The sequence below is a fragment of the Aythya ferina genome (assembly GCF_964211825.1).
Source record: "Aythya ferina genome assembly, chromosome: 1".
Classification (NCBI taxonomy): Eukaryota; Metazoa; Chordata; class Aves; order Anseriformes; family Anatidae; genus Aythya; species Aythya ferina.
Window position 1 is genome coordinate 45,913,005 of NC_140296.1, and position 72,089 is coordinate 45,985,093.

At 38.4% G+C, this 72,089-nt stretch overlaps 1 protein-coding gene and 1 long non-coding RNA gene across 3 annotated transcripts; one reads left to right on the forward strand and one right to left on the reverse strand.

Annotated features, from left to right (window-relative positions):
• The first annotated feature begins 3,315 nt into the window (after positions 1-3,315).
• Positions 3,316-50,656, forward strand: NDFIP2 (Nedd4 family interacting protein 2). 2 transcript variants are annotated; one of them, XM_084505525.1, is made up of 9 exons: positions 3,316-3,437; positions 22,537-22,693; positions 24,154-24,281; positions 28,666-28,725; positions 31,765-31,852; positions 39,879-40,003; positions 43,041-43,107; positions 46,917-47,022; positions 48,868-50,656. In XM_084505525.1, exons 1-8 carry the CDS (start codon positions 3,402-3,404, stop codon positions 47,018-47,020), a joined length of 765 nt encoding a protein of 254 aa, XP_084361651.1. In that variant the 5' UTR covers positions 3,316-3,401; the 3' UTR covers positions 47,021-47,022; positions 48,868-50,656. The 2 variants fall into 2 exon arrangements, with proteins under 2 accessions (XP_084361651.1, XP_084361652.1); XM_084505526.1 differs by lacking the exon at positions 28,666-28,725.
• A 10,557-nt stretch (positions 50,657-61,213) lies between these two features.
• Positions 61,214-65,655, reverse strand: LOC311433397. The gene is made up of 4 exons (XR_014690737.1): positions 65,490-65,655; positions 64,016-64,267; positions 63,789-63,893; positions 61,214-63,403 (listed from the first exon to the last, which is right to left on the reverse strand). It is a non-coding gene; the product is annotated as an uncharacterized lncRNA (long non-coding RNA).
• Between the last annotated feature and the right edge of the window lie 6,434 nt (positions 65,656-72,089).

Here is a 72,089-nt window from a genome sequence, read left to right on the forward strand (position 1 = left end):
AATTGAAACAAAATAGTTTATAATAAGAGGTTGAAAGAAGTGGAGAAAATAAATACGGTCAGTAAATTCACACCCTGGTTTCAGATTGATCCATGACTAAATCAGGTACGTTAATTTATTCAATTTGTATTTGGAAAAATCTATTTATTTCCCCTGACATTATTTGTAGAGATTTGAAAACCACTGTTCAAGATGCAAAATGAAGCCACAAAATTTGGCATTTTTTTCTCTTATTTTTTTTAATACCAAGGTACAGCTTTTATGCTAAATTTTTTATATATTACAACAAAAAATAGCACAGTAAACATAATATTTACTTAAAATAGTGTAAAATTGTAGAGCGATATAAACATGCAGCATTGGTTTTATGTATGTTTATTAAGATAACATTAGCTTAGTTTTGATATCTATTTTCTTAATGTGTGTGCTCCAGCAGAAACAATAAAATTTCAAATAGACTTATACAGGTGAAGAAGTGTAAAGTTAAATATAGCCCTTCTGTACTTGGTGACCACTGATAGACCAATGAGTGAAAAACAAGTATAAAGTTGTTAAGTCTTGTACTGCTTGCCTTTGTGTGATTAAGTTCAGACTTGTCTGAATTCAGATCACATCCTTTAAGTCAACTTTTCACAGAACTGAGCTTGCAATAGTTGTTACTACCAAGAAGATTCCTTTGTAGGCTCATTTGCATAGTACAGCAAAGTTTAAACTGTTGCAAACTTGCTGACTAAACGCAAATAGGTTTCTTCTTTCCTGAAGCAAATCTGAAGCAATATATTTTTTTAAATGTCATTTTGACACTATTTTCTTTACATGGTGAACATGTTCCATAAATGCAGCTCTTTTACAGTAAACAATTTACTACAAGATCCAGAAAACAGTGATAAGTGTTACTGTCTCTTTAGGCCCTTAAGGTTTAAGAAGGTCAAGCTGAAAATGTAAACATAAAAACTAACATTATTCAAGTGTTTTAGTCAACATGACTTGTTCATCAAAGTAATAAAACTCTAATAGTTCTGAAGTTAACATCTTACATTCAATATACTTATATATACTTAAATATATTCAATATATACTTATATGTCTTAGTGCTTGCTGATTACTTTGCCCTGCACTATGATTACTGTCACTTAATATTATGTCATAGTCAAAACCTCTGGCACCAGACAGTTAAATTAAAATACAGAGATAGCACTATTTTGAAAATATGAAGATCTGACAGAAATGCATGACCTTCCTTTTTTAGCTTTCTATCAGTGCAGTGACACAGCCACCTACTCAGCTACTTAGAGATAAAAAAGAGATCTACAATGTTCCAGAAAGAACAAGAACTGAAAGATGGACACATTCAAAGCCTAAATTAGTCACATTGTCTATTTTGAGGGTAGTCCCATAAGCACTTTGATAATATTACTAAAGAAAAAGAAGCTGGGTCTCTGTGTATCTTCTCATTTGCATCACTCATCCAAAATTTATCCCTAAGTATGAAACTCTCTTCCTACACAAACTTTCTGAATCCACTGCTACCTCTATGGGTGCTTTTCCCAAGCTTCTACAGAATATTTTTAAATTTTGCTATTAAGACCTTCTAGATCCTGCCTACAGTCATTTATTCTTTTAAAAGAGAATTAATCTGTAGAAGTTCAAATATCAAAGTTGCATCTTAATAAATGCTTGCTGAATTGTACTCTAACATTTACAGAGTGAAATGGTATTCGGAAGCTATTAACTAATGCCCAAGTTTGAGTTTCTAGGACAGTGCATTCCACAGAGCTGAGAGGTACATTAAAAAAAAAAAAAAAAAAGAGGTCAGGTGACATTTTCAAAATGTGCCATGAACACTTCAGAAAGGGTTTACTTTTGGGAAATTTGTTTTGAGCAGTATAGAAGACATGGAGTTAAACCTATTATTACATGAGTGATCTAAATTCCATTTGCCATGGAATCTGGTAATACAATTAAGAGATTTTCCTTCTATTTGGTAACAGAAGCACAGTACAGGACTCTGTACATACTATTTCTAAACTCAACATGACCTTTAATAATAATTGTTCCTTTTAAGACAGAATAATTAAACATAGAAACTTTCATTATGTATAGAGGGAGAGGGGAAAAAGGAGGAAATCCTGCTAGGAAACTAATAACTTTAATCCATTTGTAACCCATATGTCTCTGCCAACTTTGTTTCCAAACCGGCAGGGCTTTACACACGCAACAAAGTTCTAGGAGAAACAATAAGAAACGCAAGAAGCAATAGAGAAGTCCCCCAACATCCCACCTGGGGCTTGTTGGGGTCCCTTTGCTGAGAGCTGCGCTAGGCAGAGGCTGTCTTCAGGAGGCCACCAGGCATCATATATCCACCCCCTCCTGCCTCATCATCCAGCACAGCTTCACTCCCACGCCCGACTGGGGACCAGCCACGGAGCTCTCCCTCCACCTCTCTGCCCTCCTACACGCTGGGACTTAAAACTCAGCTCCCTCAAGACTTTCTCCAGGCTGCCTGCATGAAAGCTCTCGCCCCGCAGCTCCAGGCGGCCTCCAAGTAAAGCAGCGGCCTGGTGAAAGGCGGCCGCCTGGATGGGATAAAGCTCTGCCACAACAGCTATGGCAAGAAACCGCTTTCTGGAGTGTTCCCCTCTGGGGCCAGCCATGCCCCGTGCTGCATGCGAGCGGCAGGGAGCTGTGCTCTCAGCATTTTCCAGGTCGCCCCATGCCGCAGCCGCCCAGCCCAGCGTGCAAGAGCCCCGGCGTGACTCATCCCGGCCCCGCTGTGGGCGACCGTGTTTCTCACTGCTTCTGCCCCGCCAGGTCATAAAGCACGCGGGCGTGGAGAGGCTTTATGGGTTTGAGGAAACGTTTATGGGTTTGAGGAGACGTTTAAGGGCTCCAGGAGACGTTTATGGGGTTTAGGAGACATTTAAGGGGAAAGGGGGAAGGAAATGGCGGCAGCTTGCCCCCCTCTTGTCAGAGTGTTTTGAACTGAGGGCACACCAGCCCAACTGCTTAATACACAGGGAGATGCCAACTAGACACCCCCAGGCGGTGCCCTGCTGCCTGTAGGGGCAGCGCAGCGCCCTATAGCTGCTGGGCCGCCTTTGGGGACAGCCACAACCCCACAGAGCCGCACTCAACCCCCCCACTCCCACCCAACCGCTCCCTTTAGCGGCCGCAGCCCCGCGCATGCGCGTCATGGAGGCGGGGCGGGGCCGCGGCTCCGAGGGCTCCGCCCCGGGAGGGGGCAGGGCCGCGCTGTGCCGGGGCGGCGGCGGCGGCGGCGGCTCCGGTGGGGCGGGGAAGGGAAGGGAAGGGGACAGGGGCGGGGGAAGACCGGCACGGCACGGGAAGGGAAGGGAAGGGTCGGGCTGGGCCGGGCCGGTGGGGTCGGAGGAGCGGCCAGCATGGAGCACCACCAGCCCGCCAGCCGATACCGAGTGGTGAGCGCCTTGTCCCCGGCGGGGAGGGGGGCGAGCCCTTTCCCCACCCTTTATATTTTATTTTTTAAATTAATTGTTTTTATTTATTTATTTATTTTTTTCCCACCCTATTTTTCTCGGCCGCCTCTCGCTTGGAGGCAGGGGGCTGTGGGTCGCAGGCGGGTGACCTTCAGGCGTTGTGCTCCGTGCGGGTTTGCCTCCTGCCCGAGCTGCTGGCACCGCCTTCTTTATTTTCATTATTTTCATAGTTGTTATTATTTTGCAGTTACTGATTTATGGTCGGTTGTGCCCCTCTGTGGGTCTTGTCGCTGGTTATACCCATCCAGAACCCTGTGATTCCGGACCAGCCTCGTTTAATATCAGTTGCTCTCAATATAAAAGGTTGTTGGTCGAAAAAGAGGATGTGAGCACAGCCCGTGTCCCCAAAAGTTTCCATTTAATCCCTTGCTTCCTTCTGCTTTATGGCTTTGCTGCGTACATAACTTACGCTGTGAAAGCCTGAAATCTCTGCTCGTAATTCCTGTTTCTTCTATGATCATTCGCCCAAGTGCTGAATTTATCTTACTGGTTTGTTTTTGTTTTGTTTTGTTTTTTCTTTTTTACGTCTCGAGTATTGAAAATAACGTCGACAGAAGTCATCACGTCCACTTCTGTGCATACCTTGTATGTCTGAGGCTTCTTTACACATTTCTGCAGATATAAACGTTGCCTCTGGGTTGCAAGCGATCAGCTTGCTTTACATTTTAATGTAGAAATAAAAGCTGATATCTATATTCAGGTTCCTCAGTCGTGACGTACAAAACCAGAGCAGCAAATACCTTGTTACAGGTCTGGCATATTTCTGTTGAGAGCTCGGCAAGCGGTGTGGGAGGTTGCTATATGCTCTTGGGTGATGGTACACTGGGACTGTCGTAGATGAGCAGACCCAGCAGCCTGTGACTTCTGAGGAGCGCCGTGTGCCTTGCGTACAGCAGCGGGTCCCAAAGCACTTTGTGGGTCAGTGCTTCTCTTCCTGTGCCACATGACCGTAATTTAGCTAAAGTCAGCAGAAGTCCTGAAGTCATTCCTTCCTTTTTTTTGCAGAGGAGAATGGGAATGCTGGCAGACTTTTTTTTTTAACAGCCTTCAAATGCTGTATCCTCCCCAAGGCCTAAAATAACCTGGGTATGTTTTAAAAGTTTAAAAAAATAATAATAATTCTGTTATTCAAAGGAGTAGAGTAGAACACGGGAGGATGGAACAAAGAAATAATTTGTCACTAGTGTTTTAAGTTACATCTGTAACTTCCAGCTGTGATGCTGATGCCTAGCTTTGCAGAAATGCTTCTTGGTGTGGCCTTCCGAAAGGGCTAATCTTAATGTTACACAGTAGGTGTTACTCTTCCCCATGTATGTTAAATTTTGTGGCCAATTTATGTCACTGAGGTTTTGTTAGAGAAGTGTCTCTGAAGCCTTTGTAATTACAGCACGTTAAGTTCCATTGAATTTATTGTAAGTCATAATGAAAGTGCAATTTTAATCTCTGATGTACTCTGAAGTTTAAAATACCTTCCTATTTACTATCCCATAGGTAAGACCATGTTGTTTGATTTTCTCTCCATTATATCTGACTGTCAGACATCGAGATTTTTGTAATACTTACTGTGTTGGGTCAGAGAATAGAAGGAACCAAGCAATTGCAGATGTACTTAATTAGCACCTGATTATTCAAGCTTGTGATCTTAAGTGTTATGAGGTATTTGCTTATGTAATGTCTGTGATAGGTAGTAGGCAGTAGATTATTGCAGATTTTATGGTCATGTCCTAATCCTTGAGGACAAAATATAGAAATGAAATACTACTTAACGTGGCTAATACTGCATTGGTTTTGTGCATGTACCACTCCCTGAGTGCTAAGCTTATGAAATCTGACCAGTTCTGGTATGTTCACTCTACGTCCTTTACTTTTTGCCTTCATGAGTAATAGCAAGAACTCCTTTTTTTTTTTTTTTTTTCTTTTTTTTTCCTTTAGTTCTGCCTTTACTTCTAACTGATCTTTTTCTTTTCTTCTTTGTCTATTCAGTGCAAGTTCTCTTCTAAGTAATAACAATTATTGGCTTACGTTTCTGTTCATAGCAGTAACAGTAGGACTTCAGTGAAGTTGAAGGAGCTATCTCACTGCTCTCTCTTCTTGTTTGTGGCTTCTTTAAACAAGTTAAAAAGCTTCAAGAATTACGAGCACTTGAATTTTAAGCTTTTGCACCACAAGCCACTTTTAGCACTTTTAATGAGATAGAATATCTGATCATAAATTTAGCCCTCGTTTTTTCTTATTTTTTTTTTTTGACAGAAACACTACTAATGCTTCATTCTGCATCCTATTCTTTCTTTTGCATCTGTATTTTATTTAAAAAGCATTTCAAAAACGTTCAAACGATGCAACTGCTAAAAAGCTGCTGTTTGGAATTGCAGCGAAGTAAGTGTTGTAAACTAAGAGTGGGCAGTAAATCAGCATTACGTAACTGTCTGCCGCAGGCATGTGTGACTTGTATTGCTCTCTGCCCCTCCTTTTTTGTCCTCCCTTTATAGGGCAAAAAGACAACTAATTGATGGGTAAGAACTTGTCATGCTTTCCTGCAGGAATATGACATCAGAAATAAATCAGCCAATCTTTGCTGTCTTGCTTTACTTCCTTTCCCTCCCCCCCCCCCCCCCTTCTTAGTCACTTACATACTGCAATTCTGTTGGTAAATGACTTAAAACTTCAATCCAGGCATAATCAGTTCAGTTGTTTTCCTTTCTCCTTGCTGTCTTTTTTTGTTTTGTTTTGTTTTGTTTGATTGTTTTCTTCCCCTATTCTGCTTGTTAGTAGACAAGCGGAATGAGGCATCAACTCTAGGAAAATGATAATTAAAAATTTTTCAGTGATCACTTTCCTGATTCTTTTTAACTTCTTGCTCTTTGTCATCTGACTTTAATTTGTGCATTGCTATCTTGCTGTCTGAAATGTTTGCTCATAGTCCAACTTGTTTGCAGAAAAAGATGACTCAAATGATGCTTCGTGAATCTCTACCGAAGCGAAGCAAAAGAAAGGCAGCTGTTTTCTGCAGTGCATAAAACTGAGTGAGCAACCAAGTCCTAAAGCTTGGGATTGCCTTTTTCTGTGAAATGTGGTTTTCCAGGTAACTGTGTCATGAGGGAAGACTTCAAATATATGTGTGATCTAGGTGCATAAAACCAATGAAAAGCTCTAGAATTTATATTCTGAACTGCTTAATAATTATAACTCCCCCCTGGATGTTCCTGATGAAAGCTTTAGGTTGTTTTTCTGGGATCAGGTAGCCAGCGATCTTTGATTTGTATGGGAGGTCATATCTATATAGGTGAATGGTAAAATGGCTAGGTAGGTAGAGCCAGAAGCAGCTGTCCACATGGGTGTCAGTTTAGCTGTCACTGGACTTGCTGTTGTCACAGGAGCACCTAGAGTTTGGTGGGGTTTGGGAATGCTGCTGTGATTTGTGAGTGATGTGTGATGCAAGACTCCCAAGACCTCAGCCTGCTATTGTATGGCACTATATAGGATTAAAGAGGATTAAAGAAACTTTTTTTTTTATAGGTGTGTGAATCTTATATAAAAGTTAAGATGTGTATGCTTTTTAGGAACAGGATGAAGAAATGAAAGTTGCTGCTATAAATACTTCATTCCAGTTAATTCCCCTGCATAGTGCTGCACGTTGTGAATAGTTTTAAAATTATCTCAGGTAATGCTTAATGATCTGCATCTCTTCTGTGGTGGGTTGACCTTGGCTGGCTGCCGGCTGGCTGCCAGCTGCCCACCATGCTGCTCTCTCACTCCCCCTCCTTGGCAAGGCAGGTGAATGGGAAATGTAGGAAAATAGGATGAGATACCTCATGGACTGAGATAAGGACGGGGAGATCGCTCACCAGTTACTGTCACAGGCAAAACAAACTTGATTTGGGGAAGACTAATTTATGGCCAATTAATAAAAGTAGAGCAGTAAGAAATAAAGAGAACACTAAAACTACATTCTCTCTACCCCCCTTCTTCTAGGCTCAACTTTAATATTAACTCTTCTACCTATTTTACCAGCCCCAAGTGGCACAGGGACATGGGGGCTGCAGTCAGCCCATAGTGCTTTGTCACTGCCACTCTTTTCTCCTTTTCCTTCTCTTCTACTGCTCCAGTGTGGGGTCCCTCCTGTAGGATACAAGTCCTTCAGGAACTGCTCCCACACGGCTCCGTACCACGGGGTCCATCCCCCAGGAGCAAATTGCTCCAGCACAGGTCCCCCACGGGAGGCAGCTCCCCCCAGACCCCCTGCTCCTGTGTGGGCTCCTCTCCACGGGCTGCAGCTCCGGCCCGGGGCCTGCTCCTGTGGGGGCTCTCCATGGGCTGCAGCCTCCTCCAGGCCACATCCACCTGCTCCACCGGGGGCTCCTCCACGGGCTGCAGTGTGGAGATCTGCTCCATGTGGGACCCATGGGCTGCAGGGGGACAGCCTGTTCCACCAGAGGCCTCTCCACAGGCTGCTTTGGCCAGCGGTGGGTCCCTTTTGGAGCTGGCTTGAACTGGTCCCCTCTGACGTGAGGGAAAGGGGGGCAGCTCCCAGTCTCTTAGAGAAAAAACACCCCTGCAGCTTCCTGCTACCAAAACCTTGCCACATAAACAGTACATCTTAACTCCATTGTCATTGACTCTTTCCTCTCACAATGTTATCTGGTTGAACCTTAATCAAAGTCAAATGGTCTTTGTAGGTCTTACATAAACATGAAAGTCAGCCTACACAGGAAATGTGCACAAAAGAAATTTTCTCCTTCCTTTCTTTTCATGGGACTAAGTAGTGGCTGGCAAATAAATAAAACCAAACACTGATTATTCAGCATCTTTAAAATGAGGACTCTAGCCTATATCTAACATTTATTGGTTTTGGAGAGCTCTTATGTAATTGGTATTACCGAACAGATTGAGCCAGTTTACATTAGGGAGACTTCTGTTGCTTTCCACAGATCTGATTGTGAAGTCAGACCTGGAGATAAGATGTTGCACTTAAGAGATTCAGTTTATGGTACTGAAGAATACTGAGTAAAGATGCATTAAGTGATAAGCTTTGCTGTTGCTTGCCTATGACAGTTAAGCTGGCCCTTCCAGGGGTACAAACCTCGTATTCATTGAAGATAAAGTTTTTTCAGTGCACCTTAATTTTGTACTTGAAGCTCCTAGTGTGGACCCTTTTAATAGTTTAGAAGGACTAAAGAGGATCTATTGAAATGAGGTGGATTACACTTTTAAAGAATGGACTGTTTTTACGTCTCATTTTTATGATGTAATAATAAACAGAATTTTGAATATTTCTGTAACATTTTTACCTGTTTACCTAATTTACCTTATAAACTTCCCCTATTTTTTGAGGAATTTTGTTACAAATGAAGACGAAAACTTATTAATGCTCAGGTATGTTTTTGGATATGGTAGTGATGCAGTGAATGTTTAAAAAATAGTAAATCTTAAATTTTTCACTTTCAGTTATGCTTTTTGAATGCTTTTCTGTTCCATATGAAACAAGGAACTAAACCTCAAATCTCTGTGTGCGCCTCTCAAGTCAAGGAGATGAGGTACTAGATATTTACAAGGAGACAGAAGGTGTTATATCTATTAAGCAGGATGCTCTGACTTGGTGTGCTCTGACTTCAGTGTGCTGTCCTTGCCATGGTTTTGGATCTCTTTTTGGAGGACCACAGCTTTAATACCCAGCTCTGTGCCTGATTCAGAGGAAGAAGCCCTGTCTCACTGAATGAGCAGGAGCGGCTGCAGCTACAATAGCTTGCTGCTGCTTTGTGTGGGCGCAGGTTGTGGCATGTGGGCAGCTTCCTGTCTTTTTGGTGGGGGCGCGAGGGGAAGTAAGGCGGTTTTCATCAGCCCCGTGTACAAACTGGATTAGTTATATAGGGCACCAGTATTACCGTACTGAGCAAAATGAGTAATGTACACTGGTAAAATGTACCTGGGTTATTCCACTCATGTCTTTCTCCAAAAGTATTCTCAGGCATAGATTTAGGGTTAAGTCTGAGCAAGAGAGAGAGGCGGGGAGGAAAGGATGGGAATATCAGTGTCTGTTCTGGTGCAGCAAGCTGTTGGCTTGTGAAAGCTGTGGGGGTTTTTTAGGTTCTTAAAAGAAGGATGTGCCTGCCCTAAGATGTGACATTAAGCTGTGGAAGGTACAAGGAAATCTTCAGGCTGTCACGTGTATCTGACACGTCTAGTAAGTCTTGTAACTGTTAAATAGTAATAAAAGGCAGAAGTTTGGTAACGGGAAGAAAATGCTTTCAAATAACACAGTTCTCAGCAGAAGACGCCTGTGATGTGGCCAAGCTTGATCTGTTCAGATCATTCAACTTTAAAAAAGAGGAACTTGAAGCACTCTGTGAGCTTCTTTGCATGAAAAATGAGGTGGGAAGTACATTAGGAGAGCATCAGAAACGTAGTACTTATAAAGTGCTGTGTTAATGCAAAGTTTTAGTACTAGTCTTCCAGGTGGGATGAAAATGAGGCACTTAGCAGAAATGCCTAATTCTAGGCTATTTTTGGAACATTATTCCTAATGACAGTGTTAACAAAACAAGGAAGTATGTATCATCAGTACAACTGGTAGTATGTATTGCTAATCCTAATTTCTTGGGACGTAGTCCCTAGTTTTCTGTTGTAGATCTGATCGTGGTGTTGAGTTGCATAGCCTCCAAACCTCCTTCTAGACTTCAGGTGCTTAAGCTGCTTTGGAAAGGGGAGTGATGAAATGGGCACGTACCAGCACACCCACAGTGGGCAAATTGATTTCATGCTGAGAAGAAAAGTAATCTGAAGAGGAGATGGGCAAAAAATAATGAAAAAAATTGGCAACTTGTTAGCTTGGAGAAGCACTGCCAATGCTTCCTACTAAAGCTGAACTATTGTACAGCCAAGACTGTGGGTTTGAGCTGCCTCAGGCTTAGGTCTCCCACTTCCTGGACAAGTACTGTAACAGCTAGCATGTTTTAATAAAATGGGCACCCCCTTTGCCAGCTGTGTTTTTAATGAAAATGACTAACTTCTTCTGTTTTGTGCTGAAGTCATTTCTGACTTGCACAGCCAGGGCTCACAGATGTCAGGATGTGGATGCCTTATGACTTTGAGTCTTATAATGAAAGTGGAAAATATATTTCCATTTTAACATTTAACTGTTTATTCCACTTAAGCATCATTTCCATTATCACAGGCTAAGATTAGCCTAAAGCAGGAACAGTCAAACTTACTTTTCAGTCGCGCTGTAACCAAAGCATTATATGATATCCTGAGTTGGAAAGGACCCATGATGATCATCAAATCCAACTCCAATTAGGTATTGAGCCACCCCCTTCCTCCTCCCTCCTCCCCTCGTCCCTGACTGTGCCTCATTCAGCTGAGGAATGGACAGAATGATTTAGAAAACAGGCCTCAAAACTTTGATGTAGACACAACAAAATCTGGTCAATATCCTGTATGTTACTTTTTTTTGTTGTTTGTAAAACCACTTTTCATTTTTTTCGGTTACTGTTGGAAGTACTTGGCAGAGGTTTGTCATATTCCTTCTTGTAAAACGTGGCCTTCCAGGAATAAAAAGAGAGGAGAAATCTCGGTCTCTTGACTACTGTGTAGTAGTTCACAAACATAATTTGTCCATTTTAGCTTTGAAGAATATTTTACATTTTGGCACTAAACCTGTTAATGTTAACTGTAAGAGGGGTCAGGATCAAGTTCTTGGTAAAGCTGTGTATGTAGCCTGAATCAGTGAACCTGTTTTTGCTTTTCCTTGCTGAATTTGAAAAGATTATGTAGAACAGCCTTGAAGAAATGATAGACGATACCGTAAACATCATCCTATCTCTTTATTGAGAAATAACCTTTTAACTTTTGCAAAATAGCGTAAGCTTGCATTTAAACATTGCTCTGGTAATGCTTAGTGTGGTTAACACTTATTTTTGTGAGGTGAGGGATGCCTTAGATAAGGCACAAGATGGTTAGAATAACAGTGCTGGGTATTATTGAGGCCAGTTGTGCAGTTGATTGTGGTGTTTGTAATTTATTGTCATTTTGCAATTTAAAGGAAACAGTACCTAAGGTATTTTTAAGGAATGTACCGAAGCGTTAAGATTTTCTTAGTTAAAATTCTAACACTGGGGTCACAACATAGGCTTGCACCAAATGCAATTAGGAAAAATAACGTTATAAGCTGTATACTATTAAAAACCTATTCCAAATCCTAGAATGAGAGAGCATAATTCAGACAGATCAGTAGGCTGCTAAGGCCCTGCAGTATTGGTCTACAGCTGGTGATGAGCATTGTTCTGTGTTCCTTCCCTGTACCTCAGGGTCTGCTATTCTTATCTACTTACCAGGGTTCAGAGGTAGCACCGGTTTGGTGATCTGCTACTCTCCTCTGAACAGTTGAGCTTCCTCCTAGACTGTTACGGTGCTTTGTTTTGTTGATGTTTAGCTTCCTCACAGTTAAAAATTTGGCCTGCTGGAAAGTACCTGCTTCTAGATGTGTGCATCATCAAACAATTGAGGGGTCCAGAGAATTGTCCTTTGGGCCATGTATTATGTAGACCTGTTTTCAAACACTCTAGCTCTATCTAACAAGTATCTGTTGAGACATAAAAATGCATTCCTTAAAGAAAGGGCCTATAGGTCATTGTTGTCGTGTTTGTTTTATTAAAGCTGTGTATCCTGTAGTGGATGGAGAAGGGTAAGACCATAAATCAAACTGAGGACTTCTTCAGTAGAGCTTGTTCTTCTGCATGTAATGCATAGAAAGTATGTTCAGGTCATATTGTGTATCTGTGTGGGTTTTTTAACCTGTTATAACAACTGTCTCTATTTTTTCTCTATAGTTTATTGTTATCTTAAATTGATGAGCTTGAATACTCCATTTTCCTATTACTAGGAGAAGGAGCTATGCTCAAAAAATCACACGTAATTGACCTGCTTATAAGGAGTGAGTTAGTTTTTACTGACTTGATCATTTTTTTGATCTGTGTTATTTAATTAATATTTTTGTTTTTGGGCTACTTTGTGGTGTTGAGTAGGAGACTGTTCCTTCATGACTAGCTTTTTCAAATACAGAAGAGAGAAAAAACCTCAGTGTTCTCAAAAAAGTTGAGACACTTTAAGGTTTTTCTTAGTTCCACTCCAGAATTTTCAAGGACACATAATTACCTGTGATATAAGAGGCATAAACTGGAGTCTTTTTTTTTTTTTTTCTGCCTAACTTTGGTCAGGGATTTAAGGTGAAATTTTATGCTCCTCCTGCAGTGCAGTTATGATACGTCTCTAAGAGAAAAAACAAAACAAAAAAAGACAAACAAAACAACAATAACAACAAAAAAACCTACTCTTTCCGTATCCTTCCCCCTGTAAAATGAATTTGCCATTTTTAGCACCCTTCTGCACTGTCCTTGTTAGGAAACTGTGTGTGAGCTGTTCTACTGTACTCTGACTTTTAAGTGAAGCATGTATTACATTTACAATAATACCCAGCTTTTTGAATCAGCACTGATTATTTTTCAGCCCAAATGAATGCAAGCTAAAATGGAAGCTGGAACTAGCTGTTGAATATTGAATTTGCTATTGGTGAAAGCCCTGTCTGTTTCCCAATTTTTTTTTTTTGTTATTGTTTTTTAAACAATTTTACAGTTTACATGTTTTGTTTGTGTCAAATGACCAGAATATACTTTGTGAACAGATTCTATAAAGCTGCTGGTAAGTCAGGGTGTGCTTCTTTTGATTTGTGATTCTTGGAGCTGTCGCTGATATTTTGCTGGAGCTGTTGGTTAGTGGCAGCTGCCAACAAATCCGGACGGAACATTGGCCATGACCATGGAAGATACTGAGAATGAACAAGAAGGCTCATTGTATGAAACCTGGGAACTGCCCAGATGCTGGGTACTGTATGCACTTGGGGATTCTCACAAGAGCCTGGTGGAGCTACAGCAGGCAAAGGGAGGCAGCCTTCTTAACACTGCAGTCTAAAATGAGTGGTGGGAGTTGGAAGTGCCTGGTGCTCGTAAGATCATCAGGGCTCAACCATTGCAGAGCTGTTACTCACCCCCAGAAATGCTGAACTTGGGTTTAAATCACAGGAAATAAGCTACATGAAGAGAAATGAATATATGGGGTTTGTTAATACACAGGATCATTGAGGCAGATACTATTAGCAGATTCAAGAATGTAAATTCATGCACATCAAATCCATAACAGATGCTAAATGAACGAAGCAGAGATGTACCATTTACCAGCCATAATATAACAGCTGGGAATGTTAGAGAAGTTTGAGGAAAATGGGTGGCAAATAAGTGACTAAGGTTTTTGTGTGCTTTCCATGCATCTCCTGATAGTTGTGCTGGGGACGGAACGTTTCTTTAGACTGGCCTCTGGACTGAGTAATACTTTTTTTTTTTTCTTTACCAGTGGGTCTGTATGTTAGATTTTCAAATTGAATGATAAAGTGTTCAAGGAGGAGAGCCTTGTTTTATACTTTTTTTTTTTTTTTTTTTTTTTTTTTTAAATAGAGTTTAAACTAGTTCTTCAAACTGTTCTTGAGTTACCATTTGACAAACAGGTAGCTAGGTGGTACATGGTGATCTTTTTAGTAACTAGAGTTACTAGTTAAAATTTCTTACTGTGCACAGGCTTTAGGGAACGCTTTTATAAACTTCTAGAAATATTTTTACACTAGCAGAAAAAAGATTTGGAAGCTGTTGGTCCTAATTGTCCTCTTTGTTAATGTTAGAGACATTGCTTCTTTGTTGGTAGATTTACAATTAATTCCTATAATCATGTGATAGGAAAAACTTCTAGAAACTATATCTGACTTGAAATTTTACAATAAATATGAAAGATATATCTTGTTCATACCAAAATTTAAGTATTCAGAATTATCTCTGAATAATTCTGTATTAGAGAAGAAACCCGAAGAACTAAGTGGGGAGAAGTGCAAGTGTTAACACTGCTAAGAATAGTTTAGTTTTTAGAATATTTACTGTTAGAAAAGAGTTCTGATATTGACACGTGGTATGTTGATGTCCTTTATGAGCAGGTTATTTGCTATTAATGTAGGGGTCGGGAAGGTATAGATATCTAAGAAGCCACAGGGAATGAATGGAAATGCTTATGTCATGCTATCAAATGTGCAATTGTTTAAATTTGGATTACAATCCAAAAAAAAGTAAAATTGTATGTGTAAAGTAGCCACTGCGGGAGATGAACACTTTCCCTTGAGGAGGAAGTCTTGATCACCATTTCTAAGTACCACCTCCCCCACTGGTTATACGTTTCTTTGAGGAATAATTTGGTAAATCCACTAGGCTAGATCTCTAGTTAAACAGAAGTGACTAAAATTATTTAACAGCTTCCTAAGTTAAGTGCCTATAAAACCTTTTCAGTGTCTGTGGTTCACCTTAGTTTTAACATGGGTGTCAAACTTTGGCAGAAAAGCCATCCTGTTGCAACATATTTTTCAACAACATTCAGTATAAATCTCTTCGGATTCTGTTCAGTAGAAGTTTGCCGACAGAGGTTGCGGGTTTCCATGGTACCTAATCCTTATTTAGCAGACACATTTGGTATTTCTACACAGCTGTGGAACGGCAGCAATGGACTTCTGTTCTGCTTTTCTGCTTCTACTGCAGATTTTACACCTTTGACCTCAAAACATGTTGACTACTGTTGAAAACTTTCTGCAGAGATGTAGCGTTTTAAAAAATGACAACAGACAAAAAAAAACAAACAGCAACAACAACAAAAGAAAACCACTCCACTATCGTGACTGTCACTCGATCTCAGCATGTGATAGTGGAGACTTGCCAAGTGATGGGATGGTGGAGGAAAAAAAATGTATGTTCCATGTGCTTGGGAGTGCTGATTAAATTTGAGCAGTTAGTTTCAGATAAGTATCAAAGAATTAAAAGCAAAAGGTAGCTGGAAGTTGCTGTACTTCGGTGTTTTACCGGAATGTACTGAAGTGCCTTATAACCTTCATTGCTTCAGGGTTTGGTATTTATTAAGAGACTTTCATCTTCGGAGACTTTCAGTTTTCTAGAGCTCTGTGTCTGTGGCCAGTATTGCATGTTTCAGGAGAGATTGCATGTGATGATGACTGACTACAAGGAGCTTGCTTCCTAACTTGCTGGGAAGTTGGCACTCTGCTCTGTGTGAGTTCGCATTGGGCTGGTGTTACAACAGGAGCTTGGGGAAAAAGACATCATCTTGTTGTAAGCTATTCTATTGGTAAAGGATGAAAACCTGTACTTAAAATAAAGTTAGCAACCTAAAATGCAATGATGTGTACTTCATCCCCCGAATATTATTTTATTTTAAAAAACTGTGAAAGATTTCTTCCGAATGCTGTTGTGAATTTTTATTTTCCTTCTAAGAAAATAGTTCTTTAGTGGAAGGATTTATGTCTCTCTTCTGCTCTTGTATTTCTTGTCTAAGAGTATTTATACATTATTTGCTTTAGTTTTGATTGTTCAGTGGCTTTTGGTGACCTAAATGAGAGTTGATTGATCTTAACACTTGAATGGCACTTATAGGTTAATGGTATGGTTTTTATGTTTATTTTTTTCTAAAAATACGGAAGCAATTAGTGTGTAGTGTGAGCTGGTGAGACCATAATGCCATTCAGAAACAAAAGAGATAGGGAAGTTGAACTAAAAGCTCTCTCTAACATGAACTATTTTCACAACAGGTTCAGAATTAAAAGCAATCTTGAAATAAAATTTGTTTTTATTTTTTCCCTAGAAAATCTAAAGATAAACACTTTGCTATTTGCAGATGAAGAAACCCTACTTTACACTACTAAAACTGAAAAAGGCAATGCAAGATGTGGTTACAAGACCAGCACTTAATATGCAACCCTTATGTGGTCTAGTGAAATTGTTTTTATGTTGATAGAGCCTTCTCCTTTTAAGCTTGCATTTCTTATGAATAGCATCTCGTTTGTATGGAACAGTTAAGAGTAGGTTTACAAATAATTACCAATAGGCAGGTGTAAAAAAAACTTTATTTTTTTTAGTACATAGAGATATCATGTGTAACATATAGGGGGAAAAAAAAAAAAAGGGAGAAGCTTCCTGAAAGCCTGATAAAGATGGTGGAAGTTTTCTTGTTAACCTGCTGTTAGTTCCACCTCTAATATTTACTGTGTTACAATTCCTGTGGAATAAATACCTGTGCACCAGTATGGAAGGGGTCCTGAATCTACTGCAGAAGTGTTGGATAGCTGTTAAGCACTGCAGAGGCAATCTTTGGATGAGTCCTTCCCTGCAGCACCAGAAGCTGCAGTAAGTGGATATTTTCGGTTGGCCTTTCGGCATGGTCTGAAACTTGCTCTAGAAAACTAGAAGTGTGGAAGTGTTAACTTCTCCAAAGTGACAAAGATGAGCCTCTGCTGCTGAGAGCATTGCTTTTCATGGAGGAGGTGTACCAGTTGACTGGCTTAGCATGCAAAGGTTGAATTTGCATGATCAACTAGATTATGATCAACTTTTTGAACATTTGCATGATCAACTAGGTTATCTCCATGCTTTCCCTTAAAGCATATCGTAAGATGCAGTGTTTTGGAGTTTCTGTGCATTATATTCATTTTAACACCATCGGGACGAACTCATACACTGATCAGTGTGAGGTCAAAACTGGAGGAGCCAACCCTTCTGAAAAATGTTGTAGTAATATCATGGGAAAGGCTAGAAAGGAGGACAAATTCAAGTACTCAAAATTGAAAATTGCTGGTGAGAATGCTGGTCTTCAGTGTCCCAGGCAGAACCATTACTACTGAAACTTATGCAAAAGCTTACCTAAAAGTCAGGCTGTGTCAAGATGAGCTGGTCATAAAGATCTAAAAAAGACAGAAGAAGCAAGCTAGCTAGATGCTTTTTTTTTGTCTGTGGCAGCATCTTCTGGATAATCTTATGCTATACTGAAGAGATTTTATAAATAGCATGAAAGTAGCTTATATTTTTAAACAAGGTTTTCATGCTGCTTGTAATGTGCCATTGAAATTATGTTGCAACAATTTTACAATGTACTGAACTTCTGTATATCACTTTTTTTTTTAAATTGAAACCTACAACTTTTTAAGGAATGTGCAGAAAATTAGTCACCAGAATTACTGAGTGGTTTTTGTGTATGTTAACCTATCAGTGCGAATAGAGCTGGCATGTGTTACTTTATCTATGTTAACCAGAAAACATCATTCTAATCTCGTGCAAATAGCATACACGTGGCATTAGACGTCATCACGTGATATCTTTTTCCTGTGCCCTTTTTAAAATTTAGTGTATCTTAACAACTTGCCTATATTGCCACTCTTCTACAAGTCAGTCAATGCATCACATATGTGTTGACCGGAATAATGGATTTAGACTGAAAGAGGGGAGATTTAGATTAGATGGAAAGGAAGAAATTCCTTACTCTGAGGATGGCACTGGCAGAGGCTGCCCAGAGAAGCTGTGGATGCCCCATCCCTGGAGGTGTTCAAGGCCAGGCTGGATGGGGCTTTGAGCAACCTGGTCTGATGGGAGGTGTCCCTGCCCAGGGCAGGGGGGTTGGAGATAGATGGTCATTAATGTCTTTTTCAACTCAAACCGTTCTATGAAATGAAGCAAAATGTTACCCAGCCCAGCAATGTTCTGTAGGTCAGAGAAAATTACTGTTGCAGGCAAAAGAAAAGTGTAAGCAGAGAGTGAGGTAGTTCTCTTTTTTTTTTCTTTGTTTGCTTTTTTTCTTCTTTAAAGGCTTAAAGAGTAAAAATACCCAAGCCTGTCCCTTCAGGAAAGGACCCTGTGCCAAGCACTTTATTTTGGTTCATGTTCTGTATAGTGTGTAAGTAGATTTTAGGTATCAATCTGATTACTTTGGAAATAACCACACAAACAAAATAGAGGACTTAAGGAAAGGAGAAGATGCAGCACCTGAAGAAGTGATTTGTAATAAAAATTTAATGCTAAAATAGCTGTATTTTCAAACATTTTTATGCTGAAATTTCTGTCCCTGATTTTTAGCTTCTTCTGGAATGAAATAGTAAATTATTGTTTTATAGACATTTTCTGCAAAGTAAACTGAAGGTGTATTATTTTTCTTCAGGTGACTTTTACCATGTGTTTTTTTTTCTACATTGCAGATATTCTCTGGCAGTCTCCATGAGATCTCGAGCGTTTGTCAGAAAAAACATTGCTGCTATATCTAGCTTTGAATTTTAGCTGTGCTAAGACAGACATATCTTGCAATGTATCTGCTAAGACAGATACATCTGACTCTTCAGCCTGGAGTGTACTGTAGTTCAAGGGCTGTGAAAGCTGGAGTTGAAATACTTGTGTGTATAGTTTAATAGAAATACAAGTCTGTTAACAAATATTCCCTTTTTTAATTGTAAAGCTTCTGGTCGGCCAGATACACTGCATACAACCAAGATTTAAAGGAATCTGCTTTGGATTTTATGAAGATGAATTTCCAGACAGCTAACTATTGCTAGGTATGGCCAACTAAACTACAGTCGCACAGGAAAGCATTTTTTTTCAGAAGAAAGTTTGATACAGAAATAACAGGGAAAAATGTCTTTGCATCCCACTTTTAAAATGCTGTGATGAGGGCAGGGGAAGGTGGTAGCTTGCAGTTGTTTGTAATTTAAGAGGTCCTAGCAATTGTTTTGTTTCTTTTTTTTGTTTTTTTTTTTTGCCGTTATCTTGACAAATTCAGTTGTATTGCTTACAACTATATAGTCATGGTGATGGGGGGTTGAACTGTAATCTGTAATTTCCCCTTATTCCTTTAATTAAAAAGGCGGGCAAAAGTAATCTTGCAGTTGGAAAACTTTCTAGGTCTAATTTCTTCACTTTTAATGTTAAATACTGCAAAGGTGATGTTTAAGTACGTAGCTTAAGTAATACCTTGAAACAGAGGTTTTCTGTTCCCTTCTGAGTGTTTTTAGCCTGGTTTCTATGGAAATGAAACCAATGCAGTGTGTCAGGCCTCTTCTTCCCCTGTCTCCAAAAATAGCTTCTAAATTTACCAGCCTGTATAAGCCAAAATTAAACGGGCAGGGGGAGGTTTGAAGAGAGTTGGGCTCCTACAGGTTGCCAGCAAACTGGTGACTCCACAGAGGAGGATCAGCGCCCTGTGAAGACAAGGCAGATAGAGGCGGTTGTACCGTCCTGTCTTGCAGCACGTCTACCCTGTTGGCATAGGCAGAACTTCCAGCTTGCCAGAGCAAGCTATGCTTTTTGTTTTATTTTATTATTTTTTTTTCCCATTGGAGTCTGAGGAGAGCAGAAGAGCTGAAGTTACTGCCTTGAGGAGAGAGTAGGAGACAACACTTGAACCAGCACTAACAAAAGCTAGCTTCTGCACATGGGACAATTAGCATTTATTACTCTAGCTGTAAATACTCAAGCTTCTTAAGCCGCTTCCTGTGATTTTAATGCTGGGGTATCCTGTAAGGAATGTTGTGATTGTCTTACTGCAACAGGATAACCTTTATACACTTCGGAATTTCTGAAAGGTCTATAGAGTAAAGTAAAAGACAGGATCATAAATAGAAATACTTAGTCCCTGAATGAGTCATACTAAACAACAGTCAGAACTATGCCTTCTCAATGCTCTAAAAGGCATAACAGGACTCCTTTGTATAAAGCCTGTAGTATGGAGTTTCTCTGTTTCCTAATTGCACTTGCTACAACAATTGAATGACTTGTTAACACAGTGAAGTGAAGCAGTCTTGGGTTGGGAGAATAATACGCACCTAATGTTACCTCCATCATTTGTAGCTGTTAATAAATTTTAATCTGGAGAAAGATAGCTTTCAAGAAACCGAGTAGAAGAGACAAAATTAATTTCCTCAGTAATGTCAGAGTGGGTATTGAGCAGTGATCTGCTCCTTGACCAATTGGTGCTGTGAATCTTTGTAGAATGGTCACAGCACAAGCGGTATATTGGCAGGAGGAAAAAAAGCTGTTATTGAAGCGGACAGCAAGAGGGAAGGAGGAACGAAGATAACAGACAGAAATACATTAACTAGGCTTTACTTCCTCTTCTCCAGTTTGTTGCAGTGAGGTAGTCAGACCTATGCATGCATTCCAGGTACCATTTGTATTTTGTGTACTAGCCATTAATCATAGAATACAAAAAGCCGGTAATTTTGTTAGAGACAAAATTCTGTTGTCTCATTGCTAATAAAATGACAATTTTATTTAAAAGTAGTTTTGTTAGCTATATCAATACCATATTACCCTTGTGAATGATTTTACTTAATGTAGAACCATGAGGTTTCTATCTCTCAGGATATTTCTCTGATCTGCTTGACCTTTCTAGAATCAAGTGTCTTGTCTTCTCACATGCTTTCTGTATCTCTAAATACATTAGGTTATTTTGAAGTGTTTTTCTTTTTTCAGGCCTTAACTACTATAAATAGCTTTACATATTTCTCAGTTTACTGCTTTTTCTGGATCACTGATTAGACACTAAATGACCTGCCTGCTCAGTACCCAGAGACCTTCAATAACCTCTATCAGTTCTATGCAAGGTGACCTCTCTAATAGCATGTGCTTGTTTGCGTGTATGTGTGTGTATGTAGGTTTGTGTATATGTCTGCTATATATACAGATAAAACCTTTCCTCTTCAAGCTATAGTTCTTTGGATGCAGTATTTGGAAGGACTCTTGAAAAAGGCTTTAACAAGTAACTTACCACTTTTTCAAATTTGACACCTTTAAAGACAATAGCATAGAAGTAATATGAAAATTTCATGAAGTTGTTTTGTCACAGTAACTTTTTTGAAGTATTTTCTGTTTGCCCTTGGCCTGTCTTTTCAATTTACCTGTCTTTAGTTTAAATGTCGTGTTTGCTTGTAATTCGTTCTGTTATCACTAGTTTATCGTTAGAAAGAAAAGCACAGAATTTATAACCTGCAGAACTTAGATATACTCTGGATATACAGTAATTTTTGTAATAATGTGATGCTAGGTAATAAGATTTGTTTAGCATTCTTATTTTCCAATAATCTGACTACACTTTGCCCAATACAAAAGTAATGATATATTCTTAGTATTTTTTTGTTATTGCTAGGACAATAATCTTCTATAGCTTTGACAGTTTCTAAAAACATCATACAGAATTCTTGCTTCAGATATGTTCAATTTATTCACTTGACTTTGTGTGTTTTAAATATGAATGCCTCAGTAGTCATCATAGGCATCTTGTAGTTCACCCTGGTGTGAATACTAATGTTCAGTATGTACTAATACTTTTTTTCTATCAAGCTTGTACTCTTCCTTCTTAGTTTGATTCTAAACACGATCGATTTAGCTAAAATAATCAAAAACACTTTCTCAAAGAAAATACGTTGGTTGATATATCTGAATTCTATTGTTTTAACAAACATGCTTGCTTATCGTAATTCTCAGTTCTCCGTAAGCTTAAGTGGACGTGTCCTTTTAGAACTACGTTTTAAAAAGCAAGCAAACCAGCATTTTAAAGTTTTATAGGAAAGGATTCTTTCCAGAAGGTAGAGAAATGCAGAATGTTTTGGAAAGTCTTAAAATTTGAGTGGAGAAGCTCTCTAACGAGACGCAACAATATAAGAATTACATTCATACAAGTAGTGTTATTTCTTGATTTCCTCTAGACTGATACAGTCAAAATAGTTTTGCTCACCTGTTGTATTTTAAAATCAGTTAATATATTTTATGAACATATTTAAGAAGATTGTTTAATAGTTTTAAAATATTAACGGAATAGAAAGTATATAAACTTAGCATTTTCTCAATAGAAAACATTAAAAATGCAGATTTATAAAACTGAGTTCTGTGAATGTCACTGAACAGAAGTAATCGGGGGGGGGGGGGGGGGGCAATTAAGATTACTTTTGGCTGTTTACTTTAAAAGTACTTAACTGGGCTAAAGAAGTCATGTGCTGTTTGCCTAAATATTTCCTTTGTTTTTGTGGAAGAGCAGTTTTCTCCTTTTGATCACAGTCCTGCAAGTGTTAGGTGGTTGTGTAAAGAATTGCCTGAAATTTGCTTGTTTTTCTTTTAAGCTTCACAATGAGGATGACCCACCAGAGTCTTCAGCAGCTGAGCAGTCTTCCACTTCTACGGAGACTACACAGACTCCTCAGACAGCAGCCGTATCTGAAGCAGATACTTCCCCCCCACCTTACTGTAGCATAGCTGTAGAAGCAGCTGCAACCTCAGGTATTTTTCCTTACATAACAGCTTGTCAGAGCGGAGTGTGTATGAATCAGCACTTGGTTCAGAGTGGTACGGTGCTGCAGTATTTTTTCTATGCGCACAGTTGCAGCAAAAAGCTAGGCTTTCATGCACAGCCCTTTGTCCAGTTTGTTCAGAAGCATGCTTCTAAATTACACTGATTCTTCTGAATTGCTAGACTAAATGGTTGTTCATTAATTAGTGTAATGATTAGCTTTTATTTAAGTCTGCCTGTAGTTCAGTTCCACATTTAATCTACATGTTTGAGTAGTGCTTCATTATTAGACCTCATTAGGATTTTTCATTGCCTGTTTAAAACCCCTCCACTCCCCTGTCAAACCTAAGACTTCTTAAAAGTATGTGCCATATTTGGTGAAAATATTGCCATGAAAAAGATTCATTTTCCTTTAAAGACTCTTCATAAAACTTCTTGTGAAAAATTAGAAGCAGGACTTTTTCCCCATTTATTCAGTACTCCTTTTCTGATGAGACTGTGACTTTCCTTTAGGGTATAGGAGACTTAACAGCAGGCAACATCAAAGTCACTGTTTCAGCAAAGTTGCCTGGATTTGCATCTCCCATGTGCCAAGTAAATGTTTTGGAATTAATCTATGACCTAATTCTTTAACGTTGATTAAAGAAGCAATTTCCTATCCCTGCTCTGTCAGACAGTGTTTGCAAGTGTAACGTGTAGCTGTGCTGAATTAGCCCTACGTGAAACATTTTTGTAGTGTACTGACATATTTTTGCCATGTGACCTGTGCTGACAAATCTTTCCCATGTAAGCAATCTTGTGCAAACTATTACTGGCTGTAGGCAGAAGCTTGAGGTATATTGTAAATAGATTTATTCACTTCATTAGTGGTTCTATGCTATATTTACTTTGCTATTTTGATATGTAACAATTAAGTCTGTGGTTTGTTTTGATATAAGGAACATTTTTAAAAGAATATGATGAAACGGAGTATCTGGAGAAAATGAATTTCATGGAACAACTGGAGTTAGCAACAGGATCTTGCTAATAAAAATATAGTGTGATTATTAATATACTTAACTAATTGGTTAATATTAAAAATTAAAAGCTTTTTTAGGATGTTTCTTTGAATGTCTCTGATTTTATAAAAAAAAAAAGACTTTGATTGGAACACCTGGAGATATAACTAAGCTCATGAATTGTTTTCATAAACTGTTTGCTTCTTGAAGCATCTATTTTAAGGTTTCTGCCTTGAGTAGCAACTAAGAGAACCATTAATATGTTCACCACTTAATTGCATAAAAATAAATGTTTCAAAAGTTTATAAGAACTTGAACCCCACATATAATCAATTTCAGACTCTTGAGAATATGCACTTTAAAGTAGTTTTAAAGTAGTTTTATGCACATAAAGCTTATTGTTCTTGACATCTTTCTGGTTTAAAAATGCATAACCTCTTTGTTTTGAACAGAAACACACAATGAGTTTTATCCTGTACCACCTCCATACAGTGTAGCTACCTCTCTTCCTACATATGATGAAGCAGAGAAGGCCAAAGCTGCAGCAATGGCAGCAGCTGCAGCAGAAGTTGCCCAACGAGTAAGTGTTGGAGTTCTTTATTTCAACTTCGTGAAACCTAAGGATACTCTAATTGTTTACAGTAATTGGGATCGTATTATGGCCTATTTGCTAAAAATAATGGTGAACAGATGATTTTATATATTTTGTATATTTTTTAATAGATCACTGTACTATGGAAACTGTATAGTATTCACTCTGTTCTGAGGCATAGCAGCTGGCTAAACACTTCTGAAGGCCAAATATTGCCCTGTTTTAATAATTAATTTACTATCTTGTCACCTTTTAAGTATCCACATTAATGTTACTTTCTAAAGTGAGTGCTGATGCTGAGTGTTTCAGATGATTTAAACCAAAAATTTAATTAGTAAAGAAGGTAGAGTTTTGGAGAGGAAGGGGTTTCCAATAGTTTGGAAGGGTTAAGATACCAAAAAGCAGAGATCTTCCAAAAGGAAAAATCCCTGCTACGTGAAAGCTTTAATACTTAAGTTTGATGGGTTGTTCCAAGTATCCCTGAATGTTCAGGCTGAGGGAGATGGGGGTTGTTCAGCCTGCAGAATGACAGAAGGCTCTAGAAGATATTACAGCAACAGGGGGCCTACAGGAAAGCTGGGGAGGGACCCTTTTTCAGGGATGAGGAGGAATGGCTTCTACCTGAAAGAGTAAATTTAGATTAGATATAAGAAAGAAATTCTTTACTGAGAGGGTGATGAAGCACTGGCACAGGTTGCTCAGAGAAGCTGTGGGTGCCCCATCCCTGAAGGTATTTAAGGCCAGGCTGGATGGAGCTTTGGGCAACCTGGTTTTGTGGGAGGTGTCCCTGCCCATGGCAGGGGGTTGGGATTAGCTGATCTATAGAATTCCTTCCAACCCAACCCATTCTATGACTTAAAAATAAAATAAAAACATAAAATCATGCACCCCAAGTTATACTAAACAGTAAATGAATCGGTATATAAGCAGTGTTTTTAATTTCGTATGAACTAACCTTATAAAGAATGCAGTACTCAAAGTAAAACCAAAAGTTTGATATCTGCAATTAATGTTAAATGTTAGTTTTGTAATTGATGATTTTGTTCTTTCCACCTTTCAAAATTTGGGAGAGAAAAAGAGATTCTGCTATTTGATAGGATTGGCCATAATATGCTGTATTTAATTTAGGCTTCCAGTGCTTTCACTAGAAATCCCCACTTTAAGAACAAGGTGATTTGAGGTGGATTATAAGGTGGTTCCTCACCACCTCAGATGGATTTTAAAGTTGTGCTTTACCACCCTCTGAGAATAGGTTGCCCGGAGAGGTTGTGAATACCCCATTCAAGACCAGGTTAGATGAAGCCCTGGGCAACCTGGTCTAGTGAGTGACATCTCTGCCTATGACAGGAGTGTTGGAAGTAGATGATCTATGAGGTCCTTTCCAACCCAAGCCATTCTATGATTTTATGACTCTAAAATCTTACTGACTGGGTTGTAGCTGTTGGGCACATTTTTGCCTGTGAATAGAAAAATTTTTTACTTACACAGGTGGAGTTGGTTTCTTCCTTGATTGCCATGCAGTAATCAGTATATGCAGCTAAATTTAAAATGGGTTTGTGTAACATCACCAGTGAAGGTGTTGTACAAGTCTATTTTACTAAATGTAGCAGTGAATCTGGAATATTTTTCATGGTTACTTGCCAAGTTCCTGCTAGGAGGTGGTGATCTTGTAACCTTTTAATCCGTGCTTCTGTTAGAGTAATTAAGTCGTCTGTTGTTACTGCTTGTAATATAAGTACAATTTATGATGAAATACTGGTCCGAAAGAAACCCTTAATCTGAAATTATGTAAAAACCTTTAAATTCAAAACATTAGCAACCCAAACCTTAATTTTAAGGGTACTGTTACCAGTCCTATGACACTTCAGATGGGGCACATGCAACTTTCTTGCAAGATTCCTGTTGCTTTTAACTTTGTACATCTGGAACCCTATGGGGTGAAAGCTTTAGACTTAAATGCAATTGTCCCTGACCTGAATTTAATTGGGAAAAAAACCCTCAGGCTGGGATTCAGCCAATTCTAAGAATAGAGTTAAGCAAAAACAATAGTTTTTAAATTGTATTCTTAAGCCTTTTTATTTTGGAGCACTTGAATTCTCACATGTTTAGGTCACTGTGTCAGAAACATCTTTTCTCATTCTCAGAAAATCTGCCTGGCTTTGGCCAAATTCAGTTACTGAGAATATGAGTTTCCATAGTACATGCATACAGCTTTAATACATTTGTGGAGATTGAACTTGTTCGTGGAAGACAGACTGCTCATAAGTCTGAAGGAGATGCGACTGCAGATGTTTTGTCACCAGAGAACATTTGTAGATGTCTTGTATCAGAATAGGATTATCAGGCTAAAAGTAAATGCACCATATGACTGCTCATGACTACTTTTGGTGAAAACACTGGAACTGTGAGTTTCTGGTGTGCTGTGACATAGTTTTATTATTCTTGGCCTTTGATCAGTACATAACCACGAGGTTATTTGTATTAGGTAGAAGGGTAAAAGGACAAAGACCGAGGCTCTAAAGCTTACAGCTTTTGTTTTGTGAAGAGTAGTCTGGTTTTGGTTGGTCAAAGAGGTTACTTAGTGAGCACAGGCAGGGTGAGGGTGATGGGTCTAAGTCAAAATGAGAAAAGGCAAAGCTGAATGGAGAGCATTGGTATGTAAGGAGCACAGAGCAATCTTAATGAGAAGCAAGAGGGAAAAGAATAAACTGGGATTGGTGGAGAAAGGAAACCAAGTGAAGACAAAATGTAGTACTGGAAGAGCAGCTGAAGTGGGTGAGTGAGAAGAAGGGAATAGGAATGGAGAAGGAACACTGATAAGATTATGTTGCTTTGTGAGGAGGTACTTGTGGAGATGAAGAAGGGAAATGACTGTATTTGGAAAATATGAACATAGTAAAAAAAAAAAAAAGTGAGTAAAATGATTGAGCAGTCAATCGGTAAAGAAAGAATTGCCAAGGCAGAAGAACAGTAAGTAAAATGGAGGTGAGGAGGAATCTAGATTTTAGAAGTAGGAGAGTAGGTTATGGTGACAAAGGGATAAACGAACTTTTGCATGAAGCCTGTTGGTATGCATGCTTTTCCAACATGCACAGAGGAACACAGCAAGTGCTTACACTTAGGTGACATTCTTATAAATTTCACGTACATATGAAGAATGAGTAGGAACACACCATCATTCCACCAAAGCAGAAATTAACTGGAAAGTTGTAGGCTAAGGCAGTACTGTATCAGAAGCTGCCTCAGTGTACCTAAGGGCCTCAGACTGCTAAGGATCTCAGATTTGATGGTTTCTGCTTGTTTTGCTTCTGTGTTTTTTCTTCTTTTTTCTGTCCTTTTTTTCCCCTCTTTTTTTCCCTTTCAGCACACACTCATGCATAAACATACAAGCTATATTAAAGACTTGGTATTAAGACTGTGGAAAAAGTCACATTATGGTTAGGGTGGTGGTTTGCCATCCAGAGGGGAAGGATTTTGATCCTTAGCTCTACATACCTGTGGAAGAATAAGTCACGTGGACTTTACTAGCTTGCAATTATTTTCTCATTTTCATTATCTTTGAGATCACAAGCAGTGACATCTGCATGCAGCGTCTGAGTTCTGTATTACACACTTTGCAAAATGTACACAAACTACATAATGTATTTTTTCCATTTCTAATTTTCAGGTTTATGAAGTTAGTGTTTTAAGGATGTAAGTTATGTTACGATGTGCCTCTAGCTTCTTGCTTGTAAAATGAGGATATAGTGCTTCTTCACTACTATAATGTGAACAGAGGCAGAGCCTTTATCTCGAGTGACACATGAAGCTGATAACTATTTCATGGTACAGTCGAAAGTGTGCAGTAAAGAAGGCTTCAAACCTATTAATTGAGCAAAAGAAAGGAAAATGGTATAAGAAGATAGCACATTTAATGAACTACTTTCATACTTCTTTCCTGAATGAGGTAGGGATGATATGAAAAAAAAAAAATTACTGTGATCACATTATAGACTTCGTAGTCCCTGCATCCATAGATTGTATGAACAATCCAAACTTAAAATTTATGGATACTTTTTGTGCTTGATTTTGTGTATTTAATCTTAAATATTTACACAAAATCTATGTTTTTATTTCTTTCAAATTCTCCCAGTTAGCTCAATGTACCAAAGAAATTGTAGCAATCCTTTGTCATCGGTTGTGATAGCATTAGTTATGCTGGCTTTCATCTTTTTCCTTTTCAAATTGTAAAGGTCATTTTAAAAAGGTTAATTTAAATGGGCAAACATATTGCTAACAGGTAAATGGCTTGTTTGTATGTTGCAATGAATGGCTTTTACTTAATGCTCTTCAGTTGCATTTGTCTTACATTTTTCTGTTTTTACATGCTTAGCACGCCCAGTTTAGGGAGTCTAGGAGTCTGTTTGATGAAATATTCCTCAGTCGTCCCGAGGTATGGTATAGTTCTCTCTAGTTTAGACTTTAACTATGAATTTTCCTATTGGCAAACAAATGCTTCTGGGTTTCATTATGCCTCCCACACCTCCTCCTCCTTAACTTCTCCATATTGTTTTGTATGCGTGAAGATATCATCATGAAGTTTTTCTCTGTAAATCCTCTGCATTGAGAAGAGTTACCAGTTCAGCTATCCAAAGGGTTACTGAAAACACTGTTTCTTTCCTTGAGTAAAGGTGTTTTTCTCACAGTATGCCGTGCTAGGCTTCAATTTAAAAGAAGCTACAAAACCTTGACGGGGGGGGGGAACCACAGCCCTCTTTTTGTAAGATAGCTACAGAGAACACTGTTTCCAGAGGAGTTAATAGGATTGCCTTCGATAGATGCTGTGTACTATTTCATGTTCTTTAGCTTAAAGAAGTTCCTTTGTTTGATATTCGTGTTGATAATATATTTTGCTATTTAACTGTTTTCCTGGTTATAGGAATACAAATTTTCTCTGTTTATACAAATTTCAGTATATTTAACAATCAAATGAATTCTCTGTGATCCTTACAATGGCTAATTTTGTCAAAAATCAATAGTTTGTATGTGTATATGTATAAACTATGTGTAGATAACTCTTTGTCTCTCTATATAACTAGATATCAATGACATTCTCACAAAGAAGAAAATATAATCATTCTCATTCAGTAAATGTCATTAATTGTTTATTTTCTGAGCATCAGCTGAGAGGACAGAGTCATTCTGCATTGTCCCTTTTTCATTCCTCAAAAATGGGACCAAAAAGGTCGCAAACAATTATACTTTGAAGGAAAGTTAAGACTGTTGACGTTAACTAGATTAAATGAGAGCACTGTCTTGCAAAGGACAGCCTATATTAGTGGGACCTGAGCAGTGGGACTGACTGTAAAACCAGATACTAAGTGATGTAAGCAAGGGCTGAATCTAGTTTAAAGGTAGGAAACTATTTCATTTTGTTAAAGATTCTGGTAATTTCAATATGCCAATTTTTGGAGACAGTAAATAGAGCTTAGTTTACTATCATTGTCTTTTGCAATAGAGTGCAATAAGTTGTTCATGCTTATTGCAAATGCCTGTTCTCATGTCCCTGGATTATTTACTGATTCACATTTCTTACACATGTAAGCCTTAGCAACATGCATATAGAGAAACCTGTTAAAATTGTTACTGTAGCTAAGGCAAATCTTGTTTTTCAGAGGGAACAATTTGCGTAGAGCAAATTTGATAATTGTTGTGGAAATGCCAGTATGAAGAACAGTAGCCAGCCAATTATTTAAAAAAAAAAACGTTATTTTACAGAGCTTTTGAAATTAAAATTGAAAATAGTCCGAACTTTTGAGCCATATGTTTCTGATACAAACATGTTCAAATGTAGTCTTTTATTTAATGTATCTTTAGTCCTTCTTTTACTTTTCCCCATCAGTCTTGCAGCTGTAGCAAAATTGTGCTAAACTGATATTTTCATAATCATTTAAGATGACCATTTAGGGACATTTGAAAGTGTATATAGTTGAATTATGGCTTCTTAAGATTGCGTTGGACTAGCTTTTTGTGATTTCATTGGAAAAGCAATGGTTTTAAAATACCTTGTGATACAGAGGCCTGGTTAATTACTCTGAAAGGAAAGAGAACAGCTGGAATTTCACGGCCATGTTATGAAGGGTAGTGCTGGCTGCCTGGAGTTGGTACAGTTTGTTCTAGCATACTTCTAACTGTAATCACTATACCCTGGTAGATTAATCTGCACTGTTCACAAAGGTGAATATGTCAATCCCATGACAGAGCTCTAGATCATTGTGACTGTTTAATGCCCTTTAAATTATGAATATATCCATATATTTATATATATGGATAAAACACGCATAAAGTAACATTTGGTGCAGTCAGTGAATAAAATGTTAAAATCAGAATTACATTATTTCATTAGTAATTGGGTCAATCAGCAAAATAAATCTTTAATCTTCCTTGATAAAATTTTTTATTACTATTTTTAATAGGATACTTCTTACCTCAGTTCTAAGTCATTAAGATCATCAGTTGGAGAAAAAGTACAGGAAAAGTCAAAGAATATTACTTCTGCTTCTGTCTAGACCAGATTGCTACTGTTACTGGCAGCATTATTTGACTTGTATCATCCTGTGTTGTTTTTCTGTTGTTTACTTAACATATTGTTTAACTGTTTTTTATAGTTTTCATCATGCTCTCTTTAGTGAGAGCTGTCATACAGAAAACTGCTTCCCAGCCTACAGAACAGTACATAAGATTTACCAAGTCCTGTGACAATGAAGCACTGAAAAACAAAACAAACTCATAATTTCTGTATTTTAAGACCTAGTATTTTGACATGACCAGAGAAATTTATGCATTGGTTTGACTGATATCTCTGTTTACTTTTGTGTAAGTTAATAATTGTCTTTCCTGAGTTTAGAAGTTTTTAAAACAATTTTAACGTACTCATGCCCTCTAGTGTCCCTAGAGATTTTCTTTGCTTTATGTCTGTTTTGCAGCAGGTTGTTGGATAATCTATAAATTGATTAGTGCTGTGCTTTTGCATCAGCAATATTAAGATACACCTTATTCTAAATCTTCATAGTTTTTAAAGTATTAAAAGGCCTTTCTGTCAGGAAAAAAAAATAGAGCATACTATGTAATGATTTTATCCAATTAAGTTTTTAACATCTTGGCTGCATACCAAGATAGTTTCAATAAGAAAGGGGAATTCTGTTGGTTTTGATTTTAAAGTACTCATCTGAAATAATTTCTGTTCTCATTTAAGATGAATATACGATATGTATGTATCTTCTATAGCAATTTTGATTTAATTCTGGGCTCTGTCAACATAAGCACCAATAAGCCTCTTTTATTGATTTGAATTATTTTTCTTCTGGAGTTCCTTGATATAGATGTATTACAGAAATGTCAGTTTTTTTCTAGATTTAGAAACACAATAATTTAGTCCTAAAGATAGTTATTCTATACTTTTAATTAAATTATCGCTAACCTGTAAATCCAGGAAGAAGAGTATCCACCACGAGATGATTTCAGTGATGCAGATCAGCTTAGAGTGGGCAATGATGGCATCTTCATGTTGGCATTTTTCAGTAAGTTATCTGGTATTGCAGACCTATTGAGGTATATCTTAATTTTACCTTATTTCTATGGAATATGAAAGATAACTGTGATAAACTGAATTAATGTACTGTAATGAATTACTATTACTTTTACTTGTACAGAGATGTAAGCACTTACTGTTCCAGATGTAGCAAGTGTGTTGCACTTATTTAAAGGCTGGATCACAGAAATCTGGCCATCAGGTCTTAGAAATTTTAGAGAGAAATGATGTACCATATAAAAGGTACTTGTGTTAGTGTAGTGAATTAAGTTAATTATGGAACAAATCCAGCCACACTTATTTTCAGGTTAAACTAACCACTAGCATATAAATATGTACTGTCTTAGGTAATATGTGATTGCTGCTGGTGCTACTTTTACAATTATTCAGGCCCTGTGTATGTTGTGCATGCCTTGTCTTATAACTTACCTATTGTGTTGAGCAAACTTGGATTTAGCCACTGGAAATTACTTGTAGAAAAAAGCTGTTCGTTTTCCCACTTGGATATTTATTTATCATTTCTAAAGATATTTCCCTGTTCTGAAATGCTTCTCTGGCAGCCTTAATGAAAGTTTGATGTGGGGGATGCTGCTGTTCGTTTTAGCATTCATCAGGATGAAACCTGATTGGTTATCTACTGAAATCCCCTTTGTCTTTCAACCTACATTTCATTTTAGTTCATGTACCTTTTATGTCTTTTGTAGTCTCTTGATTTAAAAGCTAGAGGTACAGGTTATAGAACTTTTTATGAAAGCTCTTTAGTGTTGATATATAAATCACTAGGACAACTGGGGGTTGCATCTTCGGATAATTTTTTATAATTTTTATATCTCTCATAGCAAATATGCAAATATATATGTACAGTGACAAAGTGACTTTTGTAGTCTGACCTCTCTCTGTGGTTGGACCATAAAAAGGGTATGTATTCTTGGGGGTGAAGGGTTTTATTCATTTTTCTCTTTTCTTCCCTTGCCCTATGTGCTGCAATGTCTTGTGTTTAACCTAGTATTTAACTGTGTAAGTTCTTTATTGTGTGAACTTGCTCTTGCAAGTCCTGGTCCAGGCCTTCATTAGCACTGCACTGGGAGGTCAAGTGGGTGAATTTTTGGGTCTAAAATGTTTTTAAGTCCTTTTTATCAGAGTTTAAAAAAGACTTGTTAGCTTGCAGTTAGGACTATAGTAGAAGTAACATTCATACTATACAGAAGCAAAGAATCCAATGATAATCAAATGCTGTTGGCCAAAACTGCACACCCAGAACCTTGTACACATCTTCAAGAATGGAGAGGCTAACTCAGATAAACTGGCTTCTTCCTCTTCAAATCAGTCATTTATCTGAGACTGACTGCACAGAGCACTACTTCTGCATATTTGTCAAAAATACCCTGTAGATCATAATTTTTTCTTCTTGATCATTTTGAGAGTATATAACTGCCAACTCTGATCATCTTTGAATGAAATGCATAAAATGAGTGCTTTCAAAATAAAACAGGTTGCAAGGTGTATATAAAAACATATGCTTAATTGGTCTCTGTGTTAACTGGTACTGGATACCAGTTATGTATGGGAATGTATATAGTTTACTTGGTGTTTGTGTTCGCAGTATGAGGAGTTAATGAAAACTTGTTGCATATATAGATGTGAAAAAAACTTGGAAAATGGACGTTACATGGTGAGATTAGAGAATTAAATAAAAAATTAGCTTAACTTAATTAATTTAGGTTAGATCTATGTAGACTTAAGGGAGTGGGAGTCGAAGTGAAATTTTCGGAACAGCTATATGTGTTTGTTGTTTTTTTTTTTTTCCTGGCTGGAATATGTTTAAATGCTGGAAGCAAAGGTGGCAGAACACTGAGAATCTAGAGTAAATTTCATCATGTAGTTAAAATTCAGGACAACAGTATCAGGAGCTGTGGTGTAGTAAGAGAATTGTGGAAAGAATGACTCATTGTGGATGAGCTCTCCTGCATCCTTTCTGTGACTGTTAGGTACAACACTTGTAGTAAGATCCTGGGGGTTGATTACCTTTATTTTAAATATAAAAACAGAATTTAGTTTTTATTACCTCATTTTATTCAACCAAAGTGTAATCAAATACATTTTTTACTGTTCTTGCCTACAATCAACTAGTGATGAGTAGCTGCCATCTAGTGGTAGCTGCCTAAATTGCAAAAATATTTGTCTTGAGGCCATCTAGTGGCCAGATGTCTCTTCTATTTTGTCATTTTGGATCTTGGTGCGTGCAAGTTACAAATCTGTTTCTCATCTAAGTTGAAAAAAATACCGTTGTGTTCAGTATAACTAAAGAAAAGGAGACAATATAGTTTAAAGAATAAAATTCCTTTACATGAGCAGGTATTTTGAGCATCTTTTCTGTGTTTGTAAAATGTCTTTGGGTTTTGTGTGCTTTTTGCTTGAACACTTCCTTCAGAAACTTTGTAGAAAAATTTGGAAACTGACCTATTTTATCGCTGAAGTGGTGAAACTGTTTTAAGAAACTGCTGTCACTTTTGAAATCTGTGATTATGTTGATAAGTGAACAATCTGCTCTTCAATGGTCAGGGCTGGTGTCTGTCAGTTTCTAATGTGGAGCTAAATTAATCTATGAAGTCAATGCAGCAAATTATGCCACCAGACCACTTAATATATTTTTCATTTATGTATTTTAGTCAGATGTGCCTTATACAGCATAGCATAAACTTTTCAGAATGCCAGTGAAAGAAGTTAGTAGGTGCGTTACTCAGAGTAACTTTTTGTATGCATAACAAAATGGAGAAACTTGTGAGCTGTTTCTTATCGTTTTGAACATGGCTGTAATGGTGACAGAGCAAGTAACTGTCATGCCCAAAATTTTTTTTTATTTTTATTTTTTTTACTTACTGTGCACATAGCGGAAGTTTGAATCATGTCCGATTGGCTTATCCTGGCTAAGTGACAGTAATAAAAGTTTTTTCCCTTGTATTTAAGGAGTACTTTAGAATATTACCAGCATTTTCACCTGTGGACCCCAAAATAATTGTGGAATTCATCTGGATTTTTTGAAACTATGGAAGAGGGCTTTGGGCAATCCTTGTTCTGGAAAAACTAAATATTAATTCGAATCTCACAAATGGGTTGATAAGGAGGTAGAAAAGGAGAAAAATGTTTGAGACAGCTGAAGTTTAAGTTCTCATCTGGAGATGTGATTCACTTTTGAATAACGTGGCCAGCCAATTTAAACACATCTACAACTCAACAGCAAAAAAAAAAAAAAAATCTCACAATTCTCACAATACAGAGAAATGTAAATGTAAATTTAGTTCAAGATGTTATATTGGAACAGAAAACACCCATAACAGTAGTTCAGAAACTAATGTCCACGCTGTTTTCAAACCTAGCAGGTGCTTCAAATGAACAATAAATTGCACACAAGCTAGGATATCTACCCGGAGCATTGCAAACAGGCATAAATTGGGAGGCAGAATTGTAGCACAAGCCCCAGATTAGAACAGCCTCTTGTTGTATGCTTCCTGAGAAATGGTAAGCATGGTCTAAATTGCCAGTGGGAAGATTCCTTGGTGTGAATTTAGGAAACCTGACTTCTTTGTGCATGTATTAATGCTATGCGGGTTTCCCTTAGTCATGCAAGAGAAACTAAGGGGAAGTCGTTTGACTGAAATAGCAAATGTTGGAAGGAGATAAAGGAATTGTGCTCGTTTGCCTCTGATCATCAAGGGAGCCTGGCACACAATCACCTAACTTCTTTATGCAGAAAGAAATTGACTTCTGTGGTTTCTACGTATGCATTGGATGTAATACAAAATAATTGGAATGAGGAAGCTTCCAACTGGGCATTAAGAGAAATTTACCAACATGGGTAATGAAGTGCTAAAGATAAACTGCCTAGGGAAGTTTTTGAATGTTCATCACTGAGCAGAAAAAAAAAAAGAGGCTGGTAGCAAATACTGTTACTGATCATCAGCAGACTTAAGGTGAGGCCACCAGGAAGGAGGAAAAATGTATACCAATTCAGGAATGGAATAAATTCTATGCAGGAGTGGGAAGAGCATTTTCTGGTGGTGCATGAAAAGATTTATTACTGTATGCTTTGTAAACCTAGGCAAGGTATGAAACTTTAAGATCTTTTGGTGTTTGCTGTATATTTAAGAAAAAAAAAAACACAAGTATTTGGACAGACAAAGCAGGGAATAAAGGACATAATTGAGCATGGTTTCATTATGTGTATATAGTTGCCATTTTAATCATGTCATAGACTTGACCTGTACTTAAACTTTGGAACCAGCATGTGTTTTCAGACCAGTTCTATGTTTAGTATCATGAAAATAAGCTGAGCGGTGCAGTTGATACAACAGAAGGAAGGGATCCATCCAAAGGACAACCTTGAGAAGTGTTCCCATGTGAACCTAATGAGGTTCAACAAGGCCAAGTGCAAGGTGTTGCACCTGGACTGGGGCAATGCCAGTCATGAGTACAGGCTGGGAGAAGAACTCATTGAGAGCAGCCTTGCAGAGAAGGACTTGGTGGTTCCAGTGGAGGAAGGGCTTGACATGAGCCAGCAGTGTGTGCCTGCAGCCCAGAAAGCCAGCTGTGTCCTGGGCTGCATCAACGGGGCCATGGCCAGCAAGCAGGTCAAGGGAGGTGATTGTCCCCCTCTATTCTGCCCTTGTGAGGCCCTACTTGGAGTGCTGTGTCCACGTCTGGGGCCCCCGGCACCAGAAGGATGTAGTTCTGTTCGAGCGGGTCCAGAAGAGGACTATGAAGGTAATGAGAGGGCTGGAGCACCTCTGCTGTGAAGAAAGGCTGAGGGAGCTGGGAATGTTCAGACTGGAGAAGAGAAGGCTCTAGGAGACATTATTATGGCCTTTCAGTACTTAAAAGGAGCTTATAAAAATGATATCAACTTTTTACACACACAAAAAAACCTTTTTTTGAAAGAGGTGGTACTCTTGATGGATTAATAAAATAGTAATGGCAGAGTATACTGCATCATACATAATCTTTGCTTTGCCCTATGTCTATTACAGTATAAAAAATACCAATAGATGCAAGGTTGTTTGCAAAACCAAGTTGGATTGTGTTACTTCATTTTTCTTGGAAGTGCAGAGGAATAAAACATTTGCTTTTTATTATTTTTGATATCAAAAATCATATGCTGACCCCTGCCCCTCAGAAGAGGGCTTTGGTTTTACAAATAGTTTATGGATGACCTTGTTTGAAACGTCAAATTCTGAAACTTCTGTAACATTTAGAACATCCTGCATTTTGTATTTCAACTGTTTTTTTGCACTACAAATCAAAAAGAAATAAAATGTTGTGAGCACTACATGATATAAAGAAGACTTTACTGTAGAAAAAAAATATCTTTAGCTTATCCATCTTCCTCTTGTAAAGCTGCTTCTGTCTTAAATTTATTAAAGGTAAGAGGCCAGTAGTAGAAAGTTGAGCTCACATAGGAGTCTGAATGTTAGTCATCTCAAGGACAGGCATCATAAAATCATTAAGGTTGGAAAGGACCTCCAAGATCACCTGGTCCAACCATCACCTTTCCACCAATGTCACCCACTAACCATGTCCCTAAGCATCAAGTCCAACCTTTCCTTAAATACCCCCAGGGATGGTGACTCCACCACCGCCCTAGACAACCTGTTCCAGTGCCTGACCACTCTTTCTGAGAAGGAATTTCTCCTAATTTTCAACCTCAGGAACACTTTTTGTTACGGAATGCAGATGGTAGCATTTGTTGCAACAAGAAGCTTGCACGATTTATTAGTCTCCATCTTGCAGACAGAGAAGGCAGTAGGTACTTTGTTCCATTAGTTCCTCCTCATTCTATTTTCTCTGTTGGTGTGGTGCGGAACTCATGCTATGGTTTAACAATGGCAATACGGAGATGAAAGATATAGACAACTTTTATTGCAGTAATTATGTGAGACAGAAATTTTACATAAATTTACTGTAGTAACTCTTTCCAGATGCAGTGTAGGCCAGAAAACTCAGAATTTGCATCACTGACAGAGGATATACATGGAAACTATGATGGAAGAAGATAGATAAATGAGCCTAATCTTGATGCAGAGAGCAGTTTGAATATAGATTTTTAAAAAGTAATAATTTGTTGCAGTCTGCTTAGAAACTGCAGATACATTTCTGCAAGGAAAGAATTATTTTTTTTTAAACAGAATGAGACAATAAAGATGATTTTAGAAGTAGAGACAGGACACAAGGGAGGGAAAAAAAGCAATAGGAAATACTGAAAACATGTTGACTTCAGCATTTGTTAAGGTGATGCAATGCCAAGGAAATGTTGGGGGAAGCTCCCTAAGGTGTTGCTTAAGTTTTACAGAGGTAGAAATAATGATTTTCTCATATTGCTGAAGACATGGATTTTTGATTAGGTCCTCACTGCAGAATTTTTCTAGAAATGGACAGAAACTTATATAGAAAACAAATCTCAATATTTATAGTTGTTTATTTTTAGAGTATGTGAACTTGGGTAGTTTACAACTTTTATATAGTTTTTTTCTTTCCTGTTTTTATTGTCAGTTTGTAACTTGATGAAACAGCACTCTGACTAAAGGGTGGGGAGGGGGAGGTAAGCTGTTGTGAACTGTACTGGAAGATGACTCCTTGTCTTTCAAGAGTTGGGCAAATAACATAAGGTTAAATACCTTCTAATACTCATCCAGCGATTGTGGATTCTATTTTGAATATTTTTCTAGGTTAATTTGAAAGGAGGATAAAATTGTTGATGTGTTCAAAGTTCGTTTCCCCTTCATATACTTTGGTTGGGATTTTTTTTATTATGTGCAAAAATAGCTATTAGGTACTTTAAATCCTTATCATTTTATGTACACATTAAAATTGTAAGTATGATGGGGATTCCCATAGCCCATTAGAAACTTGTCTGTCTTTTGTCCTCTTTGGCGTGCCTATCAGTGGAGCCATGATCCGTCACCCTTTGTAGCTTGACTAATAGGGAGGATGGGAGAGAGCAGTAACTTGTTATGCTGAGACAGGAACAGACAGATGCTGAAGAACTAGCTTCCTAAATCTGTTACTCTTAAAAGTATGTTGAATTTGGAGAGCTTGCTTAAAAAAGGAAAATCCTGCATTCAGGACAGTGTATCCAAACTTTCTCAAATGTAAAAGCTTTTCTATTTTGGGAAGCTAGGCAAACATAAAGATTGCCAACATGCTGTTCTGTAGCTGTTATGTGATAAAATGCTTATTCTTTTTTTTATTAGCATTTGTTCAAAGTTTTTCTTTGTTTTGAAGATTTGTAATTATCGTAAAAGTAAGCTTTCTCATCGCTACCCTAGGCAAGATGTCTTCTCACTTGTACAAAATGACTGTGGCGATGATGCAAAGTCTTCCAAAATTTCTTTTGGAACATCAGTTTCTTTATAGTTCCACTTGAGTTTTACAGACTGTTTGAATTTTGCGTTTGTGGGCTTGGACATACATCTAAAAGAGAAGACAGTAACTAGTGAAACAGCAGCTTCTCAATTTATCTTCATCTCTATACTGTGTTTAAAGAGCAAGATCAGATACTTTATTCTGTTTTATCCAAACTGGATAAAGCTGAATATGCAGCCTTGACACATGCATTTATGTGTGCATATAACTCTGGTTTTGGTTATAAAAGTGTAGCAAGGTTTATTTTTTGTTTTAATCCAGATTTGTATGCTATAGCCCTCTGTTTGCATTTACCTTACTTATCTAGCGTCATTTGGTCAGATTTCTGTAGCAAAGTAATACTTTCCTCAATGTTGTAATGTTCTCTTGTTTAAAGTAGTAGGTTACAGCCTGTTTACCATTTGCTTTATTATTATTAAGTGACTATACCATTGGGAATGCCTAGGTTCAAAGTAAATCTTTGAAGTCTTGAATTACCAGAATGGAACTCCTACTGACTGTGTAAGCATGTCCTTATTAGTTTATAAGTGAAATTAATGTTAAGTCTGTTTGCTTAGCTATGCAGATTAACAGAAGCTACTGTTTCTTTTACTTTATAGTGGCATTTATTTTCAACTGGATTGGATTTTGTTTATCCTTCTGTATAACAAATACCATAGCTGGAAGGTATGGTGCAATCTGTGGATTCGGTCTCTCCCTGATCAAATGGATTCTCATTGTACGGGTATGTTTTTTGATTCTGCTTGTAGAACCAATCCATAACAATTTATCCAAGCATCTATAGTAAAAGAATTAAAAATAACTATATTAAATTCTGCACTTAACTTTCTCTAACCTTCGCTTCAGTAGGGAATTTACTTACTATATTTTCATAAGTGCTTAAGAAGAATGAAACTGAATCTGTCTTTATCTGATTTATCATTTTGTGTTGATCTTCCAGTTAAGATAAATAGAGTGACTCATTCTCATTATTTAAAAATCACGCAGAAGTGGAGCAAGTGCCAAAAGTGTCAATCGTATTACTCAGAAAGTGTTCTAAAAGAAAAACATAAATGGTGAAGTCTATCAGGGAAAAAAAAAAAAAAAAACAAGCAAACAAAAGCATTTCTCACTTGTATCTTACAGGGCAAAAGAAAAGCACATACATACTAAATCGAGTCAAAATCAAATACATGACTGCATTTTTACCAGCTCAGATACTCAATTTCTTGATGCTTTTAGTGTGAGACTAGATGCTTTTCGGAAAGTTATGTTAGAAGTTCCTTAGCTGACTAAGTGGTGGAAGTTGTTAATTCTTTCTGAACTTGAGTTCTACACTTCTGAGACACAATGTTAAAATCTCATCCTGTCTAAGGATCTTTGGTCATTAGTCATCTTTTATACCATGCTAACTCTGAATTTTTTTTTTTCTGTATGTGCTAGTAATCTAACTTGATTGGCTCTTAGTACAATTAGTGCAAGGATTGTAGAGAGGAGAGATTCCCTGGTCCTTATGGCACACATCCTGCATCCTTTTTACAGCTGAGAGGTAATTTTTTGCTTCCCCAGGGCAGAGGAATCCTACCAGATCAGATGCAGTTCTGGTGTAATTAGTTGGAATTTGGAGTTTGGAATGGAGTTTATCTCAATGGGCATGAAGACGTGAATTTTTCAACTGTGTATCCATTGGGGCTATTTTGAACTTTCCTCGAGGCATACTAAACAGAGGCCAGAACTTGCTCGTTGTGTCAGTTTTATTATTCCTGTCTACTTGAGAATGTGCTCATAACAACCACTAAAATGAATACATGCTAAACTTCTTTAAAGAATTACTGAGTCATAGCCTGCATTTAAAATCTTGTGTATAGTCTGTTACTAATCTCAAAATATTAGAGCTGACCAGTTCCAAGACCTCGGGGCTGCTTTCTTCGTAGTCAAGATGATAAACCTCCTGTGCTGTATCCTCTTCTGGAGAAAATAACAGAAGCGCATAGGATATATGCCAACAATTTTGTTTTAATGGTGACATGCAAGTGTGCATGTATACACAAAATCGTATTTCCTTTGCTTCAAACTTTTCAAAAAGCTTGCACTGAACTTTCTCACTCAGGCTCAGTAGTACTGTAGTAGACACTATATAGTGTCTAAACAGTTCTAGTTTACATATGCTTTCTCTGTATCACTTTTTTTATATCCAGAAAAGTGTTTTGTTTTGTTTTGTTTTTTTCTAGACAACAAAAACACAGATTTGTTGTTCAGTGAATTTTGCAGCAATGATTTCTTTTGCTTAAAAATGTTAGAGTAATGCATGTTAGGCCACTAATTGATTGGTCAGTGGTTTTAATACATCTTCTTTCCAGTTAAATGAATTTGTAAGTTTAAAAAAAAAAAAAAAAAAAAGAAAAAAGGAAAAAGAAAAAAAGAAAAAATACATGCTTAAGAAAACTTACAATATTAACTACCAGGTGAAGTGGGATTAATAATGCAGTGAACTTTCTTGCTGTTGAATATTCATTTGGTCTTTTAACAAGCTGTCAAAATACAAAATGCTTAGTTTGCTGAATAATAGATATGCTAGTATTTATATAGTGATAGTGTAAATTGTTCTTTTCATTCAACTTGGCAATTCTTTTTCTTTGCCTTTTTTTTTTTTTTTATTGAGCCTGATGATCTGGCTTTATTGTGAAGAAAACGTGAATCTCAATGCATAGTTACTTGAGAACAAAAACCTAACAGTTCTTTTAACAGCTCTGGTTGAATATGTTGCCTAGTATCGTCTCTGGTTATTTTAGAGAAAATAATGCCTGAATAACATGATTTCTTGGTTGATAACTACAGAAGCGCACTGGATATGACAAATAGGATGTGCTGTGGCAGGATGCAGTAAACATAGTGAATGACAGCAGGATGGGAAGTGTATGAAAAGTGTGCAGAGCTACTAAATAGGTTATTTTATTCCTTCTGGCAACTTTTCACACATCTCCTCATTCCTACTTCTTGTGTGAGTTTTGGAGACATTTGATTAGCCTTTTTTATCAGTGAAGCATGCAGTCTGGAGTCTGGTAAAGGCAAAGATACCTGTCTCCAATACCATCACACCCTGCCTTCCAGCTGCCTCCCACATCAGAGAGGACAAAACTGTCTACCATGGTCACTAACAGGAACAGTTGAAATGCCTCTTCAAGGTTCATTTAGTTGCGTTCAGCTCACTGCTGGGAACTGAATGCTGGTTTGAAAATGAAAAGACTTTAATGAGTTGGGGGTCTTTATGGGGCTGGTATTCTTGGCAGCGATTAACAGTAGGGGGTATACAGAAGGTCAAAAGCTCTTCTTTTGAGGGGTCAGCAGAACATCCCTGTCTGATAAGATTAAACTAATGTGGCTTTTGGTGTTAATATCTAAAGCAGCAGGCTGCCGTAATGTGTTCAGGACAGCAGGCATTGGGTGGGGGGTAGGAAATTGACAGTGGTGATTCATTATAACAGAAAATGTCAGATGATTCTGGCAAGTAGTATATGCAATGTACATGTATTTACATGTATATATATGTGTATATGTATCTTAGAGCTTTTGAAATAACTTTGCCAAAGACCACCTGGTACTGGAAGTGTTATTTGTATGGTAAACTATGGCACAAATACCAGTTTTCTATCTTAGGAAAATACAGTGTATATATATATATTTTAATTTAGTTTTTCCTCAGCTTCCTGTATTTGCATAAAGCATTAAATGTGTCTTAGTCATCTTTCTTGCTACAGCTAAGTCTTCTGTATGAATTCCAGTTTTCAGATTACTTTACTGGATATTTCAATGGACAGTACTGGCTTTGGTGGATATTCCTTGTACTTGGTAAGTGGCAATGGAAAACATTTCTGTTTTGATGAAGTACTGAAAGGTATATCATGTCCTTGTAGCTAGAGTTCTGTAAGGTGTTTAGCTATATGTTTTTCTTTTGCTGTTGATAGTTTTGTATGCTGTTCTTATTTCTGTAGTGTTCACCAGGTTATTACAGTACTGTTACTGTGTGGACTGCAGACTATTCAAATAACATCCAACTCAAAATGTTATTCTACATTTGTAATTATGTACATACCTGAGACTTATAGCTTGTGCTTTTTAATCTGCTCGTGCTCATCTAAGGGTGCAGAATTGTGTAACAAAACCTCTAGGCTTTATGCAGAGAACGCAGTGAAAGTAAGTGATACCAGGTACTTACATATATATGCTTGTATGTCAAGTTTTAAATTTTATGAAATGTGACTGATCCTAGGAAGGTGGAGTCAGTTGTCTTGTACACAGGTCATTAAATGTCCTTTTCTACTCCTTTGAAATGCATGCTGCATCAGTAGTTACTCAGTCAGACGAGAATGGCTTCATGCTTTCTGATCACAGTGCTTCCATGACGTCAGCTTTTTCTGAAGAGGTCTGCATGCCTGTGTTCAAAATTTTAAACACATCAAGTTCTGTCTTTCTGTCTGTTTTTAATTTTGATATTTCAAACACCAGCCATTATAATTTTTTTTCTTACTATATATTTTGTGATTTGAATGTGAAGTCTGGAGTGATATGCTTTTACAGGAGTGAATGCTGCTATCCATTTTATTTTCTTGCTCTGGGAACTGTAAGCTGCTGCTGATTCAGTAGATGGCAGTCTTCCCTTTGAGTCAGTTCTGCTGTGGGCTTACAACAAATGTTGGAGTAAAATGTTGAGTAATTTTTTTTGAGAGAGAGATTCTGACTGTTTCTGATTTATTTGTTTCACAATAAATGCCAAAAATCCTAAATAATAATAATAAAAAAAAAGTTTTCCATATCCTTCTTTCAATACAGTTTAAGAGTATTCATCAGATTTCTTAATAGCTTGCTCTACTGTTGGCTACTTGAGGCATATAGAAAAAGTTGTGCATTTGTAGTTCTTTTTACTAGTCTTTCACAGGACTTTTCACATTCAGAAGCCAGATCACTTAGATTTAGGAAAGCCTTATTTTCAGCCTGAACTGTTAGAAGACTTTTTTTCTTAACCTCACAAAGCTTGCAATAAAAGGCGCTGTATGTATCCAGCAGTTAGCATTCCCTTGTCTTACAAACATTTTGTATGACATAGACCAACAGCAGTTTGGAACACTACAGGAGGATTTACCCCCATAGACCTACTTAGTAGGAAATGAAGGACTATTATCAAGTCATGGGAGTTCTGCCAACCAAGTCTGTATTTCATTGTTTCAGATAACTTCCCAATCATAACATGCGAAGTAGTATATCCTATGTCTTTTTCATAGTGAATAAACTGGAGTCTTTGTTTTGGATGATCCTTTGACATACTTGAGCTCATGTACTGCTATCTTTTTCTCTCTTCTGGTGTTCACCTATCTGTTTATGTTCCCTTCACTTCATTTAAAGTCTGGAAAAATTTGCTCACACTTCATGGAAATGTGAAATGGTCAACTTCCAAAGACCTGTCATGCACAGTGAACAAATTGGAGAGAGAGACAATTCTCATTTTAAAATTTAAATGTTAGCCAATGTTTCTTTTTGAGGAACACAATGGAAAGTGTTTTTTTTCTGTGGTGTATTTTTTTTTCCCTCCTCCATTAAACAGTGAAATATAAAAGTATGGGTTGAACTTGGACTGTTTTCCCAGCACGTGTAATGCAGAAAATATGCTTTCAGGCACCTGAAAATCTTCCTGTCCACCTTTTGCTGTTTCAGCTGCTTTTCGGTTGATTGTAGGGCTATCTCTGATAATGTTGGTGTAGCAGCTTTGGTAGAAGACTTTTGATCCAGATCCTACTACATTATTCTCCATGCAGAATTCAGCTTAATCACATAAATGTATCTGTTGTAGGTCAAAGTTAGCAGAGCATTATCTGGATTTTTTTTTTTATTCTTCGGTGTGTGTCCTATGGTGACTTGGGTTTAAAGAAGCAAAAAAAGTAAATGCTTTTTGCTTGCCAATTTCTATTTTACAAAATAAATGAGCATAGGAAACAGTCAGGGTCTCAGCAGGGACAGCAGGAAGAAAAAGTGCATCACATAGCAAAATACCAGAGTAACCATAGAGATTGTTTATTAAGATGTAAGAGAACAGGATGTAATCCTTTGCTAAATTTGTTAACTTTTGTTTGGATTTTCATTTGAACTTCTGGAATCTCAGTACATATGTGTATATATCTTAAAGGAACCTACATGTTCATTTAAGCATATAAATGAACCCAATCCCTGTATAATAATTCTATATGTGGAATTGGGTTATCTAGTTCAGATGTATTTATGATAAACTTAAATTTCTGTTTGTGGTCAGCTTGTTTTTTAAACACCGAGGTGCATAGCTAAGCTAACCAAAGACTTTTCCTGGTGGATTCAACTCAACAGAGTATTGATCTTATCCAGAGTGTTGTCTTATGAGCAAACACCAGATGCACTGTAAGAAAGTACAAGGATTTAATGTACCAACATCTCAGATAATAAAAAAAATGTTAGGGGTCTCTTTTTTCCATAAACTTTGAAAATATTTAACAATACCATATTTTTTGATGCATGTCAAAATCAAAAATGAGCTCTCAAATGAATAGCATGACATTTATGGTTAAGGGAAACACCCTAGTTTCTTCATCTGCCCTGCCCTGGACCTTTAAAAGTTGTTGTTTTTTTTTCTGTCTGAACCACTGGCAGTAGGCCCTTGCTCAACTGTGGGGAAAAAAAAACAGGGACCTGCTCAGAGAGTACAACCTATTCTAGGATGAATTGCTCTCCAGATTTCTGCTTCTCTGTTTTATGTATAATTCAGATTTCAACCCCAACATTTTGGGCAAATTCATCTGTTGGATCAGGGAAAATCTGACGGAGGTAAAATAATCTGGTAAAATAATCTGTTGGAGTCTACTTAGCAGAGAATGGAGCAAAGAGAGCTGTTCATTATACAACAGCGTGTTTTTCTGGGTTTGTTTGCTGAAGTGTCCAGTGTGTGAATCTGTGTTGGTTTAAAAAAAACAAACAAACAAACAAAACATCATATGTTAGTTATTTCCATTGTTACATCTGTAAGTTGTGTGACAATTCTTTATCTCTTCTCTTATTATTAGAGCAGAGATATTATTTCAAATGCAGCTAAATTTAAACATTTAAAAATAATTTAAATTGTGCAGTTAACAAATAAATCATAACACAAGTTGAGTAACTTTCTTTGAACTGACTGCTCTTCTTTCTCCTCTTGGTCAGGTGCATATTCCTGGATGGTTAAATCTCAAGTTGTAATCTCCTATAATTTATCGTTGGCTTGTAGCTAGAACAATTTGTACTGACTTGTTTCTTCTTTTCTCTTGACTAGCAGTACATTTTTAATCTTAAACATTTCCAAAGCATGTTTGGAGATAATGTGGAACATATCTCTTTTTTCTTTTTTTTCCTTTTTTTTTTTTTTTTCATGTCTTTTTAGCAGATGGTATGTAAACTGAGAGTGCAAAATTTTAGAAAAGGCTTCCATAATGATATATTCTTATATCACACAAGATCAAAGTGGAAGACTTGCTTGTTAAATTTGTGAGTGATGCGTAAAGATCTCACTGTTTTTATAAAATCTGAATTTTTAAATAATCTTAAGAATTTGTAGGGTACTTTAGGTTGATATAATTAATTTTGTGCATTTTCTACACTTCCAGGACTTCTCCTGTTCTTTCGAGGCTTTGTCAATTATCTTAAAGTTAGAAATATGTCTGAAAGCATGGCAGCTGCTCACAGAACAAGATTTTTTTTCTTGTACTAAAGGTAAGCAATTTTAAGTATTGAGATGAGATTCTCCTAGGCAAACTAAGAAGAAAACAATACTTTCAATAAAGAAAAAAAAATCAAACTTGAGTCACACATCAAGAACATATTGCTGTTGCATGATTTTTCAACATCTGTCATGAATGTTGCATATGTTCTACATGTACTTGAGACTGTCTTAAGACTCTTGAAATCATTAAATTTGAAAATAAACAATATGTCCTCGTTGCTGCCCCATGTCCTCCCTGGAACTAATGTTCAGTAACAAAAACAAAGCAGAACTGGTTGTTTATCCTATGCAAGAATCCTGTCAGGATACTGTACTTTGTGTAGGAAAACTGGCTTTAATAGTCAACTGTTGTCAGTGTGCTAGGAATCACCAACCTGCCTGCATATTAAATTTGATTGACGTGGGTCTGAACATGCAAACAGTAGATAAGTATTGCCTCTCTTTACATGACTGGCTTAAGATAGTCTTGTACAAAGATGATTATTGTGTATGCAACAATGTGCTTTATATATCCTTCAGGTAGCTGACTAATCAGTCTGGCACATATCCACTTTTTTAAAAATGTTTTATCCATTAGGTGGACCTATTGGACTTCTATGTATCTTAAACTCGAGGTCTCCATTTGTCTTTAACTTCTTAACCTAAACTGCACGATGAGTTAAATTTAAGTCCAGAAATAAGTAATGTAGCATCTTCACTGCTCTGCATTTTACTTAAAATGTTTTAAATGCCGTCCTTTGACTTAACTGTGAAGCAGTGTTGTTTGTAATAAAGCAGACTTTCTTAACTTTTTTGCAAGATTGGACACAGGATCAATATGAGGTAACCAGTGACACGTTGTTGGAAGTCTGAAAAACACTGAAACGGTGTTTGCCTAGGAAAGATGATTCCTTTTATATAAGACAGTGAGATACATATAAAACCAGCAATGATAAGTAATTGTTCTTGATCATGGAATGAACCTGTTAATATTATTGTGACATATTTTTAATGTGTCGTTTTGTCAAAGCTATGTGTAAGTTGAACGTAAATAATAGTATATTGCATTTTAGTAATCAACCTAAAATGGCACCTGTATGGCAGCATTTCCTTTTTGTAAGAGTAACATGTCTCTCACTTTATTAGTAATATGGTAACCCTTTCAGAATGCTGAAATTCATAGAATAGAGACTGTATGAAAACATCTGTATATCCATTAGCTTTCAGTATAATGAAGTGTAAAAACACTAAAAAATCATGAGGACTAAGCGGTATTTGAAAATTGTACCTTGTAGAGAAGAATGAGAGTGCAGAAAACATGGTCTGTGATTCTTTATTCTCCTGCTATTTAAAATCTGTTTTAGGGTAAAACAGTAAGGCCTTAGTCAGTATTGAGTGATGTTAATGAATTGTCCTACCTGACTTCAATGGCTTCTTTTAGCTATAAGCATTTCTCACCACCGGGATGTACGAGGTGATAAGGGTATGGAGTTTCCTTAGAGAGCTGGACACCTACATACTATTTGTTGAAGTGTCTTAAGTATTGAAACGAGAAGTTCAAATTAATTGCTATCACACTTCAATGGCCTTTATTTAAGTAGCCTTTTAACTTCCTGCACAATGTCTATTACTCTTAATAAATAACAAATGTTAACTCTAAAATCATAAAATATTCTGAGGTTGGTGTTAGGAAATGTAGCTTTGACAAAATAATAGTAAATTTTCACTTTGTGCCATCCTAACATGGGTGGGGGAAGGCTGTTCTTTGCTGCTTCTACATTTAACATCATTTAGTAGTGTTGCTTTATGGTTAATCACTCCAATGAACTGAAGTACGATTCTTTCTTTATCTTCAGACTGCATCGAACAGACATTCCTTTCCTATACCAGTGTGAAATTTCCAGATGATCTGTAACCCTCCAAGTTAATAGGATAGAAGACTACTAAAAACAGAAGACAAATTAGTGAAGATACAGCTTCAAAAATGAATGACAGGATGGCTTATGCTCAAGTGCCCACTGTGGTCATTCTAGTAAATATTTATAACTGCTGCCTTTTATTTCAGCACATTTGCATATGTGCTTATTAAAAAGATAGTGCTGAAGTAAGAACAAACCATCTGTTAGTATAGATTAGGTACAGTCAGATTTGGTTAATCTGTGATTGTTGTATCTGACAGATGTAAGTGGTAACTTGTTTCACAGCACGTGTGTACCACTGACTTGTTGACCTGAAGTTTGAGTAAAATGAAATGCATTAAATGATTCAGATTAACCAGTTCAGGCAGTTTTTTCTATATTTTAGATTCATCTAATTATATAATTATGTAGAACTTTTTTGTTAAATTTACTAAAACCCAGCGTTCCTTGGTGTCACAAATTTGTATTCATCAATATTTTATCAAATTCAAACCAGTATACTGTTTTACTTAAAGCTGATGCTCCATGTTGAGTCCCCTGTAAATAATTCTGCATAAATTACTGTTTGAGTTGCTTCTTAGGAATTACAGCAAAATATATTTTGCAACAGCATGTTCTCCAAATTATGTTTAATCTTCATATGACTACATATTTTCTTGTTAATTTGGCCGTTAAGGGTATAATTATTGTTAGATGTAATTTTGGAGGTAAAAGCATTGAATAGTTTGTCTTGTCACAACTTTACTCACATGGATTTTTATTATCTGTTTTGGGCTTGATCCTGAAAGCCCTTATTCTTATGCACGATCCTATTAAAAGATGGAGTTCATGTTAGCAGGGATGGACAGCCTTGCATCTGTAGCCCTTGGTTATGCAGTTAGATCCTTGTGTGTGCACCTTTGTTCCTGAAACAGAGTATTGCAAATGTATCCCCTGACTTATAACAGTGGATCTGTTTAAGAAGTCTCCAGTTTAATATAAACTCAACACCCACTCTTAGGGTATAATGAAAAAAAAAAAAAGCTGTCTTAGAATGCTTGTTTAGAATAAATACTCTATCTCGTAAGAATAAACTAATTTAAGCTAAACCTTGGAAATAGCCTATGAAGGAAATCTTACTTTTAAAGCTCTGAAATTGGAAAAAGTGTGTTGCACTTATCTCAGTATTCATTTAAGTTATACCATTACTTTCCTATAAATATCTCTTTTAAGGGGTACTCTCTAGTGTTCATGCACATTTGATTTCCTTTAATGTTTAATGGTTTATGCGTCTACCTAAGTAGGAGAACACATCTCTCAGTCCTTTGTACAACTGGAATCTCAGTTGCAAAATACATTGGTTGCACCTTTGGGGAAAAATTACAAATACTTTCCTCCAGTTTTTCTTTTTGTATTAGAATTTTGCCTTTTATTACTAACATTAAGAATGAGGTTTATGTTGTTTTAAGCTAGTGCTGTATTCAATTTTGTATCTATAATGAATGTTAAAAATGCATATGTAAACTGGTTACATTATTAATTTTCTTAAACTTTCAGAGGTACTGAAAGTGACTAAAACTTTAGGGGCACCTTCACTTCCCAGCTTTTTATGGAAAATAAAATTGTGTTATCTTCAATATCTGATTGGAAGTTCCTTCTAAACTTAGCTGTTTTTCTGTGTTCTTTTGCATTCATTGTCCTTATGAAAAAGAAATGGAGATAATAAAACATTGCTTTGTTTTGCTAATTAAGACTTAGGCTTTTTGTTTTGGGTGTGGAGGTGGGTTTCACATTGAAAATTACACACTGCAGTACTTCTGGCATTACAGACAAATTAGTTGGCAAAATAAGTACTAATCTCTCTTCTCTGCTCTTCTCCTTTTCATCTTGTGCTTTATGGCAACAGTACTGTAAGAACATTTCTTTTAATGAGTTAATGCAACTGTGCAAAGCATGCAGTATCGATTCCTTTTCTATGTTTACCAGTGTCAGCTAGTACTATTTTCCATCTGTATCAATTTTCCTAAATTAAAGAGCAGTCTTCTGACTGATTTTTTTTTGTTTGTTTGCTCTACTATATTTTTACAGAAAGCTTCCTACAGATACTCAGTTGTTGGTGGTTTTTTTTTTTTTTTTTTTTTTTTGCCCCCCTCTTTATTTATTTTTTATTTTTTTGCTGGACTAGCTTGCAAAAATTCTCCTTTGGACAAACAATATGTAGGGTTAAAAATGTACACGTTATCTAATCCTGTTTAGTTGATGCAGCAGTTTGGTAGCCTGAAATCTCATCAGCAGGAGGAAGGGAATTGGGACACAGTTTTCAAAGACTCTGCAATCTATTCCAGATGTGTCAAATGCTGCATATTTTCCTTGCTATTTCCTGTGAGCTTGGTTAGGAGCAGCTGGCTCTGTGGTTTAGAGACACCTGGCCAGCTTTGCTTTGTGTCTTAGTTGGGCTAAAAAAAAAGCTTCAGTATCACAGTGAAGTTGACTGTAAACAGATTTGGTATGAATGTAAATAAGGCTTTGAAGTATGGTGCAAAAACAGCTGGGGGGGAGGGAGAAAATGGAAGGAGAGAGAAAACTTCATTTTATTCAAGTAACTGTCTGAATGTAGTTTCTTCAGTTTTTGTCATCTACTTTTATTGATGTGGACACCTTGGGTAGATGGACATCATGAATGTGATTCAGGTAGCCTGCAACTCACACATCTGAGACGATCCGTCATTAACACTTCCTGTACAGATACCTGATGAAATTATAATTCTTGGGGAAAGAAGGTTGTCTCCAGTCTTTCATTTCACTGACTCACCTGGAGTGTGGGTGTAATCCTCATTCTACAACACCTTTTAATCCTTTTTGAATGCCATACTCTTTTTGAATCTGCCTCCTTCGCTATGTATGAATAACAACAGGTGAGGAAAAGTGATTTTAGTAACATACTATCAGAATATCAGAAAGCTTTTAATCTCTTTTCCACCTTTTGTAAATGTTCTTCCATTAATGCTCTGCATTAGTCCCTCTTGTGTGGTTGCTTGCTTTATTCACTTGAACAAAATATTCCTATCATGAAATTACTATTGCTTCTTGGACTTCTGAAGAGTGAATAACATCTGGTATGGCAATAGGTATCTTTCAATAAAGAAAACATTTCTAATCATCCTAAAATTGGATTAGCATCTGTGCACAGCTAGCCAGAAATGGTGGAGTCCGGTATGTCCTATATATGCTATTCTTTTCCATTATCCCAAGATAACGGATCATTTTCCTCAGCTTCCAAGGATACTTTCATTGTCTATATCTTCTCCATGTTGCATATCTTTTCCACTTTCACGTCCTTTCTTATTTCTTTATGCACTTGTCGAGTACATAAAGGACAGTAAGGACAGGCAGAAGGCTATGCTACTGCATGTTCGCTGCAGCTGATAAATAACCCACCGAGCAATTTCCATTTTTTATTAACTGCAGTGATGGTTAGTATTTTTGTAAGTCCATATTTTACAGGTAAGCTAATTTTTCAAAATCAACGACTTTCAGACAGCTGAAAATGTGTGAAATATGTGACTGCACCATCCAGCATTTGTAAGTATTGCATGTGCAAGTGGCATTAAAAGGGTGGCAGAATTTGTTGTAGGTATATTTTCCTTTATCTCCTTAAGGGTCTACATGATCTACTGTAAACCATTTCCTGAAATATATTTACCTTTTTCTCCGACCCCTTCCAAATGAAAGAAAAGTCAGCTTTCCTGGATTTTTGTTGTAGTGTCTAAAGTTGTTCTTTACTTTAGGAAACTTACAAGCAGTGAGACTTAAGTATTCAAAACAGCGTCGGGTCTCCAGCTATTGTTCCTTTTGTGGAAAATAGAAAAGTATATATTCAGAAGAGAAAGTTTGGATTTTTCATATGGAGGGATGGTTGCAGTTATCCTTGTTACTACATCTGTTCTTGTAGTCTTCACTCTCAATTTTTCTTGTGGTCAAAGAAGGAGTATGTTTGTGGAGATATCCTTAATGTAATCCAAGAAGTTCATTGATTCATCACTATGCACGCACAGAGGCCCATCCAGCTTCATTTTCTAGGTTGGTGTAGTACCATGACTTCTAAATGGTCATTTTCACGTGGAACAGACTGCTGACGGTATAATTTGTTTAACAGCAAAATAACTGTAAAACACACTTCACTTGCACATGTTCATTAAATGAGTATTGCAGTTTAATGTAATTGTAGTAGCACTGCTGCTTTCCTTAGATCCTGTCCTTGCATGAATGTAATGTTAGGCCACTTCTGCTGTACATAGCCGATGAGCTCTCACTCCTAGATTCTGAAGTTTTCGGTGTATTTTTCCACTAGCAGTGACAGGATAGTTGAGTGAAGTCTGCTGGAAGTGTAAGTAGAATAAAGCTGATGCTAGTCACCGTGTAATTGTAGAACAAGCACTTGTGGGGTCATTGCTCAGTTGGTCTGCTCTTTGCATCGCTAGGTGACTTCTAATTAGCTAATTAATCTGTTTCTTGCAATTTTCATAAAAACTCTTTGTGCTGTTTTTAGTCTTAAAGGATGAGAAATTGTTTTTGATCATTTTACCTCTGCAGCTCTCAGAACAACAAACTTCTAAAGGCAGGCCTGTCATTTCACTTCCCACTGTAACGGGGATCACTTTTGCAAAAGAAATTGAGCCAAATTCTACTACTTTTTACCTGAATTGAAAATCAAATCCAACTTAAAAGCTGCTACTTTGACGATAGGCTGACACTGCAATTAAGCAAAAACAGGATTTTGTATTGTAAATAATTACCAGCAGCCAGTTGTAGTATTACTTTATTCTGAATTCTGAACTGCTGCTCTCTTTCTGCTGAGGAGTCAGTTTGCATGTTTTAGTATTTTATTTTTTTTTCTAGTTGGAAACTCACAATGCTCATACCAGTTCTGCTGGTATTCATTGCAACATGGGTACACGTTAAATACAAGAAAAACTGACAGCATAATCCCCTGGTTAAAAAATTGTAAGCGTAAACATTCAAGAGACTTAAATGTTTGTGAATTCTGGCTGTAAGCTGACTGATGTGCCATGTTGGACTCGGTTACATGTGGCTTGGCTCAGGCCTGTGCCTCATTCCTCCTCCTTAGGGATCATGAGTCCTGCTATGAAGTGTGCTCAGGATATGTCCTAGGTTCAAACTGAGACTGCTGCTGCATGTTCTCTTCCTGCATGTTAGGCATATATTTACAGCGAAGGGATTAAGGGAGGGAGAGAAACTACTCAGACCTTTAACTCTGCATTTGCAGCAGCTGATTTAGCAGGTGTTTCTGGCAACATGATGTGAGCACATTTATGTGCAGTCATCACCCTCTTTCTAGCCAGCTTACCAGCACTATGCCTATGCTGCTTTGTGTACCTACGTAATCTGTGAGAATAGCCCTTAGGTTTTCTTTGCTTCCTGGAGGCAACTAGAATAGCAAATCCTCCTCCACTTGGACAGAGGAGAATAAAGGAAGTCCCATCTGGATGTCCATGAAGGCATTTGGCCAACAGCTGTTAGCCTAGCTGGCCCTATGGGAAAGGCCTCTGGCTGTTTCCCTGCCTTCCCAGGAGGAGTGTAATCTTCAGCCCTGGCTTTGATTATAGTATCTGCATGGAATATGCAGCCTTTTCAACTCTCGCAATATTGAGGTTTACATTAACAAAAAAATCAGTGTTGTCAACATTCATATTTTGTCACAAATCTTGTGAAGCTGGGAATCTTTCTTACTGTTTTAGTTAGAGTGGTAGCTACACAAGGTTCAGCTGAGGGATTGGGAAAAATTTCTTCCCAGCATATTTCTGAAAATCTTTTAGGTTGGTGCAATATATCCATAAACATTTGCTCCTAATCTTTTGTGGAACTTTCTGTAACTACCTGATACAAAGGGGGTACTGTGATTCGTGACTGACTTCTTAGGAATTACCATTTTACTCATAAAATTTGTACTTTGTAAGACAAACTGGTGCTTACTAGAAATATTATCTATCCAGTTACAGCAACAGCTGTAGGAGGAATATTACCCAGAACACTAACCATTCTTGCTAATAGTGTCTAATATAATACATGATTTCAGTGAGAAAAGAAAAATCAAGCATCATGTTAAACTTTTCATGTTGGATTGATTTATTTTTTTTTACATGCTTTCATTTGATTTTTGCATTTAATTTCTTCTTTGGGAGATGTAACAGCTAAAGGATGAATGTTCTCAAAAGCTGGGCCATGAAATTTGGTTCTTCTTTGAAATGTGAATGTAAAAATGTCTAAGGGAGTTTTCTAGATCGATAAGTTATCAAGAACTTAAGAATCAAATTGATCAAGAAGACATACACAAGAAATAAAGTCAAACGTGTGTGTGTGTGTGTATGTGGAATCTCTTTCAGTTTTTCCACTTTCCATATGCCAGTCATGCTAAACTAACTTTAGTTCTGCAAGGTCTTGTCTTGCAAATCATCAGTATTAATAAAATCTCATCAGAGGAAAGAATCCTTCCAATTATCTTCTCACAATTAAATTTGTATTTAGGCTTCCCACAGTCAACGTGCATATAGTCTGTTTTACAAAAACTCAGAAAAACAGAAAGTTGGTGATTTTGTAAGTCAAGAAAGGTGTCCGTCCTATATTAATTAACCTAAAATTTGGTGCACTTGCCATTTTATGAGAAATGTCCTTTTTTTTTTTTTTTTTTTTTTTTTCCTAATTCCCCTCCTATGATCAGACTCTTCAAAGCCATATTGTGAAGTGAGTACACTTAAGACAGGTTAACTCTGACAAGCATGTGTGGAGCAAGATATATTATTCTTGCCTTCCTCAATTCTCTTGACAATGCATAATGCAAGAAGATACTTCAGCTTTGACTCCGTAGTATAAGAACAATATTTTTGGAAAATGAGAAGGTATGTTCTTTGTATGCTTTGTGCTTTCAAATCAAAGAACTTAAAAATAATTATTTAGTTACTCTTTGTGATAACATTTACTGACAGCATGTTTTTTGTATGTTTGTTATTTTCCTGCAGTTTTTGTAAGTCTTTCTAACGATGAAAGTTGGGCAATATATACAATGCATGTAAAATTTTAGCTGTGTCTGTGGTCTATACCCATAATGACTCCATACTCATGGTGATGTGTATTTTATACACATACAGTAGTATGCACTTCTGTGATGATATCAAGAGAAAAAATGGCATCTATATAAAAAATAATAATAAAAATCTAATGAGTTTTGGTTTTGGGTTGTTTTGGAATTTTCAGCAGGCCATTTACCACTTCTACATCTCTGCCCTCAAGTTTAAATTGTAGTGATAATGGTGATTTTTGCTTCTTGATTTCCTTGTAGAATCATAGTGTGTTTTTTTTTTTTTTTTTTATGAGTCCTGTGTTAACTATTGTGCAGTGCTGAGCACAATCCTGCACCACATCTTTTTAAAGCATCTAATTATACAGCATCTGTGTTATAAAAGTGATTAAACAGCCAGTGTGTATGATTTAATCCAGATTTGGGGCTTGTGAAATGCATAAAATGCAATCCATTAGTATTTGTGCTCCTAATTAGTACAGAATTGTTTTGCCCTTCGAATGAAAAATGCCATACAGTTAACTCTCAATTATCCAGAGGTAGTTTATCTGCATTATAAATTAATTAATGCCACGGGCTGACACCTGCAGTGGTTTTGTTTGGCTGCCAGCTCTGCATTCATCAGTTTAGTCACAGCAACAATACTGCCTGTGAGTCCTGATTTAGGTTTGAGTTTGGAAATGGCACTGCTGCCATTGTATGTCACAGATCCTGAGGAAGTAAGTCCGCTGAACCCAGGCTAGCTGCATTCAGAGTTATCCTAGTCTCTAATTTGTTTGTGTGTTTGGATTAGCGGGAAACACTGTGCAGAGATTTCAGTGCAGAGCCAGCTTGTGTCATGGCTGTAACTCAGGTAAAGCAAATTTGGTCAGGCTCAAACTTTTTTGACCATTGAGCATCAGCATCATGCTCTTTAGCACATCTTCAGTATCCATATTAAATAGATAATTTTATATTTTTTCATGGTAGTGAGAAATGAATATCAAGCTGAGGTATATAGTATTTAAGTTCTTTTAGGAACCTGTGTTCTGGTGTATATATTGTAGAGCTTAGGGATATGGTTTAGTGGGGACTGTTAGCGTTAGGTCAGAGGTTGGACTCGATGATCTTGAGGTCTCTTCCAACCTAGAAATTCTGTGAAATAGTTCAGGTATACAACAGGTAGAAGCTGAGTTCCTACTGTCAGGATCATTTCTATGTTTAGTGTGAAGGAAAATATCATCCCCTGAGTATCCCAGCTCCTGACTGAGTGCTACAGCTAGATTAAAGAGTTAGTTATCCTCTTACCTTCTTTCCTTTGGACCAGCAGTCTCCACACTTGCTGCAGTCAGTCATTCAGGTTGGAGGGGAGCACAGGAGGTAACCTAGTGCAAGCTCCTGTTCGAAGCAGGGCCAGTGCTGAGTTCAGATCACATTAGGACTTTGTCAGCTGGGTCAGCGATTTCACACACCCTCTGGACAGTTTGTTCCAGTGCTTCATTATCCTCATTCATGATCATCACTGACCTAGTTTCCACGAGAGATACGGTCAGTGACTCCTTCCACAGTACCCCACAGCTCTGATCTCTCTCCTGGCATCTGAGTCCCAGGCTTTGGGGCAGGAGGAAGGATGTCTTAGTTACTGAGTAGCCATGCAAACTGCTCAACTGTCAAGTGTAAAGAGGGAGAAAGAGTATTCAGTCTCCAATGAACTGCTGACATTTCCAACACTGAAAAAGGGATGGCAGGCCTTCTACTTTTTTCACTGTCAGCTTCCTCAAGGATCTTACTACCCAGAGCTCTGGATGCTGTAAACTCTCTTAATAGTTCCTAAAATTGTCACTTCTAGGAGGCCTCTTGCTCCCTACGTGGCACTTTAGGTTTAAGTACCTAAATCACTTGGAGTGGGATTTACATCATCTAATTTCATTTACCTAAAAGTTTAGTCATCTAGTCTAAGCTATTCACAACGGATTGCTCTGCATACCCAAAGTTTCCTGTCACAAATGGAGTCAACTGAATCAGTGTTGAAAAGTATTTGGACTGCAAGCTGCACCTTTCAGTACCTTTTAAAGAATGTGCCCTGCAGATTCTTAAGAAAACAATAGCTTTTGGTCACATTGAAGCTTGTTGAAGAGTTTCTCATTTATAGGAAACTGGCTTTTTCTTTCTTTGGCATTCTGTTGAGCAATTTACCCCTGCTTCCAGTGTTCCTGCCCTTTGGGCAGATCTGTCCTGTGGCTGAGGATACTATAACTTCCAGAGCTGCCAATTTCTTGGGCTCCCCCAGGATCCTGCCTTGTATTTGGCAGTAGACTTCAGTCTGTGGTGTTTCAAATTAAATGGTTTGGGCGTTGTGAAATCCTGTTTTCCTACTGACTATTTCACAAGTAAATAAGGATCAGCTGTTTGCTCTTTTCTGATCCAAGAACTGAGGGAACATAATGAAGCAAGTATGCAGATGTTGAATTTTTTTTTTTTTTCCACAAAGTATGACATTGAGCTGTGGTACTCCTTTCCCCAGTATTTTGGTATATTGCTGTGATTAGAGTGACCAAGTTATTTACAAAGACCAGAGAAATGAGAGAAACAGCTTTCCATGGTTATGCTTCTTTTTGGTATGGCTTGTAGGGTCTGTATGTTTTTGTGATAAAGCTGGCGAGGTGTGTTAAGAGTGCCAAGCAGCGAGCCTCCAGTCAAAATTTGTCATGTTCCCGGCATGTTTACCTAGTTTATGAATGGCATTTGTAGCTGTTATTTCTGGATTAATCACTACTTTAGATAGGCTTTGAGATTTCAGGAGTTCACCTAAGTACTCTGAGACTTATGGCCTCATTTGACTCTTGGATCCTTCTCCCATGAAAGAGATCCATCAGTTGTGAGTCTTAATTGGTAGAATAACATTTGTAGAATAACAAACCCTGCTCCACAAATACTGTTACGCTGCTAGAAAACACTTTCAAGATATGAGGTACCTGAAGTCTAAATTGAACTAATTTTCTGAGAGTTTCTGTGGCTTTTAGTATATTGCTAACAGTGTCACTGGCAGAAAGGGATCCTTGGTGCATGGCCAGTGGTGGAGAGTGGCTTACATCTGCACTGCTGCTACCCAGCAGACCTGGAGCGGGCTGGCTGCATCCACACTACATAAGTCCACAGCACATGGCCTTGACTGTAGTTGAGTCCTAAGTCAGAAGTGTTATTTTTGCATTTGTGTTTTAAGTCAAAGTGTCTGAAATCTGGCCTACACTGCAACTTTTCAGGCTGGCGCTTTCTTAGTGTGGAGCAGATGGTCTGCAATATTTTGAAGAGTTCAAAGGTTCAAAGGCTGCTGAGACAGTGTTTGGAGGATTCAGACCTGGTGCAGTCTTAGCCATGCTGCCTTTTGAGAGCATCTTCTGGAGTACAGTTTCTCACCAGAACTTCATCCAAGTTTGGTCATGGGGAGAGAGCCTAGCTACAGCATCCAAAATAGCGCCAGAGAATGACCTAACAGCTCAGCAGTGCAGAAGATCAGGGCTCCAGTGCTTGCATTCAATCCCCAACTCTTTCATTTAGCAATGTGAACATAACCTTAAAACCTATTTCCATTATGATGCAAAATTACTTAGCTACAAGCTCAATCAAAGAAATTTAGAACAAGCCTCTATACTGTTGAAGAAATTGTGTAGATTCTCTGTCTCTCAGCTCCAGAAAACTGCTTCAGCTGCTCCAAACTAAGCAGAATTTAAAGGTATAAATGTTTCAGTTTCTTATAAGAAATTATTCAAAATGCAGTGCCGTAAGCTGAAGGACTTGAGGAGTGTTTAATTTTGGCTGCTGAGGAACAGGAGAGCCTACCACAACTCAAAAGCTCAAACCTGACCTCCCTGCTACTCGACAGCTTAAAATGCTGTTTCAGTTCCAGGCAGGTAGCAGGAGATGCATGTTAATGTTTAATTTCCATCCTGTAAGATGTAGGAGTGCCTCCCAGCTCCCGACTCGGCTTTGCATCCCATCTTTTGGCACGCCGGTTTCCGTACAAAGGAAGGGGGTTGCAGCAAGCTCTGAAAATATCCCTGGATCTGAACAATTATGAAAGGAAGGTGTGTTACAGAATACACTTGCCCTGCCCAGCCAAAGAGACCAAGTTCAGATAGTTTCACAAGCTGTAAAGTCCCGAATCCTGCCAACATTAGCACATAATCTTCACTTTACGTTTGTAAGTGGTCCCTTCGCTTTTGAAGAGGAGGAGTTAAGAAGAGAGGCTTCTTTTGTACGATTGGTTTTCAGCTGGATTTTTTTTTTTCCATCTCAATTAGTCTTTTTGGTTAAAAAGAAAACACAGCAAATGTGACTTGTTTAATATTGTAGTCAAGTTTTCCTCCTTTAGGCTTCTGTAAAGAGGTACAAAAATGATTTCAGAGCTGTTTACACAGGGCTAAATAATAACTGGCCGCTTAGAGAGGGGCTAGATAAGTATCTGAAGGGTAATGCTTTATGTAGGCTTTGGATTCAGCCTGATGCTTGTGCCCACCCAGAAGGCTCAATAAAACCTTTTTTTTTTTTTTTTTTTCTTTACCGTTGTTCTACTTAGAGGAGGCTTCCTGAATTCAGCTCTATAAACTTTTAATGAGTGACCTATTTGCAAAACTCCTTTCCGGATTGGCAAACAGCGTTGATATGGAGCTCCTGATGCTTTCTGCACCGTAACCCCCCCCTTTCCTCTGTGTCCCCTTGAGCTGGAACGTGACCAAGGCAGAAATAGCTTGAACTGAAGTCGACAGCAGCGAAATACAGCGCTGACAACAGCTGGACACAGCATTTCTGCACCTTGCTGTATCAACATCAGAAAAAAATAGGCACCTTGTGTTGAAACTGGTGTTGTGTACTGTCTGCCCCAGCCGATGAGAGACTTTTCAGCCCTAAAGTAAATAGCTCCTGCTAAATGCTGAGGCCTGTGCTATTGTTGACATAGTGATAAAACAGCATTTGTGGCATACAGTGTGCTTTCTTTCACTGCTTTTGAAAGGTGTAATAAGTCCTAGCACCTAAAAAGAAATGGGGTTGGATCTGGCATGTCGTGCTTTAAAAGAAACGATCCTGATGTCTGTCTGGATAGAGTATAAGGTTCATTTCTGCTTCCTTCTCCTCACCTGACAGTCTGAGAGTTTTTTTTTTTTCTTCCAAACATAGGAAACATTGGATTAATTTCTTCATTCAAAGAAAAGACCATTTCTTGAAAAAATATTTATCACATGTTGATATTCTTTAATCTTAATGTATTCCCTAAAAAGGGTGTAAGAATTAGAACTGGGGGAAAAATATCCCCAAACCTGAAATGATCACAATAATTAAGAAAAAGCAGTTGGAAAAAGGTAAAGTTGCAATGTTATACATTGTCTGAAACCCAGGTGACTTCACACTGTGCAAGATGGTATGGCAAGAGAAGTTTCTAATGAATAATCCAGTTCATCATATGATAGCCCATTAATGCTGACAACCAGAAATATTGCTCAAGTCTGTGCAGTCAGGTGTTTTTTTTTTTATGAAACTATTCAGTAGTTAACTCCTATGGAGAACTGTGGTCAGAATTTGTCCCTAAGACAGATAGCTAAGGATTTTAAAAGAAAACATCACCAGTAAACTTCCATTATGTAACTTTTCCTTTAACAGAAAGGAGCTCATAGACTTTACTGGTGACAGCTTAATTCCCCATCTCTGACAGACTTAAAAGATATTCATAGCAAAATATATACATTATGTATGTTGTAAGGAGACAGGATACATAAGAGAATAAGCAAGCATCCATTACCATCTGGTTTCACCTGAGACATGTGGGTTTCACATCTTGGACTTTGTTCCATTTTAATTACGTATAGGCTTTGTGAGAGACCAGATGCACATGCTGATTGCAAGCAGAGTCCATCTTTCATGTATAAGGTACCTAAAAACACAGTTCAGTGCAGTACGTAGGGAAAAGGACAAAAACATGAAATAAAAATGTCCATTTCAAGTCCTCAGCATCACTCTGCGTTTCAGTGGTTTTCCAGTTAGCTGCCCTGTAGGCCCATTTGCAACTCAGCAAAAATTGCTGTTATAATTTTCTTCCCAATATTAGGCCAGCTATTTTTCTACAGCAATTACAAAGCGTACAAGACTAATGTCCATTTGAACAAGTGGCCTTGAAATGCCAAATTTTGATTACAATGCAGTTTAAGGTTTGTGTAAATGTCTTCAGCCTGAAACCTGAGTTCAAATATTGGTTAATTCAGCATGTTGGAAAGAGCTTGAGAGTTTGTTTGTGTGCATCTCAAAACCACTGCATAGTTTGGCATGGGAAGGGAATAGCAGAGAATTTGCAGGTCAAGAATGAGGTCAGCTGGCAAAATGGTGAGGAAGCTTGCACAATACCTGCCCACAGTTGGTTTGGCTCTAGCTGATATGAATGTCCCTTGCTGTCATGAGCCCTGGAGTCGTTGACAAATGAAACAATTTTAAGGAAAAACCCAGTGAGTTGTAGTCATTTGTATAAAACTGTAAAAAGGAATCAAGCTTATTAATGAAATGGGATTTATCAATGGAAATGGGAATCTGGATTTGGGGGAAAGGAGATTGATGGGAGATGTTTTCTGGGGGAAGGGAGAAGAGGAGTCCCTTCTGCACAGTGAGATTCATTCATCTGGAACGTCCCCACCAGGTGTTTTGGTGAAGTTCTGTGTAGGAATGTGTAGTCATAAAAAATGGAGATTCAGTGAACAAACCAGCAGGCAGAGATAGATTTATGTCCTTGGCAATTCGGGCCGTTCTCCATATGTTGTTAACATTAGATGGTGAGAGAAATTAACTGTATCATATGCTGTTGCACAGCCTGTATTTTGAGCCTCTCCTGTTTAAAAACAGCTTAAAACAAATGGAAAAGATAAAACAAGTATTTCCCTCAAGTGAGAACAGATGGCAATGTTTTCAGGCTCTGGAAGTCAGAGGGAGGCTTTTTCATGACCAGGAGGCAGAGGAGGTGGGATGAGTTCTCCTCAGGGCACCGGGTGACCTCTTTCTGCAGCAGGAATGTCTAAAACCTCCAGCAACATGCTTTTTGTCACAATAATGTGTTCTTCATAACCAGCTACCCTCCCTTTGCTTTACTGTGGCTTACAGATGAAAATATGGGTATAAAGTTCATTGACAGACACAGTCATTACTCTTGCTGATGGTTTCTTAGACTTCATTTTCCAGTTGTCCCTCTGCAAGACTTTTGGGTCCTTTAATGTGGCACGGTCGAGCATCTCAGTTTTCTTCCTCTCGTATATATCAGGAAATGTGGGAGTTTATTATTGATTTTTGCAGTGCCTGAATTGCTCTCAGGCAGTCTATTTGGCCAGCCGGTACCTCCGGCCATTCCTGGACCGCGGTGCCAAGAAGCAAAGGAGCTGTGCCTGGCTTTGGGTGAGAGACCAGACGTTAGCAGGACCCAGAGATAACCTGCCACCTGCATCCAAGGGCCTGGGAATGAGGCAGGGAGGGTTCTTTTGAAAGCAATTAGCTCAATAACTCTGTACTTCAGCCCTATGTATAATTAATTTGTTAAATACGTGGGCTGACTTGAGTTCCTTAAAAGCTGTAGTTGCAATTTTGTTTAATGATGTGAATTTAAAAAGGCTCTGAAACACAAGCAAATGGAAAAAGAAAACAAACAAACAAAAAAACACACAGAGACACACACAAACCCAATTCCCATTGTCCAGCAATTTTGTCACTAGAGCACCTGTCTGAGGAGGCTTCAATCCTCGTTTCACCGTCAGGCAATTTAAACCATGACACTTACCTCCCAAAGGGGTGCCCCAAGTAGCAGGCTGACTGGGGGCTATTTTCACAATCCCGCAATCCCTGATGATGATGTTTTCCTTCTTCAATAAAAACGACTGGCTTACTGAAATAATATCATGAATGAATTATTCACTGGTTTGCTTTACCTCCCAGTAGAGTGCCCTAACTGATAGGCCTTAAAGTCATTTCCCTCTCTCTTTGTTCAATGTATATTTAAGTAATTACCCTATACAAAGGGGTGGAACAGCTCCAGGAGGAGAGCTTGGCAGAGCATGGCTGCTTTGTCATGGTGAGCAGGATCCTCTTCCCAGAGACGGCTGCTGTGGCTTTCAAATCCCCAGTGGGGAAAGCAAGAGGTTGAACCAGAATCTCCCCAATCCTGCACGTGGGCTGTTAAATAAGAGCGGTGCTGCCTTCATTTTGCAAACAGTGTCTAAGCACAGCCGTTGAACCATTAGAGAAGAGATTCTGCTTGACCTGGAACAGATTGTTTTGTTTTATTTGAATGTCAATGAGAACCCCTCTCTTCAAGCCACAGAGAAATGTCTTTTGAATTTTTCAGTGGTTTAATTCCAAGGCTTAAGTAAAACAAACAACAAAAATGAATTTGTTCACACATCTATAACTACCTGGGCCTTGCAGAGAAAAGACAGAGAGGGAAATGCAGCTGCAGGTTGATCCCTGCAGGGCAAAGAGAGGGTTTCTCGACATTTCATTTTCCATCTGCCACAAGATGATGAATTTAACTGCATCTGGAAAATAGTCATGGCTATAGGATCGCAGTTCAGCTACAACCTTCTGTGTAGTTCATAGCGCTCGGCAGCCTGGTGATTTGATGGGTTGCACTGCCTTACACTTAGTAAACATTTTGAAAGCTAACACTGCAGCTCCAACTGCTAGACTTTATTTTTCAGTGTAACCTGAGATTGGAGAGCATATTTTGAAGGGTGAAACGTGGGTATTCATAAAACACAGAGCGAAGGCTGCCATCGTTTTTTCATGCCTGTATTTCTAATCGCTGAAAGTCTGGTAGCTACCAAAGCACTTTACAGCCTCTGCAAATGAGAACAACTGAAATACTAGGCCAGCCAAATGCTGTGATATGACTACAAATAAACTACAATGTCTGGACAAATCTAGGGTGGATTATCTGTCTAATCAAAATTTGTAAAGTGTATTCATCAGTACAGAATCTGAATTTCTCAGCAACAAGTCATCAAATAATTTAACAATTGGCCAGGAAGCTAACTGTTTACACTAAAACAGCTTTCTTTCAAGACTTTGGGTGTGGATAAAGCATAATATTTATTTAAAGTCAGAGATAAAAATTTACCATGCACACACAATCTTGTATGTACATCTCTGATGTAAATATCTTCTTATTCCTACTGCCTCTAACTGCTGCAATTATGTGTTATGCGCTATTTATACAATCAGAAAGATAAAATTAAAAGAGAAAACCCTATACATATTAGAGTGTACAGAAGCACCTGATGCAGGGAATCAGAGTCATTGTGTTCTTACGGATTTCACATTTTTAGCGAAAAAAATGGTTTACAAGCACAAGGGTTTTCATCTCCCCACACAGTGTCTACATGTTACAGTACAGGTGGCACCTAGAGAAGATGAATCAACTTTTTTTTTTTTTTTTTTTTCCCATCTTCATAATAATAGTATTGCAGGGACTTGTGAGCCTTGCCTTTTCTCCTTTGCTGGGTTCAACCGTGTAGTATCTGCGTGCTCTGCAGCCCATGGAAATGTTAACAGCGAGGCGATGGCTGCAGCGAGGAGATGCTTCACAGGCCGGTTCCAGCAAGGCACACGTCTTCCTTACCAAGGGTTTTAAACCTGTTGACTGGGAAAACCCTACTTGCCAGAACAAGATCGTTTTATACACAGCAAGAACAATCTCCTATTGTCTCCAGGGATAAAATGATGCCAATAAAAGATAACAAACCCATGCAAACACAGTGATATATAACTATGTTAACTGCTTCACCACTATATTTAACCATGAGGTAAAAGCCTCTGAGAGACTTTTTTTTTTTCCATCTCACACATCCAAAGGAATCAAACATAGCAATTATATTGAAATGAAAACAAATGTTTCATTCACAGCTCCATAACTGTACAAGAATGAGTGTTGCCATTTTTGGGGGGTTGTTCTTATGTCCTGGCTGAGTGTCTTTATGGCAGGGATGGAAATGCTGAGCCTAAAGAGCCTCATGTGTTATCTTAGGGACCCAAATGAAAGAATTGCATCCTACCTGGGAACATTATCCTACTGTTGTAGTGTTTCTGGAAGGATGGGATCTGTCACTAATGACAAGCTAACATTTTAATTCTCTCTAGCTAGGAAGATGTTCTAAGCCCACATTTTCATGGGAAAGCACCGATTCTTGTTCCTTCTCTCACAGTTGTTCCTCTGCACCTACAGAAACAGTGGCTGCCTTGGTTTCCCTCAGCACTGCACTTGTTTGGTGTAGCCAGCATTTTCTGGGGAGCAGAAGGAGTCTGGGAAAACATTAGCTAGAAACTTGTGGAAGCTGTGTCTGATATTTATTTCCCCTCTCAGCTTAAGGCCCTGACTGTCAGACCTTAAGGTCAGGCTTCCTCTTCCCCTGACTCCTCCTTCTCCTCTGATTTCTACCCTTGGCTACATGGTGTCTTTCCCTAAAAGGTGAGGTGGAGAGTGCTGGCAGCATGCACTCTCCTTTTCTAGATGAGGGGATTGAATGCACCCTCAGTAAGTTTGCAGATGACACCAAGGTAGGTGCATGTGTCTATCTGCTGGAGGGTAGGAAGTCTCTGCAGGAGGATCTGTATAGGCTGGACCGATGGGCTGAGGTCAACTGTATGAAGTTCAACAAGGCCAAATGCCAGGTCCTGCACCTGGGGCGCAATAACCCCAAGCAGAGCTACAGGCTGGGAGATGAGTGGTTGGAAAGCTGCCAGGCGGAGAAGGACCTGGGAGTATTGGTTGATAGTCGGCTGAATATGAGGCAGCAGTGTGCTCAGGTGGCCAAGAAGGCCAACAGCATCCTGGCTTGCATAAGAAACAGTGTGGCCAGCAAGGCTAGGGAGGTGATCGTCCCCCTGTACTCAGCTCTGGTGAGGCCGCACCTCGAGTACTGTGTTCAGTTTTGGGCCCCTCACTACAAGAAGGACATAGAGGTGCTTGAAAGAGTCCAGAGAAGGGTGGCGAAGCTGGTGAGGGGTCTGGAGAACAAGTCTTATGAGAGGCAGCTGAGGGAGCTGGGCTTGTTCAGCCTGGAGAAAAGGAGGCTCAGGGGCGACCTTATCGCTCTTCATAAGTACCTTAAAGGAGGCTGTAGCGAGGTGGGGCTTGGTCTATTCTCCCACGTACCTGATGACAGAACGAGGGAGAATGGGCTAAAGTTGCGCCAGGAGTGTTTTAGGTTGAATATTAGGAAGAACTTCTTTACTGAGAGGGTTGTGAGGCATTGGAATGGGCTGCCCAGGGAAGTGGTGGAGTCACCATCCCTGGAAGTCTTCAAAAGACGTTTAGATGTTGAACTTAGCAATATGATTTAGTGGAGGACTGGTCAGTGTTAGGCCAGAGGTTGGACTCAATGAACTTGAGGTCTCTTCCAACCTAGACAATTCTGTGATTCTGTGATTCTGTGAACATGGGATCTTTATGTAGACCTCTTAGGTGAGAGGAACCTGAAACACCTCTAAGAGATACTGTCCACCAAGGGCATGAGGGACTGCATGTGCCAGAGCAATTTCCAGATGGGACACTGAATGCAGCTACACCTCTTTTAAGAGGAAGAGCATTTAGCTTTCTCAGGCCTATTATATTCCACTCTATGGATAAGGTCTGCAGGATGTGAAGCTGGGACTAGCAGAGCATCTTCTTGTGGCAGATGGATTGAGCCTTGTTGCTGTGCTGGTGCCTTTTCCTGGAGATCACCCTGCCCAAGACTGTGCTCTGGAGATGCCTGAGCTTACCAGGCAGATGCTGATAGACTGCAGGATCTTCAGGCTTAGGCACTGCTGGCCACTAGAAGCTTTCAGGGTCCTTTGGGTAACCACAAGGAGAATTTGGTGTTCTGAGTCTTGCTCTGTCCTTTTGTCTGATTTTCCCTACACAAGTTGCAGATTGATCTGGCAGTTTTTTAAAGAAATCTGCTGCTTTTCCTTTGGTCTCCCATTGCTCTTCCTGTATTGTTCAAGCCCACTTTGTAAGCTGGCTGGAGGAGTGACAGTATCTGACAGCGTTATGTTTGAACAGTCCTCAGCAGTTTGCTGAGGGGTGCCTTACCTTCAGCTGTTCCCTTCCTTGCTTCTCTTTTTATTCCACACTCCCCGACTCCAGCTCCCCTTCACTAAACTGAAACAACATGTTGCCTAAAGGTCAGGTAGACAAACAGTTAACAGCATACCTTGCATATGTGTCTATGTACAATACATGTACAGATATATATGCATATATAGAGAGAGCAATGCAGAATATCTCTGAATGCAGTCTAGCCTCTAGATGCTACTGCACTACCAACAACCAGCCCCTCTTTCATTTTTTTTTCTCTCTCTCTTTTTTTTTTTTTTTTCTTCAAATGTTTAGATATGCTCATTGTGGAGAGCTGGCCCCATTATGGGGCTTGCCCTTTTCCATTGATTACATGGCACCGAAATGTAGAATTGAATGCAAGTCTAGGTTCATGCTGAGAAAACCCTGCTAACCTCAGGGAGAAGGAATTAGTTGGTTTTGGAATTTTAATTTGGTCCCAACTGTATTTCAGCTTTCTTTCAAAAATCTGAAAAGCATAAAAATCGGGAAAACCATGCTACATAGATCCATGTCATTGAGTTAAAATGTTTGTTTGGAATAAATAAAGTGAAGTGCAAACCACTCCAAACAATCTGTTTGCAGATTGTTGTCAAAATTATATACACACATGTATACATTTTCATTTCCTTCCTCCTCAAGATAAATTATCCCTTAAGCTTCTCCTGTGGAACACATGTGTCTCTGGAATTTAAGGAGACTAAAATGTGTGGAAATGCAACATGTGAAATCAGAATTACATCTGGTTATGTACTTTTTGACTCCAGTATGGCTCAGCTTCTTGCTTCCCAACAATGTTTAGATTAAGCCCTTCAAGACGAAAATTGATTCTCTTTGTGTCTCTGAATTTTCAGTCATGAGAATTAAAAACAACAACAACAACAACAAAAAGGCAAGAAGGAGACTTTTTTTTTTCTTTTCTTTTTCCTGGTGTAATCTTTTCCTGTATTGCTCTACATCTTTTCTAATTGGTAAAATCGGCTGTTATGACAGAGGCAACATCATAAATAATAAGCAGCAAGCTGTCCAACTAAGAGCTTCTTTCTCACGCTATTTCCTGCAGAGTCAGATTGTATGGATGCCTGCAAATATCTAAACTTGGGGCAGTATTTGAACATCCCTATTACCTTTATGAGCTTTAGAGCCAGCTCTTTGATTTGTTCTCTCAAGCTCCTTAAAGCTCCTTCTCTGCCAGTTTGGATGATGTGTAGGAGTCTGTGATGAATACGCTCATTATCTAATACAAAGTGGCATAAAACACTCATGCCATGAACTCCGCCACACAGCTATACCCTGCTGCAATTCTCTGATTCATGCTGTACGAGATTAATAGCATTTATGTTATTCATATATCTTGGTTGACCTTGATCTGTTAGAAACTCCCTCCTTTTTATCTCTGTCCCATACTGGGGAGGTTTTGTCCTACATTAACAATGGATCTTTTGTACTTCAAAGCACATTCCCCCCACGCCCAACATCCTGAGTTTTAATTTTCCTTACATATATAATATCTGTTCCCTTCTCTTTCCCTCTCATATTCTTACCTATGTTTAATGGGCTGATACTATCTCAGGAGCTGTAAGCTTTTATTTTATTTTTGAAAAACATCATCCTAAGTTAACCCTTTGGAAGCTAATTGCAGGGAAAAAAAATAGAAGATTTTAATTCTGTTCTAATTCTGTTCAGTTCTTCTACTGAAGGAAATAAAAAAATGCTTTAAGATCAGCCAGGACTCATAGTTCTCTGTGGAGGTTGTAGGACAAACGCTGTCATTGCAGCTGGGAAGATATATAAGAAGACATATGTATGTATTATGCATGGGAGAGAAAGCTGATACAGGAAAATAAGGGGGGGGGGAGGAAGGGTCACATAGTTATAGATGTGATTTTTCCAAAAGCTATGGTTTCTGCATTTCTCTTCAGCCTCACTACAAAATGCAGGCATGATCCTGTCTTGCATGATGCTTCTGTACTAGGAGGTGTGAGTTGCTCTCTGCACTCACCCACCTCCCCTTCTCCCTGCTGCAGCATGCTGCTGCCCACTCACAGGGATGCCAGGGGCCCTTTGTGAGGAAATTCTTGGAATCACAGAATGGTTTGGGTTGGAAGGGACCTTAAAGCTCATCTAGTTCCAACACCCTGCCATGGGCAGGGACACCTCCCACCAGACCAGGTTGCTCAAAGCCCCATCCAGCCTGGCCTTGAACACCTCCAGGGAAGGGGCATCCACAGCTTCTCTGGGAAACCTGTTCCAGTGCCTCACCACCTTCAGAGTAAACTATTTGTCCTATCACTACACTCCCTGACAAAGAGTCCCTCCTCAGCTTTCCTGTAGGCCCCCTTTAAGTACTGGAAGGATGGTGGAAATTTGGGTGGTGTAGGAAAAAGTGGGCTGGTGGTTGTGTGTGCCCATGGGCTAATACATTTTTAGCTGACATGCCTGCCTTTTCTGGTTGCAACCTCCTGCTTCTGGTGATGTATGGGCAGGCTGAAGGCGATCAGGATCTGGGGCTTAGAGGAGCCATCTCCTGCTGAGGAGAAGTCTGATGACAGCAGTGGTGCCTTGGGGACAGCTTGCTGCCATGCTGGCTGGGAAGGAGAGCTGGATGGGCCAAGCAGCTTGCAGAAGGAAACAGGAGGAGGAGAGAGGAGCAGGGCAGGGGATGCTGAGCATGCAATGGGGAAGGGAGATGCAGAGAAGCACAGAAACAGAGGTAAGAAAGCAAGAGAATGAAAAGACCACAGGTGGGAGTTAGAGAGGAAGCTAAACATGAGCCAATAAAGACAAAAACAGAGCCCCTGTGTATGAAGTGAGGACAGATTGCCTTTGGCTCTGAGGCTGGTCTCACAACTTGAGGAGTAGCTCTACTGTGGACCAGAAGTCTACATCCAGCAGCTACATGTACCCTGCCCTCACTGCCACCTTCCATATTAGTTGGAAGAGGAATGCAGCTCCATTCCCATCCAAGTGTTTCAATTGCCGCGACACTGCTGTGGGTAAGCTGGGAGCTCCAGCCACCGCAGCCCCACCTTGTCTCCTTCTGAGCACACATCAATGCTTAGAGCTGTCAAAACAGGAACACACCAAGGTCCAAAACCTGCAACTTGCAAGGATCATGCGATTCGTAGGGTTAGAGCAGCTTTCCAGTCTGTTTGTTTGTGTACATCTCCCTCTGGTTTATGGTCAGTGGCCCATTAATTTTTATTTTCCCATCAGTGTCCTGAAAGTCTGGATGAGAAATGTAATGGCTGAAAATGCTGATCCGGAATTATATGAAGCAAGATTCATGGGGAAAAGCAGTGTCTTTCATTAGGCACACTGAAAAAAAAAAAAAAAAAAAAAAAAGAGAGACAGCTTTCAGACATACTGTCTCATCTTTAGGTTGTAAGTCGCTCTCTCTCTCTCTCTCTCTTTTTTATTTTTTTTATTTTTTTTTTTTCCCAGAATTATTAGTTGGGTCTAACAAAAGCCACAACATCTCCTTCCAGATTCTTCTTGCTTATGTCCCCAGACCGTCACTCCAGCAGTGCTTATCACTGAGTGTCTGTGGACAGAGGGACAGAGCCACAGAGCTCAGAGCCGTCCCTCCCTCAGGCTGTCTCCAGCCCCAGCTACCTTCTCCTTGTCACCCCTGTGCAGCCACCCTACAGCCCCTGTGCTGAGCTGCAGATGCCCCTGGAGCAAGGGACGTCTGGCCCTGCTCCACATCCCCAGTGCTGCACCTGGCTGGCCCCAGGAGATTTGCTGAAAGGGAAATAAAATGGTGCAGAGTAAATAAAGCAGGTCCTACACACCTTTTGTTGCAATGTGTGGTGAATTCTGCATATTTTTACCTGCTGTCTGCTGGTTGTTGCTTTTTGTTTGGTTGGTTTTTTTTGTTTGTTTTTGTTTTGTTTTTTTGCTTGCTTTTTTTTTTTTTTTTTTTTTTTTTTGTTTGGTTCGTTGTTTTTTGGATCATGAGGTTTCAAATAATTTTTTTTTTTTTTT

Coding starts and splice junctions, on each gene's coding strand:
- NDFIP2 (XM_084505525.1), top strand. CDS start 3,402: ATGGAGCACCACCAGCCCGCCAGCCGATACCGAGTG. Junction 3,438..22,536: donor CCGCCAGCCGATACCGAGTG/GTGAGCGCCTTG, acceptor TTTTCTTTTAAG/CTTCACAATGAGGATGACCC. Junction 22,694..24,153: donor AGAAGCAGCTGCAACCTCAG/GTATTTTTCCTT, acceptor TGTTTTGAACAG/AAACACACAATGAGTTTTAT.